The sequence below is a fragment of the Salmo trutta genome, chromosome 8, assembly GCF_901001165.1.
Source record: "Salmo trutta chromosome 8, fSalTru1.1, whole genome shotgun sequence".
Classification (NCBI taxonomy): domain Eukaryota; kingdom Metazoa; phylum Chordata; class Actinopteri; order Salmoniformes; family Salmonidae; genus Salmo; species Salmo trutta.
In genome coordinates this window covers 42,395,490-42,467,578 of record NC_042964.1, presented here as the reverse complement: position 1 = coordinate 42,467,578, position 72,089 = coordinate 42,395,490, and the positions used below count along the sequence as shown (strand labels likewise).

General features: G+C 45.1%; 2 protein-coding genes and 1 long non-coding RNA gene across 3 annotated transcripts in view; 2 read left to right on the top strand and 1 right to left on the bottom strand.

Moving 5' to 3' along the window:
- LOC115199004 (membrane-associated guanylate kinase, WW and PDZ domain-containing protein 2) overlaps window positions 1-8,171 on the top strand; it is a gene marked incomplete in the record, with an annotated part of 237,189 nt that extends 229,018 nt beyond the window's left edge. Inside the window, 2 exon segments of the mRNA XM_029761485.1 lie at window positions 484-622; window positions 4,164-8,171. Of these exon segments, the coding sequence (XP_029617345.1) occupies window positions 484-622; window positions 4,164-4,966 (942 nt within the window).
- Window positions 8,172-13,649: 5,478 nt separating this feature from the next.
- On the top strand, window positions 13,650-70,093 carry LOC115199001 (fatty acyl-CoA reductase 1). The gene is made up of 12 exons (XM_029761484.1): window positions 13,650-14,125; window positions 37,687-37,955; window positions 55,781-55,956; window positions 58,999-59,178; window positions 59,892-60,069; window positions 62,751-62,795; window positions 62,921-63,039; window positions 63,319-63,386; window positions 67,469-67,640; window positions 67,861-67,990; window positions 68,266-68,393; window positions 68,490-70,093. The coding sequence occupies exons 2-12, from the start codon at window positions 37,728-37,730 to the stop codon at window positions 68,650-68,652; spliced, it is 1,587 nt and encodes a 528-aa protein (XP_029617344.1). The 5' UTR covers window positions 13,650-14,125; window positions 37,687-37,727; the 3' UTR covers window positions 68,653-70,093.
- On the bottom strand, window positions 66,494-67,132 carry LOC115199002 (uncharacterized). Its single transcript, XR_003879336.1, has 2 exons — window positions 67,048-67,132; window positions 66,494-66,962 (listed from the first exon to the last, which is right to left on the bottom strand). It is a non-coding gene; the product is annotated as an uncharacterized LOC115199002 (long non-coding RNA).
- Window positions 70,094-72,089: the final 1,996 nt, after the last annotated feature.

The window sequence follows — 72,089 nt, the reverse complement described above, 5'->3', positions numbered from 1 at the left end:
TTACACTGGGCGTTCTGATCCCTCTGCACCACTATGATTTATAGATACACATTGATCCTAATAAATTGTGATCCACAATAAATTTGCCTTATTAATTTTGCGCTTTAATATGTAGTGTGTGTGCTTATCTCAGAGGCCTGCCAAGAAATAATTGCGTTGGTGGTTGCGGCAGTGTGTGCCAGCGTTCTTCCATAATTTGTTCATCTAATCAGGGAATTGGTGTGAACTTGTCACGCAATGTAACGCATGTTTATATAACACAGGGTGCTCAGTGGGTTGGTGATTTAGAGGTTACTGTCACAGTGGTCTATTTATTGTCTGTACAGTATCTGCATGGCAACAGGATTTCATGCACATACACATACACAGCAGGGGGACAAACATACACACACACACACACACGCACACTATCTATCTACAGTATTGCTCTCCCTCTCTCTCTCTCTCTCTCTCTCTCAATGTGTTGTCTCTCCTCCTCTACAGGTAGGGGACCAGATCATTGAGATCAATGGGGACACCACCAGGGACATGACCCACGCCCGGGCCATCGAGCTCATCAAGTCAGGGGGCCGGCGGGTGCGTCTGCTCCTGAAGAGAGGCACAGGGCAGGTCCCAGAGTATGGTGGGTTTCCCTTCTGTCCCTCTAACCCTGTGTTTACCCCTCCCCAGGCCAAGGCTAATCCAGCTGTAACACACTCAAATCCACCTGCTTACCTTCTAATCTCATCTGATTCCAGTAACACTATAATCACATTTTAAAAGTCACACACATTTCTAAAATGATTACGTCTATAGATTATTCTTTACTCGGGCCTCCCGAGTGGCGCAGCAGTCTAAAGCACTGCATTGCTGTGTTGCGGCGTCACTACAGCCTGGGATCAATCCCAGGCTGTGTCATTACCAGCTGTGACTGGGAGTCCCATAGGGTTGCGCACAATTGGCCCAGCGTCGTCCGGGTTGGGGGAGGGTTTGGCCAGGGGGGGGCTTTACTTGGCTTTCATGCTCTAGCGACTCCTTGTGGCGGACCGGGCGCCTGCGGGTGAACGGTGTTTCCTCCAACACATTGACGAGGCTGACTTCCGGGTTAAGCGAGCGGGTGTTAAGAAGCACGGTTTGGCGGGTCATGTTTCGGAGGATGCATGACTCGACCTTCGCCTCTCCCGAGCCCGTTGGGGAGTTGCAGCGATGAGACAATTTCTTGATCACGAAATTGGGTAGAAAAAAAGTGGTAAAAATTACAAAAAACATCAACTATATAACTATAACTCTGCTTATGTCTGGCATGCCTATCTTCTAATGTAGTTATATTTTCTATATCCATAGCAATGTCTTTCTCTCTACTTAATACTTTAACACTGATAAACTTGTCTTTCTCTTGACTAACAATAGTGTAACTCTTCCTTTCAAGGCGTCTGGTTTAACCCTAATGACTGGTATAGGTTGTTACTCCCCTTTCCTTAGGAATGGTACCTTCCAGTCTCTCCATGTGCATGAAAAGTGACAAGCATGGCTCCCCCTATTTCTTCCTAATGGGCCACTCTAAAGACACGGTTTGTGACGATCTGCATGTTCCAGTCTAATTCTACTTGGTGTCGTGGTTTGTGGTGTGGTTTTGTGTGCCCATGCCATGTGTTGCAGCTGTGACTTCCTGGTCAGAACACACTGGCTCCTCCTCTCCACTTCAATCACAGTGATAACAACCTACAGTAGTTCCCCAGCTATTGGGGCTTTCAAGACAACTGGGGGGGGGGGGGGGGGGGGGGGGGGGGGACGAGGTCAAATCATGATGTCAATGATCTTCAGGTCGGAAAATCGGAGCTTTATAAAGATGTCAGAGTTTGACCGTTCAAAACTATTTTCCCAGTCGGAGTTAGTTTTTTTCCTGAGTTCCCAGTTGTCTTGAACACACTTAAGTCTGAGATTTCCAAGTTCCCAGGTGTTTTGAACGCAGCATATGTCCACATGGTCATCAGGCCAGCCCAATGGAATTATTATACTGTATGTACACACAATAAATACATATTACACATTAGAAAGATCCATGAACCAACTTTTACAAAATAGCGATTCAAACTGACAGCCACTATCGTCTAGATAGATTAGTCAGAAATATATAGGCAGACTATTTCCTGTGATGATAAAATCCCACCGTGGTGCACGCTGAGGCTCCTAACAGACATTTATGCCCCCAGCACCTCAGGGAATGACAGCACCTAGCGGCCCACTTGGTAATAAATCCTGATGTGTCAGACTCTCCCATGGCCTCTGTAACAGAGAGTCACACTCCCGGCCCGTGGGTAGTGAGTTAGCTCTGAGGCTAGCACTGCACATGACTCTTCCACAGCCAGCCAAGGCCTCCACTGTGAAATACAGTCATCAGCACTTAGCTTTGGCAGGTGACCAGGGTCTTTAAACACAGGAAATAGTATTGTCTGTCTCCATCTTCGTTGCTAGGCGACTTCTGACTTCTACTCCCAGTCGGGGACTCTCTCCGGCCATTTATTCTCTCGCTCTCTCCCTCCCTCTCTCTCTCTCCCTCCCCCTCTCTCCCCCCCTTCCTCCATCAGAAAGGGTTTTTCTATTACCTGCCCGAGGGTGACAAAAAGCTGTGAAATACGCACCATGAGCCCATTACGCTGTCAGCCAGAGGACGCCATATTAAATCACCAGCGTCACTTTTCATATCAACTATCAACCTGTGTGTTCTGGGCAGAGCAGTCACATAAAAGTGGAATAGCCATTTGTAACATGGATGTGGGGGATTGTGTGGATACGTAGATGTTTTACAGGCCTAGGTTTATCTGTATACTGAGAGGATGTAGTATTTATGTTTGATGTGCTGCATCGGGGGTATTTAACTACATTTTGCAAAGCGGCTCTGTATTTTCAGCTAGTTTATACAGTACTTTGCGGAGGAAAGCGAATTCAAAGCTTATAAAAACGTCATCCTGATGAAATAATGAAGTGGAATAAAAGGCGGTTGCCACACAATATGATACTGTGTGTGTGCGCGTGCATGACGTTTGTGAGCACGTGGAAGTGTGCATGCTGTGTATTGTGTTGCTGTATTAGTGCATGTGTACATTTGTCCCCTCGTACAGAGTACTAGAGTATGGAGGTTGTTTTAAGGTTGGATCCAGTCAGCTAGCTGGGCAGCAGGGCCCTCACCCCTCAGAACGAACAGAGCCGTATCCAAGGTGACAGCAGGCATTAGCTCAGCACACATACTCCCTCCCACAATCCTTTTGGGCCACACAGTCTCCACGGGAGACAGGTCATCACTTCAATACACCAAACAGTGGCTGATGGGTAGCGGAATGAGCTGGTGTGAAAAGTCCAGGGTTTGGGAGCGCAACAGGCACCTGCATCGACTGTGAGCCTGCCCACTGAGCTCTCTCCAAACACCAGACCTTCCTAGCTGGTCTGGGAGTCCATCTAGTCTATAATGAGGCCTCATGGAGCTAGCCTAGCCTATCCTCCCTCTTTCCCCCTGCTAGTTAGACGATTGGCGCTAGCCTCCCTGGTGACTTCCCCCCTACCTGCCTGTTTGTAATGAATGATAACCCTGGGACTGTTAGCTTAGCGATGCAGAGAGAGAAGCGAACAGGCCTTGTGAGCTGCAGCAGCCTCTCAGGAGAAGGTAGAGCCCTCTAGGTTTAGCCGCTACAGTGGTTACTCAGCCCAGAGCACCGGTGGGGAGTCTCGAACCCACAGGTTTTCTCTCCCGAGCCAGGCTGAAACACCGCCTGATTCAGCATATCATCCATTCCATTAAACCTGTTTTCGATTTCTCTGCCCACTTCTTAGAAGTGCTGAGGCTTTAAAGGGAGCTAGGGAACTGAGATGTATGCTGCCTTAAAGTGAACTTGCAGTGTGTGACTTATAGGAGTGAAGTGATATTTCACTTTGTTTGTTGTGATTGCTACAATATGGATGCTGTCATCCATGTAGACTAGAGGCGTGTTTTTTGGCTTGGTGTGTGTTGTTTGGTTAAAGCTATAGATTCATAGATATATCTCTATAGGGCAAACTTCCACTTAAGTCAGCTTTTCACTCAGTCTCCCATTGACATCCATGCATGACTAAGTAAATGGAAGGTAGGATTCGCCCGACTGTTAAGACTATCCTTTCCCATGTCTAACTGTGTGTTTGTGCCCCAGCAGACAGTACCTCCCCCTGGGATGCACGCCCTTCAGCCTCCCCAAGTCTGTCGGAAGTAGCCCTGCCCCCAGACACTCTGACCATGCCATCGCCCTCATCTCATCTGACCCCGCCCCAGCAGCCCCCAGGCCCCGACCTGGCTCATCTGCCACCGCAGGAGGTCCCGCGGGAGCCGGCGGTGCAAGAGAGCAGGAGGGCGGAGCGCTCCCAGAGCCCCCGGAAGGCCCCGACCGAGCCGCAAAATCCGGACCAGACCGGTCACGGGAGGAGGGACCGGGACCGGCCCAGTGGGAGTGGTTGCAGTAGCGGGAGGGCCAAACAGAAAGAAGGTGGCAGGTCCACCCGCAGAGGGAGCTGCCCCAAAGAGGGAGGGCCGGTGGGGAGGGATGAGCTGCTACCTGTGGGAGGGGAGCCCAAAAGCTCCTCCAGGGGGGTAGCTGGTGAGAGCAGCAGCACGTCCCACGGGAAAAGAGAACCAACCCAATCCCCGACGAAAGACTCCAAGCCCTCATACACAAACTCTAACGGGAACGGCGGCAGCGGTGGTGGTACTCAGAGCGGCAGCAGCAGTCACCCAGACGTTAGTGTCGGGCATCAGGGGGAGCCGGCGCAGGAGAAGCCCAGGCCCAGAGAGGCAGAGAGGGGCCCTGGAGAGACCCGGCCCTGCCGCCCCACCAAGAGCACCAGCAGCGGCAGCACAGCAGCGGGTAGGAAGGCCACCGTGTCCCCTGGGCCCTGGAAGATCCCCGGCTCTGACAAGCTGCCCAGCACCCTGCGCTCGGGCACGTCCACTGTGAGCAGATAACACCTTGGAGTACACCCACCACCACCAGACCCCCAGGCCGGGCTACACTAAACCTGGCTCGCCCCTTCTTTGGCTCCCCTCACCCTGCCTCCACTCCCCCACCCCACCCTCTAGACCTCAGATGTAAAGGGGGTTCCTCCATGCGTTTTTAGAGAACCATTTTTATTTATATTGTACTCTAAATTATTTTGAGAGATATTTTACACCGACCACCTTAAGAACTGGAAAGCATCCACTTAAAAATTCAAAACAAGAAGAAACCAAGCAGAATGTGTGTAGCGTGACTGGATCCTTGAGCAGTGTTAAGGGGTCCGAATACAGGAACTTCATTTGGAAGTGCTCAAATCCCCACAGCACTCCAGTCGAGGACGTACATGCAAATTGAACCACTCACCGATTGGTTGACTGTGACACTGCAGTTTTTTTACACAATGGAGTCTATTTTATGAAAAGGAATGTTGAAGAGGGGTTGCCTGTTTTTGTGTATTTTGAAAAGAGAGAATGAAAACCAGAACTAGGAAAAGAGTATACGCATTAATGGAACTTTGCCTTAAATAAGAGACTGTACGAGACTGAAGAAGCTATCCCGAGTAATCTATCAAATGATATAGAAATAAATCTATTATATGATGAGTATTAATATGTGGGACGTGATCATCTCTAATGCATACCTAGTCGGGCCAATGGCCGTTCTGAGGCGCCTCATAAGCTAGACGAGCGAAGGAACACAACGCCGTTTTTCAACACTCCCTTATAACTCCACAGCCCAGCCTATGATATTGCATTTCTAGTCTGTGTTGGACCCATTCTACGAGACTGCAGTGGACTGTAAGGGCTGTCCGTGCTCGAATCATCAACGGTTGGGTCACAGGAGATACATTTCCCCCTCACTGTGCTTCGCGAACAAAGCAATTTGCTGAGGTTTGTCTGGTGGACACTGGGGAGAGAGTGAAGGCTCATGGGATATCGGGGCAGAGTGCCTTACGATCAGGGACCGACGGACAGAGAGGTCTGTTATGGACTTAAAGAACCTAGAACACTCTCTAGACTGATGTGGTTCAATCCAGGCTGCAGTCAATACCAACGTCCCAATATTCATATACATCTGTGCCATGACGGACAGTCATGTTTTTATATCTGATTATTGAAATTTGTTCACTATATTTACAGACCCCACAGTATTTATTTGGTCAGAAAACATTAGCAAATTTTTCCATTTCCTTACAGATTGAAGTTAGTTCCACACATTTTTGGGGTTCTGTTGGTATCTCATCGTCCGATATCGAAACGTCTAGGCAGAACATCTCTAACAGATGGTGTAATCAAGCTGTAGCTACACAGAATGACGTGTTTGGGTGAAAATATGGCAAGTGTATGAAAGCAGGAAACTACACTAGTACTTCTGGTGGGGATTAGAGAGGGAGAGAAACATTGCCATTTGTCACAAGCTCATTCATCACAATGTGTCTAATGGTCTGTGCTTCACTTAACGCTGTTCATTTACACAACACATGAAACACTTTTATCTCCCAAAGACGCATATGTATACATTACAACTGACAACTGTCTGGATATTCATTTCAACATTTGTTTAGTCTCTAAGTGTCTACATAGCCAGCGACGTTAAAATATATATACACATCTCTCTCTCTACCAGATTGTGTCCCAATTAACTTCAAAGCTCTAGACAGTGGAGGCTCTGTCAGTGGCCCTGTCTGCACTCTCCTATTACCAGTTTACACACACACACACACACACAGGTACACAGTTAAGACACACACAGTAACACACACACACACACACGTCCCTCAGAACCGCCTTGTCATCCAATGACTAAGGCAGGGTTTTTTTTTAAACTCTCTCTCTGGCCCTGGGACTCACAGAAGCTAATTCATCTGTCACTCTGATAACTATTATACTGCACATGTAGATGTGGAGAGACTACAATCATCTAGTCATTATGAACATTGACAGACACAAGAATCATTCTTGGCGATAAAAGAAAAGTCATTAAGGAGCAATCCGAATGTGTCCCCTTTAGTTTCTGCAGACATCTGATTTTTGAGTGGTAATTTGCAGTGTGTCGAGCTAACAATCCAGCAAAGAGAGGACGACATTGGCAGAACAAAACTGTCCCCCTCGGGTGGAAGAAATGCAGACAGTCTTTCAGAATAGGAGTAATACGAGAGAGGTGAGTGATGCTCTGAGCCCATTGGAAACTCTATTTACGAGAGGAATAAATATTTCTTTAAAGCACAAAGTGGTTCAGAGAATTGGCATATAAATTGTGCTGGGGAACTGACACTGAGTAGACAGGAGTCTGTGGCTCAGCCACTGTCTGGGCCTGTTTGAATACTTTAACAATGCATCCTTCCTCTCTTCCTTCTCTCTTTCCTAGCGTCTTGTAAGAACAGTGGTTACTTCAAGTAAGTAGGCAGCAGGTAGCCTAGAGGTTCAGAGCATTGGGCCAGTAACTGAAAGGTTGCTGGTTTGAATCTCGAGCTGACAAGGTGGGAAATCTGCCCATGTGCCCTTGAGCAAGGCACTTCACCCTAATTGCTCTGGATAAGAGCATCTGTTGAATGAAAATAAAGAAATATATAATAATGTAAAGCAGGTACATTTTCATTCATGTAAGTGTCACTGGTTACTTCAAGAAAGGATTCATTTGAACAGTGCCACTGTGTGTTCACTCCACACACAACCATTCCTATAGTGTCTGGACAGTCCTGACTGTATACTGCACCTTCATCACTAAGCCTATCATGACTTCTGTGTAGACTGGAGACAAGGAAGAATGTCCTTCCTTCGTTGCACAGTTCGCCGCTTTTTCTCATCAGAGCAGTCCCCCATTGAGGCAAATGTCAGTTCTTTTCTATGGACAGATCAGAAGAGATGGGTATATCTAAAACGGTGAGTGTGTTGAAGACTGACGGCATGTACAATACATGAACCCCCTGAGCCTACCTAATGCAGCAGGGTATCACTGTGTAGTGTTATTATTAGCCGTGTTATTGACCTTGTACAGGTGTGTCGCTATTATAAATATGACTCAATGTATTATTATGGATAGTCACAGACTATAAGTGAACGACCTATTTTTATGAAATGCAACACTATGGATATATTAACTTTTGCAGAAATCTTGTTTACCGTATGATATTCTGAAATGCTGTCAAATAAAATCTTGACACGGTGTAAAGTATTCAATTAAGATCGAGCTGTCACCGATTTATGTCTGACCTCGTTGATGGCCTTATGGCAGGTGAACAGCTTGCCATAAGGTGTGTATTCATTTGTGCACACCGTAGTAAAACGTTTTGCAACAAAAACAAAGGTTTGTTATAGGACAAGTTCAGGTTAGTTCCTCCGTGTTTTGGCTTGTTTGCTTCCGTTTTGTTCCAAGTGAAAACAACTCAACTTGCCCAAAGGTACTGACAGCAGGATTTCTCCCAACCTTATGACCACATGAGGGCAGTGCTGTGTAAGGAAAGAAGGCAAATCACTGATTTCAAAATGACTATTGTACATTCTTGTTGTTTCCACTAGAGAGCATTGTAGACTCGTTTTTGGTTTTCTGCATCGTTTCGTAACATTTTCTTATATATAAATGCATAGGTTATTTAACCTATTCCAAATATTCCTCCAAGATTTTAACAGGCACTCGAATCTGGTCTACTTTATTTGAGATATGTACAATCTGACTGGTTAAACTAGGCAACAACAAACATGTTCACTTGGCCTTAAAACTACCTTTGTCTGCCATTATTTTTGGCAAAAGGACATGCCAAGAGATATTTTATCAAATCTCTCATACTTGACTTTACTAGAGAACGTCTTGTAAATGTACTTTACTTGAGAAAGTAATTACATTTTGATTAGGTATTTCTTGACCTTTCAATCAGCGCATTTTGAGTTCTGTAATATTCACTTTTTAGTGTCACAGCTACCAAATCAAATAAAACTATTTGTGACATGCGCCGAATACAAGTGTAGACCTTACCGTGAAATGCTTACGTACAAGCCCTTGACCAACAGTGCAGTTCAAGAGTTAAGAAACAGCACCTGCGAATGCGGAACTTATGTAATGAAACCCCACCTCACGGGTGAGTCGCCACCGATCTAAACCAGCATTGTCAATCCTTTCCTAAAGCGTGACTTACTGACAGAGCTATTTGTATGCAGAAAAGGTAGAAATTCTGGCAGGCTGACCGGTTGATGAGATAATAGACACCCTAGAGCAGTGGTCACCAACGTTTTCTGAGTCAAAATGCAAGCCGAGATCTACCGCTCAGATAAATTCAACATTAACCAATTAAAAACAGTTCTGTAGCAATGAGGTTTGTGCAATAGGCTATAGACCCAATACATTATCACTGCATATTGGCTACGCTTGAATTGCCCAGCCAGTGTTGTTCTTCTCAACCATTTGAAACTATATTTCAAAATTGTAGGTACATGATCAGTGGTAATAGATGATGTGTTGTATTACTTGTGAGGCACAGCTAAGTGAGTATAATAATGTGCTTCTCTTTTTACTGGACTGATGGCCTGCATCTGATGGTCAGTCTGAGTGGGGGGGTGAGTCGGGTGAGAGGTGAGTCGGGTGAGAGGTAGCCTCACCGCTGCTCCCTCCCTCCCCTCAGACTGACCATCAGATGGTCCTCCTGTCTGCATTCCTCCGTTGAGAAAAGGGGATAGTCTTCCAGCTGATGAGGAAACTTAAGTCGCACTGCATTACTTCTGCTTCATGCACCAATTCATGTTGTTACTCCTATGACCAGAGAAAGTGAAATATTCCTCGATATTAAAAAAGACACAAGGCGCTAATAATAACAACTCGAGCTTATCGAAACGCGCATTTTAATAGCGTATAAAAATGTTTAACAAAGTATTGACAGTGCTGAATAACAATTGAAACATGAACTTACTCATAAAAAAAGCAGCTGTATTCTTTGAGTCTCTAGTTTTAATGGCTTTAAACGTTTTGAAATCTCACATTATCAATTTCTAGTGATCGACTAGGAATGGCTTGTAGATCGACCAGTCGATCACGATCGACCGGTTGGTGACCACTGCCCTAGAGAGAGAGGCACCGCAGGAGAAACCCAGACAAACACCTGCTGCTGATGCAGAGCCCGAGGCTGAACTAGAAGCAGAGTGGGGCTGATGTATTTTCCTCAGTAAAAAATCAACTGTGGGCCATAAAAGTGTTCTGCTATGAGAACTACTGTGCAAGACAAACTATGCATTCATATACTTTATGTGCAAACTATGTCTCCCATCATGACTCATGAACCAGTTCTTCTACCTGGAGGCAGACTCTTAGCTATGATGGAGGAGCTGGATTTAAGAACGTTGATTGGGATAACATGTCAAGACACAGCTTGTATTTCCACAAAGAACAGGTTTTCTTCTGTCATCATAACCCCCATCCATTAAACCTACTGGGTTCAGACATGCTTGAGGGTGTAACATGGTAAATAGGAAATGGCTATAAGACTCTTGGTTATTGGAAGGGTGCGGTCACAAGATGCTCTCATGGAGTATAGTTTCCTTCATAGAATACATTCTGTTCTTTACACAGAACATGTATAAAGAGCTGGTTAATACTCATAGTCCACTCCCTAGTCTCCTGAATGTATGAGGAAAATCTGGGCATTTATCTCTCAGGGAATGTTAGTCACTCCCTCACACTCACCAAGGGTCATCAAACATTTACCGCAAATATTAAATGTGTCTTTAAGATGTTACTCGGAGAAATATTGACCTGTCAATGGATCGTCATTTTTGATACAAGGGAAACCTGTTCTCCTAGCCAAAGGGGAACATCTATTCTCTCTCTCTCTCTCCATAGGCCACAGCTGCCTCTCTGTGTAACGAAATGTGTTAAATGAGGTGAAGCTTGCATCAGAGCAGTGAAACACTCCCATTCTTTCCTTATCCTTTCATCAGTCACCTTGTTTTCTCTGATGGCTCCTGTTGTTGTACCGAGGAGCGGAGCCGGTTCTCTCTCTCTCTCACACACACACACACACACACACACACACACTGGGGCTGTGTGTCTCATCCTCCTTACAGCCACCGTGGCCCTCAGGGCTGGGGTTAATTAGAATTGAAAGAAGTCAATTCAGGAAGTGATTTTAAATTAAAATCCCAAAATTAAAAAACATTTGAAATGAATACACTATATATCCAGCAGTATGTGGACACCCTTTCAAATAAGTGGATTTGGCTATTTCAGCCACACCGGTTGCTGACAGGTGTATAAAATCAAGCACATAGCCATGCAATCTCCACAGACAAACATTTGCAGTAAAATGACCTTACTGAAGAGCTCAGTGACTTTCAACGTGGCACCGTCATAGGAGGCCACCTTTCCAACAAGTGAGTTCGTCAAATGTCTGCCCTACTAGAGCTGCCCCAGTCAACTGTAAGTGCTGTTATTGTGAAGTGGAAACGTCTAGGAGCAACAAATGCTCAGCTGCGAAGTGGACGGGACCACCGAGTGCTGAAGCGCATAGTGTGTAAAAATCGTCTGTCCTCGGTTACAACACTCACTACCCGAGTTCCAAACTGCCTCTGGAAACAACATCAGCACAAGAACTGTTCGTCAGGAGCTTCATGAAATGGGTTTCCATGGCCAAGCAGCCACATACAAGCCTAAGATCACCATGTGCAATGCCAAGTGTGGGCTAGAGTGGTGTAAAGCGCGTGGGCCATTGGACTCTGGAGCAGTGGGAACGCATTCTCTGGAGTGATGAATTACGCTTCACCATCTGGCAGTCTGACAGACGAATCTGGGTTTGCCGGATGCCAGGAGAAAGCTATCTGCCCCAATGCGTCAAATCAAATCGGATTTTATTTGTCACATGCACCAAAAAAACAGTTGTAGATCTTACAGTGAAATGCTTGCCGTGTGGTAGCAGAGAGAACAGTCTATGACTAGGGTGGCTGGAGTCTTTGACAATTTTTAAGGCCTTCCTCTGACACCGCCTGGTATAAAGGTCCTGGATGGCAGGAAGCTTGGCCCAAGTGATGTACTGGGCCGTACACACTACCCTCTGTAGTACCTTGTGGTCAGAGGCTGAGCAGTTGCATAGTGCCAACTGTATAGTTTGGTGGAGTAGAAATAATGGTCTGGGGCTGTTTTTCATGGTTCGGGCTAAGGCCCCTTTGTTCCAGTGAAGGGAAATCTTAATGCTACAGCATACAATGACATTCTAGACAATTCTGTGCTTCCATCTTTGTGGAAACAGGTTGGGGAATGCCTTTTCCTGTTTCAGCATGACAATGCCCCGTGCACAAAGTGAAGTCCATACAGAAATGGTTTGTCGAGATCGGTGTGGAAGAACTTGACTGGCCTGTACAGAGCCCTGACCTCAACCACATCGAACACCTTTGGGATGAATTGGAATGATGACTGCGAGCCAGGCCTAATCGCCCAACATCAGTGCCCGACCTCACTTTTGATTGTGGCTGAATGGAAGCAAGTCCCCACAGCAATATTCCAACATCTAGTGGAAAACCTTCCCAGAAGAGTGAAGGCTGTTATAGCAGTAAAGGGGGGACCAACTCCATATTAATGCCCATGATATTGGAATGACATGTTTGACTAGCAGGTGTCCACATACTTTTAGTCATCTAGTGTAGCTTCTACTCCTCAGTTTCATTGAAAATAAATGCTGTTTTTTCAAATGTTGAATAGTTATTTATGTTGAGAGAGAGAGAGAGAGAGAGAGAGAGAGAGAGAGAGAGAGAGAGAGAGACCTTCTGTCTTTCTTATCTCTCCTCATCTTTTTACTCCATTGCTATTTTAGGGATAAAATCTTGTCGTTGAAAAACAGAGGGAATGGCCTTAGGCGGACTTTCCCTGTGAATATTTAAAGTGATATAGCCTACTGTACACATATGATCACCAAACATATGTACAGTACACAGCTCTCAACTCATGTGATCATAACTTTCTTTTCATAGAGTAAATCACTGCCCTGCCCTGAATGGTGGTTCAAATCACTGCCCTACAATGAATGAAAGTCCCTGTTGGGATGGGTGGAGTCAGATGGATGGAGGCTTGCTCCTTGGCAACCTTAAAGGTGATACACATAGGATTTGTTAGATTTTTTGCATTTGTTTTGAATGCAGCCTAATGCTAGGTGAATTGCAAGATATTTCACTGCGATTTAGATAGTACAATGATTCCCTACACTATTAAGCGCTTGCTTTCTCACATAAACTGAAATTGAGCGAACAGTGTAGACTTTCAGCAACCAGGAAATGACAGAACTATTTCCACTAGATAACACAGCCCCAAAGTCAGAACAGCTTTCCCATGTTGACAACAGATGCTGCTTTGGCAGGAGAAATCAATAGGCAAATATCACAGCCAATCACAACACTGTGAAACACTATCATTCTACTATTACTGCAGATATATTATGAACATTTTGTGAAATTACAATGCAAAAGGAAAAATAAATCATATGTGTAGCACCTTTAAATACTAAATGACAACTTCTCATGTTCTGTAATGAAGTGTCCTTTCAGTAATTGATAGAACATGTCTTAACATGATGGAGATGTGTGAGCTTCCTTCTGAATGAACAATAAGGCATTCATTGGACCACTCAACTGGTTTTCACTACAATACAGTGGTGAGTGTTTAGATGTTTCCTGGTACTTGCAGAAGAAAGCCTATCACCCGTGGTATGTTGTTTGTTACCTGTGTCCAATATCCATACAATTCCGTTCACAACCAATGTGTTTGGTTATACAGTGGCCTGTGTTGAAGCCTCTCTTTTGTTGCTAATCATCGTCAAAAAACCTCAGGATGGCACCAGGAAAGGGGCCGTCTCAGGTGAACCAAAATAACAGAAAACAACGATTTCCATAACTGAGAAAAGGTGCGTCTCTGTCTGTCTGGAACACGCCCTCCGGTTTCTCTCATCCCATATCATCAATAACCACGCTCCTCCTCTGTATTCCGTGGGGAGACATGAGAGTGGCCGGCTGGCGCGGTCTAGGACAGTGAAAGTATTCCACGAGACTGTTCGTAGGAGCAGGCAGCAAGATCTGCATTCCCCAGTTGAGAGGCGCATGTTTCGGTTCTGGGTCGCAAACCTACAGCCAAAACATACACACAAGGATATCCTATCCAAGGTAAGATTGATTTGACTCGTTTTTCTATTCTCAAATCCCGTTTTGGTGTAATTGGATAAGAAGGCGCTGAAGTGAAGGACTGAAGGCTGAAGCATCTCTCCATTCCCCAGTCAGATTTGTCTGGGATAGGAATGTAGAAAGCGTGCCCATTTGACGCCTTCGTTTTGTTTAAAAACATGCACATTAGCTTGTTATGATGCACATTTAATTTAGCCTAGCCATGCTGTGATCGCTTTCATTCATTTCTTAACATGAGTGAGTGCGCGCGAGCTACAGTGCCCGATTCTACCAGCGGCCAGTCAATCCAATCCAGCCTCTACAGCATATAGCTTTCTGGAATGTGAGGGGGGTCTCATTTTGTAAATCCTCAAAATATTTCTGCGTGAGTAAATATTGTTCCTCGTAGGCACACATAGACTAGCTTACAATAGCCCAAATTAACTGAATAACTCGGCTAGATAAATGCTGCTGAATAAAAGGAGGCGGTATAAAAGCCGGTAAAATGACTGAGATAAAACTGTCATATTGGTTTATTGTGCGGCGCTTTCTCATGTGGAATCAGCGCTGGCGCTCATTTATTGAGTAATCCGCGAGTGCTCTCTCTGTGCGCTGAAAGTGAAGCACGCGTTCTCTATCTTGCGCAACAAGGTTCATAAATGATTGGGGGGAGAGAGGTGTTTTGACAGTATTGTTATCTATATTGTGCAACTGCCTAAGAATTTATTCCGAATTAAAATGCCTCCAAAATTAACAGGAGATAATGTTGTGGATAATGTTGGATATTGCATTATGACAATGTGTGTGTCCTTTGCTATCGTTGGCCATTAGAATTAGCTAGCATGTGGGACTTCCAGTAGTCAGATTTGAATTTGAGTTCATATAGTCCTTTACAACATATCTGAGGTGGCTGACCCCGGACCTTAAGCCTATATTTGCACCTTGATGGGCTCCTAACTTTTGAATGTGTGAGAATCCCTGTTGACCTTATACAACACTGCAGAGGCGAAGAGAAGGAGAGTGAGGGACAAATTGACACCTGCAAGCACCAAATATGGCAGTGCGCTTTGAGCCAGGTGTTGGGGTCCGGAGGTATGTGGTGTGAGAAAATAGCTTGTCACATTATGTCACGTCATCAGTTTAAAAAATAAAGAAAACGTAGGAAAGGTTATGTCTTGCGGTGGTTAATAAACGTAGATGTCACAGATAGATTGAATTATCCTCTTGAGACTGGCACTGGCCTATATTTACTTTTTGTTCTGTTAGGAGACCTCAGTGATGATCGGCTCTTGTTCACAGCCAAGTAGCTATGTGTGTGTGTGAGAATGTGCATGGTGTAGCAACCTGACAGAGTACACATTGACACTTTCATTCCCCTCATAAAAGTCCATGTAAAAGCGGCGCTACATTCTTGTACACTCATTCCAGTAAGGTACGTAGTAATGCAATTTACTGAGAACATTTCGCTAGAGATGACCGTTGACCCTCTTGACTGAGCATTAAGGAAGTCTAAATTACACCCTCAATTTCCAGGGGCATACCCTCTCCATTCCTTTGTGCTCACTGCACTCTCTCTCTCTTTCTCTCTTCTTTACTGTCTCTGAGCCATGCTTCTCCTCCGTCTCACTCTCTCTTCTCTCTCTCCTGCCTCTCCCTCTTTTATTTCTTAGTGTGGAAAGGCAGTGTTGTGTCTTTGGCATCATTAAAGGTGAAGACTTATTTTATGAAATAAATTCTCTGTAATTATTATTACGTGATTAAACTAATCATGTAAATTGAATTAACTAGGAAGTCGGGGCACCACGGAAAATCTTCAGATTACAAAGATATCATTTTCCGAATATAACTCTTCAGATATTTTAATATCTGATCAATTAGTCTTCTATTAATTAATTATTCTTTACCTCACGTCAGTCTCATCTGAACGTCATAAATTGTTGGTTATCTGCACGAACCCAGCCTTTACTATAAATCATCCATACACCATTTGGCTTAATCATTTATTTACTAACTAACTAAATAATCACAGAAATGCAGGGAAGGGGGTGTGGACTGAGAAAGGAGCAGGAAAGACAAAAGGGATCGCTACACACAGTGGATAATTATATTCATTGAAATGATAATCCTTTGCACATGAACGCTCACTCATTCTGGAATAATTGCAATCAATATATTTACTCCCACATGTCATTGTGACCTTCTCTGTTGGAATCGTCAGTCTGTCTGCTGGAGATTCAGTTCATCAGAGAGTGGTTGTAGGTCTATCGGCGGCTCCTGATAGCGTCTGTTGTAATGGGTATGTCAGGCGTCCATTATTCTTAGGATAGATGTTTCGGCGGTTGTTGGCATTCGCATCCCAGGTTTACATAATTTCTAGCTGCAGACTAGTAATTAGTATCTAAGATTTGCTCTTATTCTGTAGGGCTCGATTGTCTCAGAGTTAAACCATTTCCAGCCGTGTAGCCAATGCTCCACGTGGTATAGTTTTGTAGTTTTGGTACTTAACTATTCGCAATCACAGCTCCCGCTGTGGGTTTGCTTAGTCTGAAGAGGATTTTCTTAGGAGGGGCTTTTATTCATAACCGTAGAAGAGGGTGGTTCCACAACGCCTGATTATGTCTGTGCTCAGGGGGCGTGGCCGCTGACTAGTTCAACTTTAAAGGGAATACAATTCTCTCAAAATTAAAGGTTTAACATCACATTACATCATTTCACAAATAGTTTAATCTTTACTCATAAATTTTATACAACAATTAGATGCAAACACCATAATTGAGAAATGTACACATTCAGAGATATAGTTATGTGTGTTTCCTGTCCTTCGTGAGGTCACCAAATGAAACACACTCAACATAACTGTCCCTTAAGTGTCCACGGACCCTTCCCACATTCTCACAAGTGGACATGTAGTTTAATTTTCCCATTTTGGGGATTTAGGAGTTCGACCATGTGAAATCCTTTGTTCACTCTGTGGTCTCTCTCTCTGCATGAAATGGGGGAGAGAGACTCTGCCAGGAATTTACGACCTGAGATAACAGAACCTGGGTGTAGGAGAGAGTGAGAGAGGGGGAAGCCACGATCTACACCCAGAATAGGCCACATCATATCAGCAGAATCAGACAGCTTAGTCTCTCTTACTCACTTTATCTCCCCCTCTCTCTCTTTTTCTCTTGCTCTCTCACTCCCCCCTCTCCTCCAAACAGCCGCTGTGCTTTCTTTCTCGGTGCCAAAGTGTGTTTTATTCTCCTGGTGCGCTTTGCCACCATGCTCTTGCCCATTGCCCACAGAGAACAGGGTGGCATGCACATCACAGATGTATCATGGGTGGTTGAGTCTTTCCTCTCCACTTAGATAAGTTCTGTCTTCCTTTCAACTCGTGTTCATTTCTGGAAGTACAAGTTTGGGGTGGAAGAGTTGTGCAACAGCCTCAAAAGCACTTCTAGAAGCATCTACGTGTAGAGCAGGTTTGAATCTGTCAAGACCAGTATGGTTAGTCTGGAGACCTGCAGGGTTTTTTGTCAAAGAGGCTTTGTGTTATGCAAACACATCAGGATGCTTGTGGGTGGATGGATATTTGGGGGGAGTTTTGTGGCATAAAGCTCCTGTGATGTGGTGCGCTGTAACTGTAGGTGGTGCTGCAGGTGCTCGGGACCTAAGGGGGAAAAGAAAAATACACCTGTTGAGAATCAGAGATATTCCACTGGCCAGCCAACGAGAGCGTATAGGTCGCAGTGGTGGGTAGTGTATGGGGCTTTGGTGACAAAACAGATGGCACTGTGATAGAGTGCATCCAGTTTCTTGAGTAGAGTGTTGGAGGCTATTTTATAGATGTAACGGTCGTCTGGAACACAGGACCAAAACGCAGCGGGAATATGAATGCTCATCTTTTTAATTTGAAGAAAAGTGAACACTTACAAAACAAACAAAACAACGAATACACAGTTCCATAAGGCACATAAGCTATACGGAAAACATCTACCCACAAAACCCAAAGGAAAAACAGGCTGCCTAAGTATGACTCCCAATCAGCGACAACGATGTACAGCTGTCCCTGATTGAGAGTCATACCAGGCCAAAACAAAGAAATACAAAAACATAGAAAACGGAACATAGAACGCCCACCCATGTCACACCCTGGCCTAACCAAAAATAGAGAACAAAAAACCCTCTATGGCCAGGGCGTTACAATAGATGACATCGCCGAAGTCGAGGATCGGTAGGATGGTCAGTTTTACGAGGGTCTGTTTGGCAGCATGAGTGAAGGATGCTTTGTTGCAAAATAGGAAGCCGATTCTAGATTTCATTTTGGATTGGAGATGCTTAATGTGAGTCGTGAAGGAGAGTTTACAGTCTAGCCAGACACCTAGGTATTTGTAGTTATCCACGTATTCTAAGTCAGAGCCGTCCAGAATAGTGATGCTGGATGGGCAGGCAGGTGCGGGCAATGATCGGTTGAATAGCATGCATTTAGTTTTATTTGCGTTTAAGAGCAGTTGGAGGCCACGGAAGGAGAGTTGTATGGCATTGAAGCTCGTCTGGAGGTTAGTTAACATAGTGTCCAAAGAAGGGCCAGAAGTATACAGAATGGTGTCGTCTGCATAGAGATGGATCAGAGAATCACCAGCAGCAAGAGCGACATCATTGATGTATACAGAGAAGAGAGTCAGCCCGAGAATTGAACCCTATGGCACCCCCATAGAGACTGCCAGAGGTCTGGACAACAGGCCCTCCGATTTGACACACTGAACTCTATCAGAGAAGTAGTTGGTGAACCAGGCGAGGCAATCATTTGAGAAACCAAGGCTGTTGAGTCTTCCGATAAGAATGTGGTGATTGACAGAGTCGAAAGCCTTGGCCAGGTCGAATACAGCTGCACAGTAATGTCTCTTATCGATGGCGGTTATGATATCGTTAAGGACCTTAAGCGTGACTGAGGTGCACCCATGACCGGCTCTGAAACCAGATTGCATAGCGGAGAAGGTACGGTGTGATTCAAAATGGTCGGTAATCTGTATGTTAACTTGGCTTTCGAAGACCTTAGAAAGGCAGGGTAGGATAGATATAGGTCTGTAGCAGTTTGGGTCTAGAGTGTCTCCCCCTTTGAAGAGGGGGATGACCGCGGCAGCTTTCCAATCTTTGGGAATCTCAGACGATACGAAAGAGAGGTTGAACAGGCTAGTAATAGGGTTTGCAACAATTTTGGCAGATAATTTTAGAAAGAGACGGTCCAGATTGTCTAGCCCGGCTGATTGTAGGGGTCGAGATTTTGCAGCTCTTTCAGAACATCAGCTATCTGGATATGGGTGAAGGAGAAATGGTGGGGGCTTGGGCGGGTTGCTGTGGAGGGTGCAGGGCAGTTGACCGGGGTAGGGGTAGCCAGGTGGAAACCATGGCCAGCCGTAGAGAAATGCTTATTGAAATTCTCAATTATAGTGGATTTATCGGTTATAAGTGTTTCCTAGCCTCAGAGCAGTGGGTAGCTGGGAGGAGGTGCTCTTGTTCTCCATGGACTTTACAGTGTCCCAGAACTTTTTTGAGTTTGTACTGCAGGATGCAAATTTTTGTTTAAAAAAGCTAGCCTTAGCTTTCCTAACTGCCTGTGTATATTGGTTCCTAACTTCCCTGAAAAGTTGCATATCACGGGGGCTATTCGATGCTAATGCAGAATGCCACAGGATGTTTTTGTGCTGGTCAAGGGCAGACAGGTCTGGAGTGAACCAAGGGCTATATCTATTCCTGGTTCTACATTTTTTTAATGGGGCATGCCTATTTAAGATGGTGAGGAAGGCACTTTTAAAGAATAACCAAGCATCCTCTACTGTCGGGATGAGGTAAATGTCATTCCAGGATACCCCGGCCAGGTCGATTAGAAAGGCCTGCTCGCAGAAGTGTTTTAGGGAGCGTTTGACAGTGATGAGGGGTGGTCGTTTGATCGCAGACCCATTATGGATGCAGGCAATGAGGCAGTGATCACTGAGATCTTGGTTGAAAACAGCAGAGGTGTATGTGGAGGGCGAGTTAGTTAGGATGATATCTATGAGGGTGCCCGTGTTTATGGATTTGGGGTTATATCTGGTAGGTTCATTGATAAGTTGTGTGAGGTTGACGGCATCAAGCTTAGATTGTAGGATGGCCGGGGTGTTAAGCATGTCCCAGTTTAGGTCACCTAGCAGCACAAGCTCAGAAGATAGATGGGGGGCAATCAAATCACATATGGTGTCGAGGGCACAGCTGGGGGCAGAGGGTGGTCTATAGCAAGCGGCAACAGTGAGAGACTTGTTTCTGGAAAGGTTAATTTTTAGAAGTAGAAGCTCGAATTGTTTGGGTATAGACCTGGATAGTAAGACAGAACTCTGCAGGTTATCTTTGCAGTAGATTGCAACACTGCCCCCTTTGGCAGTTCTATCTTGTCGGAAAATGTTATAGTTAGGGATGGAAATTTCAAAGTTTTTGGTGGTCTTCCTCAGCCAGGATTCAGACACGGCTAGGACATCCGGATTGGTGGAGTGTGCTAGGGCAGTGAATAAAACAAACTTAGGGAGGAGGCTTCTAATGTTAACATGCATGAAACCAAGGCTTTTGCAGTTGCAGAAGTCAACAAATGAGAGCCTGGGGGATGGGAATGGAGCTAGACACTGCAGGACCTGGATTCACCTCTACATCACCAGAGAAACAGAGGAGGAGTAGGATAAGGGTACGGCTAAAGGCTAACAGAACTGGACGTCTAGTACGTTCAGAACAGAGAGTAAAAGGAGCAGATTTCTGGGCACGGTAGAATATATTCAAGGCATAATGTACAGACAAAGGTATAGTAGGATGTGAATACAGTGGGGGTAAACCTGTGCATATAGTGATAAGGAAAGAGATATTGTCTCTAGAAATAGCATTTAAACCAGGTGATGTCACTGCGTGTGTGGGAGGTGGAACTAAATTGTTAGCCGAGGCGTTTTGAGCAGTGCTAGAGGCTCTACAGTGAAATAAAACAATAGTTACAAACCAAAACAGCAATGGACAAGGCATGATGGCGTTAGGAAGAGGCATGCGTAGCCGGGTCATCATATGAGTCCAGTGCGTGGCTTCAGGCAGCTAGCAGCATGGGGCTAGCAGGCTAACAGAAAGGCCTTAGAGGGACGACGCGACGGAGGAAAGTCTGTTGTGGCCTCCTCGTGCAGTTACACAGTTAATATGTCCGAAGGGCCTCTTAAGCCAGCAGTCCAATGTGTTTTAGATAGCTAGCAGGCCGCGGATTAGCGGCTGTGCGTTCAGGGGACGTTAGCTGCTATAATTCCAGGTGGGGAAAAAAATTGAATAATAAAAAAAAAATGGTTTAGAGCTTACGATATGAATAGGAATAGGAATCCAGAGATATGGAGAAGAATAAGTCCGACTAGCTCTGGTTTGAGTCGCACTGTACAGACTGGCGAGAGTTGTCCGGGATAAAGGTAGCTGATGACCACTAGCAAAGGATAGCTGACTGCTAGCTAGTAGCTTCGGAATGTATTCGATGGGCCTCGTAAGCTAACAGTCCGTTGTGCTCTAGACAGCTAGCATTCAGGGGACGTTAGCTGTGAAGGTCGGAAGGTGAGAAGGTTCAGAGCTTGCGGTAGGAATCTGGGGATATGGAGAGAAAAATAGGTCCGGTATGCTCTGTTTGAATCGCGTTGTACAAACTGGCGAGAGCTTTCCGAGCTAAAGGTTAGCTGATGACCGTTAGCTGGCTAGCTTATGTTGGAGAGATTCCAGTAATAGAGGTAAAGAAAAATACTTTAGAGAAAAAGCAGGTCCACACCACATTGGGTGAGGCGGGTTGCAGGAGAGTATTTTGAAGTAAGGGGTTAGAAAAATATAAAAAGATATGCGAAGAAAAATATATAAAAATATATATATACACATGGGACACGACAAGACGAAGGACCAAGACGTCTGACTGCTACGCCATCTTGGATGGGGGGGGGGGGGTTGCATGAACTCAACTATGTAACCGTAAATAACCTCCTAAAACAGATACTTAAAGGAGCAGTCAGAAGTTGCTACATCCATTTTTGGAGTTAAACATTAATGATATGTATCCATTGAGCTTAGTTCAACTGTCGTATCCCATCAGAATGCAAAATATGAGCTTTTTTTACTCCAATGTTTGTAAACAAAGTAAATACAAACTAACACTGTATATCTTTAAAAAACATGCTTAAACCATGGATGGTCAGTCCTTAAATCCATAGCTCTGTCTTTGAATTTGAGACTGGTTACATTGCTCCAGCCCTATCCCTCTGCTTTTTACCCATACAGTGGTGGGGAGAAGCTTTGTTGTTATTTTAACTGCTGATTGCTACTTTTAATGAGTCTAATGTGTTTCCTGTGATGGGTTGAAGAGGTCAGGCACAGGAGCCATGTTAATGGGACTTGATGATGCGCTTCACCCCTAGTCAATACAAACACATTAGACTGAAGCAATGGGAAAGGAAACAATTTAAGCTACTTGCTTTGTAGGATGTTTATTACTGCTTTAGTTAACTTATTAGAGGCATACCTGTGATACCATTACTTTAACTTTGCTTCTGTTCCAATACAGTCCCATAATTAGTGTGACCATGTAATCTATTTAACTGGCTGATTTGGTTCTGTGTTTTTGGTTTTGTGTGATTTGTGTGCTCAGTGCCAGTGGATCCTGTCAATGAGAGAGTTGGCACAGCATGATGTGAGTAACACTAAACACACACTCTGTTAAATATGGCCCTATTCCCACTACGAGAGCTGAAGGAGAGTCTGAGGAACGGAGTGGCCTAAGAGATTTCTACTTTTCAATTCACACTACATGCATTCTTGGTCCACAGCTCAAATTGACCCTAAATATCAAAGTAGCCACTAAGTTAAGCAAAAATGTTTTAATAATCCAAGCAACATGTTTACTAAAACATATTACAATATTGAATAATGCAACCAAATCATGTGCAGATCATTTTTTACGATGTATCGTATCATATCGTTGTACCTGCACCAAAACTCCAGCTTTCTTGTCACGGGCTGGCTCGAAGAACAACAGGAGAGGTAGAGTCAGGCGCAGGAGACAGAGTTCGTGACCACACTTCTTTATTTGAAGCAACTGGATGTGGTCGTCAAAGTATAGGGACGCAGCCCTTAAATATTCTGCGATGGTGTACACAAAGAAAATAAACCACTGGCAGAAGGAAAACTCAGTACACGTTCTTTTCGCACAAAAAAACCCGGACAAGCAACACAATCACGTACAACCACATACATCCTACGCTAACCTAAATAACCCCCCCTTACTAATGACTAACCCAAAACAGGTGCGTGCCTACCTAGACCTAACCAAACGAAAGTGAAACAAAAAGGGATCGATGGCAGCTAGTAGGCCGGCGACGACGACCGCCGAGCTCCGCCCGGCCGAGGAGGGGCGCCACCATCCGTCACTGTCGTGACATTTCTCTCCATCTTCTTTTAAAATAGGGAGCCAATTAGTTTTCTTATGGCTCTCTCTTGTCCCTCTGCAGCAGACATATGGTGAGCAATATGTTGGAAACACGTTATTGAATTGCAATACATATAGAATCGTGAGAATCGAAAGAATCACAATACATATCGTATCGGCATCTAAGCATCATGATAAAATTGTATTGTGAGCTCCCTGGCAATTCCCAGCCCTACAATTAAAGGGTTAATTTTCTCATCCGTACACATTAAATTAGCTGGTAATACACAGCTAACTCCTGCTGGCTAGCTAATTAACAACATGCTTAATGATCAAGTAATGTTAGCATATCAATAATGAATATTTACTCCACCCATACGAATATAAAAGTACAGTAACGTTATATAGTATCCCTCCTATTATAATATGCAAAAGAACAATATAGGAGGAAGGTGGAATCCTGGCTCCGACGCTCGTCATATGCGGCAGGGCTTGCAGGCGATAATGGATTACTAAGGGAAACCCAGCCATGAGTTGCCCAGCTATGCAGAACTCCCAAATTAGGAATATAACACTGTGCCTTGAATGAAAACCCTTTTTTCTGGATGACTGTCTGATCTCGCTCTCCATGGCTGATGTGAGCCAATCATTTAAACAGGTTTACAATCACAAGGCCGCCGGGCCAGACGGAATGCCAGGGAACGTTCTCGAAGCATGCGCAGACCAGCTGGCAAGTGTCTTCACAGACATTTTCAATCTCTCCTTGTCCCAGTCTGTAATCCCAACATGTTTCAAGCTGACCACCAATTTGCATACCACCCCAACAGATCCACAGATGACGCAATTTCAATTTCACTTCACACTGCCCTCTCCCACCTGAAGAAAAGAGGAAAAAACTATGTAAGAATACTGCTCATAGACTACACCTCAGCGTTCAACACCATAGTCCCCTCTAAGCACATCACCAAGCTAGGGACCCTAGGACTGAACCCCTCCTTCTGCAACTGGATCCAAGACTTCCTGACGGGCCGGCCCCAGGAGACGAGGGTAGGCAACAACACCTCCGCCACGCTGACCCTAAACACGGGGGCTCTCAGGGGTGTGTGCTTAGTTCCCTCCTGTGCTCCCTGTTTACCCACGACTGCGTAGCCACGCATGATCCAACACCATCATCAAGTTTGCTGACGACACAACGTGGTAGGCCTGATCACCGACGGCGATGAGTCTGCCTACAGGAAGGAGGCCAGTGACTTAGCATTGTGGTGCCAGAGCGACAACCTCTCCCTCAACGTCAGTAAGACCAAGGAGCTGATCGTGGACTATAGGAGAAAGAGGGGAGAGGACGCCTCCATCCACATTGACGTGGCTGTTGTGGAACGGGTCAAGAGCTTCAAGTTCCTTGGCATCCACATCACTAAGGACATGGTCCACACACACCCGCACAGTCGTGAAGAGGGCACGGCATCACCTCTTCCCCCTCAGGAAGCTGAAAGGATTTGGCATGGGCCCTCAGATCATCTACAGCTGCACCATCGAGAGCATCTTAACTGGCTGCATCACCGCTTGGTATGGCAAATGTACTGCTGCTTTTCCTCCCGGGGAAGGACTGCCCGTTCCATGATCTCGCCATCACGGTTGACAACTCCATTGTGTCCTCCTCCCAGTGTGCTAAGAACCTTGGCGTGACCCTGGACAACACCCTGTCGTTCTCCACCAACATCAAGGCAGTGACCCGATCCTGTAGGTTCGTGCTCTACAACATTCGCAGAGTACGACCCTGCCTCACACAGGAAGCGGCGCAGGTCCTAATCCAGGCACTTGTCATCTCCCGTCTGGATTACTGCAACTCGCTGTTGGCTGGGCTCCCTGCCTGTGCCATTAAACCCCTACAACTCATCCAGAACGCCGCAGCCCGTCTGGTGTTCAACCTTCCCAAGTTCTCTCACGTCACCCCGCTCCTCCGCTCTCTCCACTGGCTTCCAGTTGAAGCTCGCATCCACTACAAATCCATGGTGCTTGCCTACGGAGCCGTGAGGGGAACGGCACCTCCGTACCTTCAGGCTCTGATCAGTCCCTACACCCAAACGAGGGCACTGCGCTCATCCACCTCTGGCCTGCTGGCCCCCCTACTTCTGAGGAAGCACAGTCAAAACTGTTCGCTGCTCTGGCACCCCTATGGTGGAACAAGCTCCCTCACGATGCCAGGACAGCGGAATCAATCACCACCTTCCGGAGACACCTGAAACCCCACCTCTTTAAGGAATACCTGGGATAGGACAAAGTAATCCTTCTTTACTATGTAAAGTGGTTGTTCCACTGGATATCATAAGGTGAATGCACCAATTTGTAAGTCGCTCTGGATAAGAGCGTCTGCTAAATGACTTAAATGTTAAATGTACTGCCCTTGACCGCAAAGCGCTACAGAGGGTGGTGCAGACAGCCCAGTGCATCACTAGGGCCAAGCTCCTTGCCATCCAGGACCCTACATCAGGCGGTGTCAGAGGAAGGCCTGAAAAATTCAGAGACAGGCTCCGAGACAGCTTCTACCCCCAAGCCATAAGACTGCTAAATGTCCAGACTGCTAAATAGTCAATTAATGGTACCCCAAACTATCTGCACTCTCTATCTTGCACTGACCCTATGCACATTCACACAGGCCTGGGCAATTCCAGACTTGCTAAACAATATAATTTCTTAATTCTCACATAAACGTGATGGCTGTAGCTGAATGCTGACGTTTAGCTTAACCATAGCTTAGGTTTACACCAGCTACCGTATTAGAGTTATCTTAGAACATACCAGGCTTCATTTTATCAATATCATGGAAGTCATTATATGAGGTAAAACGTTGATAATTCAGAGTTGCTTCCTAGCCTGGACCTGCAGTCAAGCAAAAAAACAACAACTGAGATTTAAAAGTACGGCGACAATTTCAGAATGTATTTTAGGTAAAAACCCAATAAAACAAGTCTTAAAAACATGGTAAATGTCTGTACATTTCAGCTGTTTCAAAAACATTGCTATGCTATTACAATTTATACTGTAAGAGTGTTGGCTCAACGAGACAATTGTGTTTACACTGCCCTGCTTAGAGGGGGGAAACTTTCAGGTGAGTGTCGTGCCCTACCTCTGGAGGTAGCAGTCGAGACATGACAAGTTCGCAAGTTTACATTGCAGTATATAGAAGACAAGGGTATTTTTTGTGAAAAGTCTTATAAGTCTGAAGACCCTCTTATAAGGAAACGTTTTGTCATGAGTTCAAAAGAATGAAGGAAGGATCATTAAATGGCATTAGAGCAAGAGAAATAGACAGAATAGAAGAGAAAAGAAGCAAAGGAAAATACCGAGAAGAAAGGAGGAGAACAAATGAGGCAGAGGAAAGAGGTAGGAAACGAAACGCTGTTCTTGCACCTGACCCACATCCCTCATGGGAGACCCAGATTCCGCTGTGTCAGCACTAAAGGCCATTGTACCCAGTCCCTGTATTTATGAGCAGGGGAGGCAAGGGATCAAGGAGGGGACCTGTCAGACCCCAAGGATGAATGGCTTTTGGATGGGAAGGAGAGATGGGGGCGGAGGGCTGCCCAGCTGCCTGACACACTGTTAACAGTTCATTTGATGGAACATTTACGCCTCAAAGCAGAGATATAAATTCAACACTAGCTGCCTCCCTATGATGTCTGTGGACCTGTTGGCTGTTTCAGACCAGAGCCGTGTTGAAAAAACAGGGTGGCGTTTGACATTTTCTTAACCGTACAAGGACACGGGTATTCTGTTTACAGAATATCATAAAGCATCATTGAGAAGAGGCACTGATTTTCCATCTCTAGACTGGACATGCTACCTGTCCCAGACCTACTGTCCCAGACCTGCTGGAACCCTGACCTGTTCACCGGACGTGCTACCTGTCCCAGACCTGCTGTTTTCAACTCTCTAGAGACAGCAGGAGCGGTAGAGATACTCTCAAAGATCGGCTATGAAAAAGCCAACTGACACTTACTCTTGTGTTACTGACTTGTTGCACCCTCGACAACTACTATGATTATTACTATTTGACCATGCTGGTCATTTATGAACATTTGAACATCTTGGCCATGTGCTGTTATAATCTCCACCCGGCACAGCCAGAAGAGGACTGGCCACCCCTCATAGCCTGGTTCCTCTCTAGGTTTCTTCCTATGTTTTGGCCTTTCTAGGGAGTTTTTCCTAGCCACCGTGCTTCTACACCTGCATTGCTTGCTGTTTGGGGTTTTAGGCTGGGTTTCTGTACAGCACTTTGAGATATCAGCTGATGTAAGAAGGGCTATATAAATACATTTGATTTGATTTGATTTGGTTAAATGGGTTAAGAGAGGGAATGGAGACCAGGAGACCAATACAATTGTGTGTGTGTGTGTGTGTGTGTGTGCGTGCGTGCGTGTGTGTGTACGCATGCCTGAGTTATGAGACTGTTAAAATGTCGGCAGTGATGTTATCCCAAGTGATGGCTATAGGCCAGTATGCTACAGGCTAAAGCTGCTCACAGCTTCTCTATACGGTAATGATAGAGCCACTCAGTCCATGTGATTTACATTTACATTTAAGTCATTTAGCAGACGCTCTTATCCAGAGCGACTTACAAATTGACACACGCAAGGGTTTGACATCCTTGTGAATGTCTCAAGAATGTCTTACTCTCACCTGAATGTCTCAAGAATGTCTTACCCTCACCTGAATGTCTCAAGAATGTTTACCCTCACCTGAATGTCTCAAGAATGTCTTACTCTCACCTGAATGTCTCAAGAATGTCTTACCCTCACCTGAATGTCGCAAGAATGTCTTACTCTCACCTGAATGTCTCAAGAATGTCTTACCCTCACCTGAATGTCTCAAGAATGTCTTACCCTCACCTGAATGTCGCAAGAATGTCTAACTCTCACATGAATGTCTCAAGAATGTCTTACCCTCACCTGAATGTCTCAAGAATGTCTTACCCTCACCTGAATGTCTCAAGAATGTCTGTCACCCACTGGAAGAGCACCGTGAAGCTAACAACTTAATTGTCTGTGTTTGGAATATTTTCACAGTGTGAGATAAGTGGGACAAGACTTTATAGCAGTAGCGGTGTCTCTGAGAATAACCTTAGAAACAGCTGGGAGCTCACAGTAAGAGAGCAGTATTTATTTCATTTCTCACTCCGACCAGCCTTGTACCCAGCAGAAGGCCAAAGCTGATTGTATCCTCTTTTCCCCAAACAACCAAATGAACACAACTGTAACAGGGGGTCGTCTAAAGGGGATCAAGGCGCGGCGTGTAGAGTGCTCATATTTACTTTATTAATGAAACACTTAACAAAAACAACAAAACAACCACCAACAGTTCCGTAAGGTAACACATACAAAACGGAAAACAACTACCCACACCCACACATGAAAAACAGGCTGCCTAAGTATGGCGTCCAATCAGAGACAACGATAGACAGCTGCCTCTGATTGCAAAGCATACCTGGCCAAAACATAGAAAACAAAAACATAGAAATAGAAATCTAGAAAACCCCACATAGAAACAGAAAACCAAAACCACCCAAAATTCCCACCTGTCATGCCCTGACCACTCTACTATGGAAAATGACCTCTTACAAGGGTCAGGACGTGACAGTACCCCCCCCCCCCCCCAAAAGGTGCAGACTCCGACTGCTCTGTGCTGTAGACCACCGCTGGCGGTTTTGACCTACAGGCCGCCACCGGAGGATCTGGGCTGGGGAGCGTCGCCGAAGGCTCTGGACTGGGGAGCGTCGCCGGAGGCTCCGGACTGGGGAGCGTCGCCGGAGGCTCCGGACTGAAGAGCGTCGCCGGAGGCTCCGGGCTGAAGAGCGTCGCCGGAGGCTCCGGGCTGAAGAGCGTCGCCGGAGGCTCCGGACTGAAGAGCGTCGCCGGAGGCTCCGGACTGAAGAGCGTCGCCGGAGGCTCCGGACTGAAGAGCGTCGCCGGAGGCTCCGGACTGGGAGGCGTCATAATAGGTTCCGGACTAGTGACCGTTGCTGCTGGCTCCATGCCATGGATCGTCTCTACAGGTTCCGCGCCAAGGATCATCACTGGAGGCTTCTTACCATGGATTATCTCTACAGGTTCCGCGCCAAGGATCATCACTGGAGGCTTCTTACCATGGATTATCTCTACAGGTGCCGGGCCATGGATTATTCCTACAGGCTTCGTGCCATGGTTTATCCCTACAGGCTCCGGACCATTTATAATCCCTCCAGGCTTTTTGCCAAGGATTATTTCTTCAGGTTCCAGGCCATGGATTACCTCTTCAGGCTTCGTGCCATGGAATATCCCTACAGGCTTCGGGCCATGGATCATCACTAGAGGCTTAGTGCCCTGAATCATCTCTACAGGCGTCAGACCATCGATTATCACTGGAGGCTTTGTACGTGGAGCAGGAACCGGTCTCACCGGACTGGGGAGACGCACTGAGGACCGAGTGCTCAAAGCAGGCACCGGCCGTACTGGGCTATGGATGCGAACTGGAGGGAGAGTGCGAAGAACAGGCACAGGATGTACTGGATTCTGGAGGCGCGCTGGAGGGAGAGCTCAAGGAGCAGGCACAGGACGTACTGGGCTATGGAGGCGCACTGGAGAGATTGATTGGTGTCACACTTTCGCCCTAGCTAACACACCTGACTACAAAAATCAATTAATCATGGTTTTCAGTTTAGAATGCAATTTGTTTAATGAGCTGTGTTCTCTAGGGATGGGGTAAAAGTGTGAAACTTCTCCGGCCCCCAAGGACTTTAGTTGCCCATCCCTGATCTAGCCTAACCCCCTTCCTGCTTTTTACCATCTGAAGCCTCCCAACTTGAGCTAAGAGTTTTCTTCTGGACTAGGATTGTGGTCAGGAAAAACTCCCGGTTCTTACTTTCAACCCTCTATTTCCATCTTACCTATTAGGTAACTGGTGACTTGACCAGGAAAAACTCCTGGTCTTATCATGGCCTATAGTCACAATGTAAGACCAATAGATGGAATGCAGACAGCTTGTCAATGACACCCAATGTTCGTTCATTATAGACCGTGCTGGCAGCAGTCAAGGCCCCTCCATCATTTAGTGTGTAGTAGTACGTTGATGTGTTGTTGTGCACATGTCCATGTCCCTCCATCTCCTGTTCACTGTAACGCGACTCTCCACTCAATGCTTGATTAAACTAATCAGTCTGCCTGGGTCACGACTCCTGGCTTCAGGCTGGTCTCATGATTACTCAGGGCCTGTCACTCAAGTCAAGGCTGGAAATAGACTTCACTTTCATGCATCCCTCATGTCAATAGTAGAAATCTATCATATAGGCATCAGTTGACAGGGAGAAATGGAATAAGTGAATTATTGATCAGTCACCCCAGATCTAAAAGCACTTGATTTGAAGCTCCTGCAGTGATGCAGGAAACATTGAGAAGTCGGTGGTTATGGCTGCAACGATATCTCTTTTTCCACATTAGGGGATTGAGTCACTGGCCCACAGTCCCAGCCTGTGATGAATGGGTTCTAACTAAGCAGCCCCCTGTTAGCCTGACATGCTAACTGTTCACCATCTTAGTAATGAGTCTTTGGGGTGAATTAGGGCCTGTTCCCATCAGCACCTTGTCTCTGTGTGGCAGCCTAGGGACAGGTGGGACTGCTCAAACTAGTTATTATACACAGCAGGATGTTCTACTGCTGACTCTCCACTTCTTGATGTGATGTAGGACCAAGACTATTCCTGTGTTTGCTGTAGCATGGTTTAATTATGTAATGCCTGTAGAAGGCATGCAGGGGTTTTGTGTTTTTTTTATGTCACAAACATTTTACTTGTTTGTGTTTGTGAACAGGACTACGTGTGTGTGTGTGTGTGTGTGTGTGTGTGTGTGTGTGTGTGTGTGTGTGTGTGTGTGTGTGTGTTGTGTGTTGTGTGTTGTGTGTGTGAACAGGACTACCAGAGTGTGTGTGTGTGTGTGTGTGTGTGTGTGTGTGTGTGTGTGTGTGGGGACAGGACTACCAGTGCGTGTGTGTGTTTTTATGGGATCACATACTTTTGGTCTGTGTGGCTTTCAAAATGTCATGCGATTGAGTGGATGTGTCCATTATGGAAACACATGAACATATAGGCTTGTATTTTACTGTATGTATGATAAATTATTACAGTCATATTCAATATTTTAACATGATTAAACCCTAAACATTATACCCAGACGTTAGGTGGGTTGTCTTTAGAATGGACACAGATATCCTGGATCCTATAGGCTAATGAGCAAGGAAGCTGTGGTAGCTGTCACTCACCTTATAGGGGCTTTGGACTAGTGCCAAGGTGCCATGATATCCTGTGCCTGGCCTGTCTGACCCAGACCAGGGTGATGCAGTACAGTGAGCAGAGGCCAGGTCTGGGTCTGGACCAAAGGCAAATAGAAACCATGTACCCAGCCTCGGTCACTCACTGTCAGGGGTAGTGTAATTACAGAATCCTTTAGATCACAGATAACGTAACGATATACACACAATCAATCTACCGGTGCATGAGTTCCATAGAGGACACCTGAATCTGACAGTAGGCTTGTGGAAACAGCAAATTGTGAGTCTATGGGCCAAGCACCATACTGGAAATGTAACATCATAAAATAACAACCGTCTCCATAGCCCAGGTTTACTGTGTTTCTATAGAGTGGAGGGAAAACTAGAAAGGAAATTACTAAATTAAATTGATTATTACATTAAATTAATCACATATAGGCTTATAAAAGAAAGAGCGTAAAGCTTTTTGCACAGCTAATGCAATTAAATCGAACTATTTTGGCAATTAAACACCTACACATGCAAGGCAGCAAAAACAAAGCAGGAAAATCTCCTGACAGAATGTTTTTGTGGGGTAAATAATATAATGTCATCTCCTGACAGAATGTTTTTGTGGGGTAAATAATATAATGTCATCTCCTGACAGAATGTTTTTGTGGGGTAAATAATATAATGTCATCTCCTGACAGAATGTTTTTGTGGGGTAAATAATATAATGTCATCTCCTGACAGAATGTTTTTGTGGGGTAAATAATATAATGTCATCTCCTGACAGAATGTTTTTGTGGGGTAAATAATATAATGTCATCTCCTGACAGAATGTTTTTGTGGAGTAAATAATATAATGTCATCTCCTGACAGAATGTTTTTGTGGGGTAAATAATATAATGTCATCTCCAACGAGAACCCTTGACTGTCACTTATTGGTGAAAGGCTTTTGTGGATTGCTTTGTGTTTTGACCTCAAAGTGATGTTTGTTTACAGTATTATGACCTAGATAGCAGGAAGTAGAGGCTGCGGTTACAAAAAATTGGGGAAAAAATAAAAAAATTGAAAAAGGCCCAAGACATGGATGCTTCAGTAACAGTGGAGGGTTGTGTTTGGGTTACTGACACTGTTGTGTCTCCTGGGAATGGTGAATGACCAGCATTGGATTGTCAGGGAATGTCAGTCTATCCTGTTAGCGGTCCACTGAATTTCCACCATCTTGAAATTGATGTGTGTCCTGGGCTGAAAACCAACTCATTGTGCTTCTTAGTTTGCTTGTTAGCATTCTCATGTAGCTTATTTTCCCTCTAGTCATACGCAGGCTAAACCACAGGATTATGTTCATCCATCTTTTTTTCTTTAAGGTGTAATTTGTTGAAACGTTAATCACTTCTTTAATCTAATGACCAGTATATTACTCCACCATCCAACCCCTCAGGCCAAAGAGCACAGTATAGCAAGATAGAGAAAGGGAGAACTCATTTCCTCTTTTGGCAAAACCAGAAGGCCTGCAAAACGAAGGAAAGTAGCTTTGCGAATGCAAAGGCGGTACCCCACAGGGCGGTACCCCACTCATCCTTCCCACTAAACGTTGTGCCTCATGAAAACAGTAATCATCGTTCATCATCAATGTCACCCATCTTAATCTCTAAACAGAGCTCTGTGTTTGACCCATTAGCCAACGACAGACAGGCAGACTGACAGTCTGTGGCTGTGGAATAGCCCCTATTGTAACGGCGTTGGTAGTCGTGGTTTAGGAATGAGGCGCAGGAAGCAATGAGCACAGGGAGTGTTGTTTTTTAATAAACACTTTGAGAAACAAAAACAAAGTTCCCAAACACAGGGGAATAAATAAGGTGTGACAATGCCAAGCCGAACATGAACAAGACAGTCGGAAACAACAATTAATCCCGCACGAACAGGAGCGGGCCAGCTAAACTAAATAGCCCCTCTAATGGCTAATTGACCACAGGTGTCTAAAATAAAAAAAAAGGGAAAAGCAAGGGAATCGGTGGCAGCTAATAGGCCGGTGACGACGACCGCCGAGCGCCACCCGAGCAGGAGGGGGCGCCACCGTCGGTGGGAATCGTGACACCTATGTACTTCCTGGGTTCCAGGGAGTGCACAATGCCAGGTTGTTGGATGAGATAGGGCTGTTGGCGGCCGGTGCCCGCTGCTGCCTGAAACCCAGGTGGTTGGCGCGGCTGTGTTTACTGTTGTGGGTGGTGCTCTTTGGTTGAGCAGCGTCCAAGGCCTTGGTTCTCAGGGGAGAGTGGCTGTTTTTGTGAAAAAGGCTGCTGACTTCTCTTTTGTGATGTTGGGCACTGCCCGTTCTTAGTAGACCAATGTCGCCTTAATTATTGCCAATCACAGTATTCCTCTTTCTGATTCTTTCTCTGTTCTCTGTTGAGCTGGCTTTGGACCGTGTTAATTTCTCAGACGACGGGCAGCCAGTGAGGCTGTAGTGTGTGTGTGTGTTTGGGTTTCCAAGGCTCCACTCTACTGACCGACCAATGGCAGATTGATGTGCTTAAAGGCTGTAAGGCCCTCGGTGGCAGAGTACCGCTGAGCAACGCCGTGTCTCCAACAGCTGTCTTCCAAAAAGTGAGAGGAGCTGCCAAGGCAAAACACAGAAAAGCACTCGTTCAAAGGAAACGACAGTAGCTGGATGCCTGACTAGAAAATCCTGCAGTGGAGGAGGATTTGTGCTGTAACTTTGGTAGCAGAAAAGTCTCACATCATCATTATGGAACTGTCTTTAAATGACTTTCTGAGGCTACATGGTACTTTGTCAAGAAGACACCGTACTTATCAGCAAACAAGTAGTTGACATCGTTCAGGGTTACAAAACAGGGAATGTGATGATGATGTCATTTAGTGACAGATCTGTTTGGATCAAGTTAACACAGATTGACATCTCCAGAGCCTTACTTTGGCTGAGTCCTCTAAGTCTCGATCATACACATTATCGACCAGATAAATGATTTGGGGATTTATCCTGAGCCAGGATCAACCTCACCTTCCCTTGCTCCAAGCTGCATGTCTGTGATTGACAGCTGCCCCCAGCCCCATGTGTTAAGACTGAGACTCTATTGCAGCAGGTGTCAGTGTCCATCTCCTTGGTGAAGGACATACCATAGCTGAGCGGACGTTTAGTGAAGGCAGTAGAGCCAGTCTCTCCCTATAGACCCAAACTACTGTAAGCAGTCACAGAGAGTATGGTGGTCTACAGATCATAGATAACCGTAGTTCCATACTGTGTGAGTGTTAGAGAGGCTATTCCTGTCAGCTCCTTCACTCTTCCACTCCAATCTACTTCTTGATGGGGAGAAGAGGAGCGAGCGGCTGCAGGCTGTGACCTGGATGGAATGCCCTGGCTGGACCGCTGGTGTGTGTGTGTGTGTGTGTGTGTGTGTGTGTGTGTGTGTGTGTGTGTGTGTGTGTGTGTGTGTGTGTGTGTGTGTGTGTGTGTGTCCATTGTGAGGAGCTAATCCATAGTGACCTCCAGCTCCTCCCCCCTTTAGTCTCCCAAGAATCTCTGTGATTTACTGGAGCATAGAGCCGGAATGACATGACATCAAAGGAGGGACCTTGACCGTGACCCCCTTTTGGAGGGGCGTTTAAAGAGGCCACTGTGGGGGAGAGAGGTTAGGGTCAGAGATGTGTGTTTGAGGGAGGGAGGTAGGTTTTTCTATATTTTCTCTGTTATCTTGGTCATTGCTTTGGGGGATGTAGTTCCTGTCCTTCAGCTAACACTGTTGGAAACCTGTGGCCCAGAGACCAGGAGAGAAGATGGAGAAGGATACAGAGAACCCACACATGGCTTCTCTAGCTTGAACACTTATCATGGTTGGTTGGCTGGCCCCTTTAAACACTGACCAATCTTTGTGCCACTATTTGATGGTCATCATTTATAAGGCTGATAGGACACCAGTTTTGCAGGCTGGTTGACTGAGGCCAGGCCAGGAAGACAGGAAGTTGTCATCTGCTTTGGAGAGGCATGTGATATGTTGAATAGAATCACATTGAATAGCTGAAAGTAACTCCTCAAACTTTTCTAACGCAGGCTGCATTTGAAGTACATTTGGTGTGAGGTTGGATTTATGTAGGCTACATTGACATCTGATTTGTCCAAAGGACACCATCATTTCAACGTGAAGCTAGGTATACTATCATTGGTCCATGGTTGATTGGATCTTTAGAAGTAACAACCATTAACCCTATAAATAGGATGCCAAATTCATGATATCAATAATACACTTTTAAACCATACCATTTTACCATCACCAAGTCAAATATGAAATTCAACATTATTTCATCCACCCTAGCGCAGCAGTGTGTGTGGGTATGTGCTGTGCTTGGCATCGAATGTGAGATGAGACTCCTCAAACACACCATGAGGGTGCTGCTCTAACAGACCAAACCACCCTTGTACACACACACCCCACCCTAGCTTGCAGGAGTCACAGATGTGTGTATCGTGCTGCGATGTTGTTCACCTCATATCTCATGCTGGTAAAGGTGTTAAGTACAGTAGGAGTGAGGGCATTGAGAGCAATAGTAAGGGTGTCTTTTTGTAGGCACTAACGGAGACTAAGTCCACCATGGCTCGATGGCCAAAGCCTGTAGGGAAATGAATGGGTGTTTTGAAGGTTTTGGATAAACTCTGAAAATTTGTTCTGTGGTAAACACAGGCTTAAGAGATCTTCTACGTTTTGTTCTATGAGATCATCTTCATCAGCTAACGTTACTTTTTGTGAATTTTTGAAGCATTTATGTAATCAAATAAATCACAAAGCGCATAAAGTCTTCATAATTCATATATGTCACGTTAACTGACTGATGTTATCTCATAGAACAAAACGTGTGGCTCACTTGGTAGAGCACGGTCCTTGCAGCACCAGGGTTGTAGGTTGGATTCCCGTGGGGGATCAGTATGAAACTGTATGCAGTGACTACTGTAAGTCGCTCTGGATAAGAGCATCTGCTAAAATGACTAAATCTCCTAAACCTGTTTCAACCTCAGACCTTATTTTCGGCGTTTATCCCAAAACCCCATTCTATCCCTTTTAATTTCCTCCATAGGAATGGCTGAACAAACTAGAGGTAGAAAATGCTAACTCATTTCAGTTTTTTGGGACTACAAGCTGGCGAGCTCTATTGCTGACCTCGATATGTAGTTGGCTCTCTGGAAGACTGCCCTGAGAAGGAAGGGGTTAATGGTACTCTTTGTATTGGCTTGGAAACTATCTTATAACCAAAGCTGGCTGACACTCTTCTGAATGGGGTAATAATGGTGCATTACCTTTACTACAGCTATAGGCTGTGATTGATTGCCTTATGAATATTCATGATCGCTGATAGACATGGCAGCTCTGCTTGTAGCTCCTAAGCAACTTTGCAGTATTTCGTTTTTTTGTTTTGTTATTTCTTACATTATTAGCCCAAAACGTTTTTTGGCGTTCATATTTATATATTTCTTAATTCCATTCTTTTACTTTTCGATTTGTGTATTGTTAGATACTACTGCACTGTTGGAGCTAGGAACACAAGCATTTCTAGAAAAAGACAGGTGCAAGGGGAAAAACGCTGATAGGCTTGACGAACAAAACAAACTGGCAACAGACAAACAGAGAACACAGGTATAAATACACTGGGGATAATGGGGAAGATGGGCAACATCTGGAGGGGGGTGGAGACAAGCACAAAGACAGGTAAAACAGATCAGTGTGTGACAATTTCAATACATCCGCAATTTTCTCTCAGCCTCAGCTAATTGTCTCCTATCGTTTCTTCTCTCTCTCTATCATGGTCTCTCCCTCCATCCCTCTATCTTTCTCTCTAGGAGCTGCCTTGTGAAGGCTGGGACCGGGACGAGCTACACAGATGGGAAAGACAGGAGAAGAGACAGGGGCAGACGGCAGCATGGCGTCTATCGCTGACTACTACGCAGGCAAGAATGTGTTGATCACTGGCGCCACGGGCTTCATGGGCAAGGTGCTGGTGGAGAAACTGCTGCGGTCCTGTCCAAAGGTCCGAACCCTCTACCTCCTGGTCAGGCCCAAAGCTGGACAGTCCATGCAGGAACGGGTCAGCGACATGATGAAGTGCAAGGTGAGGGGCACAACTCAAAGTTTTAGTACACTACTAGGCTGTAGTACACTAGGCTGTCGTACACTATACCAGGGGGTGAATCTAGTCTAAAGAAGTTCCTTCTCATGATGTCATCCTATTGATCTGCACTGATCTGAAGTGAAGGCAAACTGTATAATTCATCTGTTTCCTGTTGGCTTTGTGCCACATGCAGGATGATTGGGTTAGGTGTTTTGTATTCTTGCAGCTTTGTGTTTATTGAAACATTGCTTGATGTTGTGAGAGAAATGTCCCAATGAATAATATATAAAATGGTTTTATGTTGTTTTATGACTGTTGCCAGTGAAGTTCAAGTGGACTATCCAAACCATACGAGCCTACTCACCTACAGAGAGATAAAGGGGCGAGAGAGAAAGGGAGAGAAAGAAAGAGGGAGAGAGAAAGGGATGGGAAAAGACTGTGTTGGGCTTAATGAGCTCTGATAGATTGAGACTGGGAGAGTATTGACGTGTTCACAAATGCATGCTGAAGCATCGGGGCTCTGTTTTACTATCTGCTGCTACTGATGTTGTTATTGCACTCTAACTGAAAACACACACACACACACACACACACACAGATAATTAACTCTGTCAACAATGGAGGCACCAGTTAATGGTGTCTTAATTAACTCTCTATCTACAATGGAGGCACCAGTTAATGAGAGAGAGAGAGAGAGAGAGAGAGAGAGAGAGAGAGAGAGAGAGAGAGAGAGAGAGAGAGAGAGGAGAGAGAGAGAGAGAGAGAGAGAGAGAGAGAGAGAGAGAGAGAGAGAGAGAGAGAGAGAGAGAGAGAGAGAGAGAGAGAGAGAGAGGAGAGAGAGAGAGAGAGAGAGAGAGAGAGAGAGAGAGAGAGAGAGAGAGAGAGAGAGAGAGAGAGAGAGAGAGAGAGAGAGAGAGAGAGAGAGAGAGAGAGAGAGAGAGAGAGAGAGAGAGAGAGATTCTACCTGCTGTGATTTTTGAATTCAAACGCCCAGAATGTGTCTTCACACACCAGAGAAAGGATAACAACTTGGTGTTCATCAAACACAGTAGTCGGTTTGTGCAGTTGACAACACTAGCCAGCCGAACAAGACAGTGAGGAAGGAGAGGATAAAGAAACAGACCGGCTGCCATGTCGAGCCTAATCAAACCAGACCATTCAAAGGAATGTGTTTAAATACGGCTGTATAAAGCATTTCCCTCCAATTGTTATTCATGTCACTGTTGCAGTCTGCATAGTCTCTCAGGACAGTCTTAACAACAGAGCACACTTGAGATTCTGGGTGCCAAGATTACGGTCTCTGTATTATCCGTCTTAGACAGAGGTTTTTCTTTACAAACGAGGATTCTATAGGATGAATGCTCTCGGCCCGTTCCAGCCGCCTTTCATGCCGTATGGCCTTATGGATATTGAATGTCACTCAGAACACTTGTTGCTAGGTAACGGCCAAACCGAGCGTCTCTGTGGGCTTCGTTAAAAGCATGTTATCAGGCGCTGTGACCTGGAAAAGGACATCCAGATAGACATCTGATTGATTTGACTCTCTTCTGATATGCCTTGACCATTAAAGAATAGGCCTAGAAATGAGCTGTTGTCTGGTTAGTTGAGTTCTGTGAATTGCAGGACATTGGATGTAATGTAAAGTGTGATAGATATGCATAAGGGGTAAGTAACAGTGCCTTAGTTGAGGCTTTTTTGCATGTCTTCTCCCACTAATAGGCTGCTCTTCTCTTATATTCTAGACAAAGAAAAACTTTATTTAGAGCTGAAACAGAGCTTTAGCCCAGCGTGTTCTCGTCAGAGTGCGGATCTGTGTGGGAGAGGTGGGGGATGCTGGAATGCTAGAGGGGCAAGAAGGGGAATCTGCTGGAATTCTGCTGACTGGGCTTGGGTCTGAGTGGGTGATGACCTGGCCAATATGTTCTGTACTGAGAATTGGTCAGTGGAAGAGGAGTGGTCTTTAGTTTGGTGGGATGTGGTTGGTGGAATCTAGATGGCATCCTCCTCCATGGAGGGATGCTGAGTGATACACCTGTGTGTGTGTGTGTGTGTGTGTGTGTGTGTGTGTGTGTGTGTGTGTGTGTGTGTGTGTGTGTGTGTGTTCGTGTACCTTATTAGTTGCTGACTCCAGCAGTCATCTGGATCTCACCAAGGGAGGGCCAGAACAGAACAGCTGCCCTGGTGTACTGCACCCCAGAACTGCCCACCTTCTGTTCTCCTGTTTATTAACACCATACCTCAGCTATTACCACACCTCTCTTATCAAACAGTCTAGTGGATGTGGAAATGTAACTGATTGTTGGTTCTCCGTATTTGTTCAAACTTGTACTCAGTTATCAGAGGGGAGGAGGAGGGCCGGGAGGGGGTTGAACCAGGCCTCTACTGAACAACTGTTGTGTTGTTCTTGTTTTGGTAAAGAACAGTCATCTCTCTCTTTGTCCTCCTCTTGTCTTGCTCTGAATGAAGGGTACATTGTGTGACTGACGGAGCAGCAGGGAAGCAAGGGCGTGGTGATATACTGTGTCTTAGGCAGCTAAGCCCCACAACAACTGTTCCTCGGGCGCTGATGACGTGGATTAAAGCAGCCCTCCGTACCTCTCTGATTCAGAGGGGTTGGGTTAAATACAGAAGACACATTTCAGTTGAATGCATTCAGTTGTGCAACTGACTAGGTATCCACTTCCCCCTTCCACTGTGTGTGTGTGTGTGTGTGTGTGTGTGTGTGTGTGTGTGTGTGTGTGTGTGTGTGTGTGAGAGAGAGAGAGAGCGATGAATTACATTTGGCCTATCATTTTGTCTCCCTGACCGACCCTGATCACTGTGGTGAGATCACTGTGTCACACACACGTTTAGGGCAGGGTGGATATCACACTTCACCTATAGCTGAAAAGCATATCTCTGTCTTTCTCTCTCTGTCTGTCTCTCTCGCTCTTTCTCTGTCTCTCTCTCTCTGTCTCTCTCTCACCACACCTGACCACAGCCAGATGGATGTATATTTCTTAGAAAAAGCCTGTGGTTGTTGTGTAGGCTATGTGTTTTTCCTGTTTTAATCTCATCCCACAGTGCCAATCAGGTCTGTCTGTTGGGACATGCCTAGAGCAATGTTCCGTCGAATTGTTTTTGGCACTGAGCAAATTTCAGTTCTGCTGAGCGCAAACTTGAACGTTGTGAAAATTCTGTGCAACTTCCAGCACGTGTTTACTGTGAACACTGAGGCTATACCCACTTTAAGTTAGTTTTAGCAGTGGCCAAGTAGGCTACTGTGGCTATTTGCTCATATTCCCTGTAGCTCAGTTGGTAGAGCATGGTGTTTGCAACACCAGGGTTGTGGGTTCGATTCCCACGGGGGGCCAGCACAGAAAAAAAAAAAAATGTATGAAATTGTATGAAGTGTATGCATTCACTACTGTAAGTCGCTCTGGATAAGCGCGTCTGCTAAATGATGTAAACGTAATAATGCAGGCCTACCAGAGTGGCCTACCGTCAAAAATAATGGAGATAAAGCATCCCATAACTTTATAACATGGAAATAGCTGTTCTATCATTCAGCCTACAGTAGCAGCCAATGTGCGGTGTTCAGTGTAGGCCTACATTCCATTAAACTTTTGATAAAAACGTGCAGGGGTTGATATTAAACTGGTCTCCCGAGTGGCGCAGTGGTCTAAGACACTGCAACTTGGTACAAGAGGTGTCACTGCAGTACCTGGTATGAATCCAGGCTGCATCATATCCGGCTGTGATTGGGAGTCCAATAGGGTGGCGCAAAGTTGGCCCAGTGTTGTCCGGGTTTGGCCGGTGTAGGCCATCATTGTAAATAAGAATTTGTTCTTAACTGACTTGCCTAGTTAAATAATTCTTTTTTTATCCACTTGTCCTTCAGACAAGGAGGTGACTGAAAATGTTGGTGTGTTGTTTGATGAAAGAAACCATTTTACAAAATAAAATGCATTATTTTTCCCATACCATTATTACAGAGAATCAGACAAATTATGCTACCCTCTGCCTATTGGCTACTTAGCTTATTCAAGCCTGTCTCAAAATACAACATTGATGTTGCAGTGACCGTCACGAGTCATGAAAGGCAGTCAAATTCCATGTGACCGTTTAGTCACGGTAATTAGGCTTCTCCAAGCTCTGATGCTGCTGATGGTCATTAGTAGCCTACCTAACTTGCTAACTGCCTGGTACTCCAGACTCTATTGTCCCTCAAATCACTCTGTCATCAATGCAAATGTAATTACAAAACGAATCAAACACTTCATAAGAGCCCATGAGCTCATGTAGTGCAACTTTATATAGGCTATGCAATTGCATGAGAAAACAGAGTGATGGCCTCTATTAAAAAGAGGAGGCACCCATCAGCTTTTTATAGGCTAGGCCTACTTTATTTAGTTCTCAACATTCCTAATATTAAGCAAATATTAAGCACATTGCTTATCTTTACAACCGGAGTATAGCCTACCTGGCTGGCATGAAAATGAACCACAGGAAAAGCGTCCTCCATTCGCTATTTAAGTGCAGAGATGACATGTGTTTTTCCCCTACCACTGTTTGCATGATAATGGTCCATTCTAAATCAAAACAAATTTCACACATATATTATTTAGTACACAGTTGAAGTCGGAAGTTTACATACACTTTAGCCAAATACATTTAAACTCAGTTTTTCACAATTCCTGACATTTAATCCTAGTAAAAATTCCCTGTCTTAAGTCAGTTAGGATCACCACTTTAATTTAAGAATATGAAATGTCAGAATAATAGTAGAGAGAATGATTTATTTCAACTTGTATTTCTTTCATCACATTCCCAGTTGGTCAGAAGTTTACATACACTCAATTAGTATTTGGTAGCATTGCCTTTAAATTGTTGAACTTGGGTCAAACGTTTCGGGTAGCCTTCCACAAGCTTCCCACAATAAGTTGGGTGAATTTTGGCCCATTCCTCTTGACAGAGCTGGTGTAACTGAGTCAGGTTTGAAGGCCTCCTTGCTCGCACACACTTTTTCAGTTCTGCCCACACATTTTCTATAGGGTTGAGGTCAGGGCTTTGTGATGGCCACTCCAATACCTTGACTTTGTTGTCCTTAAGCCATTTTGCCAAACTTTGGAAGTATGCTTGGGGTCATTGTCCATTTGGAAGACACATTTGTGACCAAGCTTTAACTTCCTGACTGATGTCTTGAGATGTTGCTTCAATATATCCACATCATTTTCCATCCTCATGATGCCATCTATTTTGTGAAGTGCACCAGTCCCTCCTGCATCAAAGCACCCCCACAACATGATGCTGCTACCCCCGTGCTTCACGGTTGGGATGGTGTTTTTCGGCTTGCAAGCATCCCCCTTTTTCCACCAAACATAACGATGGTCATTATGGCCAAACAGTTCTATTTTTGTTTCATCAGACCAGAGGACATTTCTCCAAAAAGTATGATCTTTATCCCCATGTGCAGTTGCAAACCGTAGTCTGGCTTTTTTATGGCGGTTTTGGAGCAGTGGCTTCTTCCTTGCTGAGCGGCCTTTCAGGTTATGTTGATATAGGACTCGTTTTACTGTGGATATAGATACTTTTGTACCTGTTTCCTCCAGCATCTTCACAAGGTCTTTTGCGGTTGTTCTGGGATTGATTTGCAATTTTCGCACTAAAGTACGTTCATCTCTAGGAGACAGAACGCGTCTCCTTCCTGAGCGGTATGACGGCTGCGTGGTCCCATGGTGTTTATACTTGCGTACTATTGTTTGTACAGATGAACATGGTACCTTCAGGCATTTGGAAATTGCTCCCAAGGATGAACCAGACTTGTGGAGGTCTACAATGTTTTTTCTGAGGTCTTGGCTGATTTCTTTTGATTTGCCCATGATGTCAAGCAAAGAGGCACTGAGTTTGAAGGTAAGCCTTGAAATATATCCACAGGTACACCTCCAATTGACTCAAATTATGTAAATTAGCCTATCAGAAGCTTCTAAAGCCATGACATCATTTTCTGGAATTTTCCAAGCTGTTTAAAAGCAGTCAACTTAGTGTATGTACATTTCTGACCCACTGGAATTGCGATAGAGTGAGTTATAAGTGAAATAATTTGTCTGTAAACAATTGTTGGAAAAATTACTTGTGTCATGCACAAAGTAGATGTCCTAACTGACTTGCCAAAACTATAATTTGTTAACAAGGAATTTGTGGAGTGGTTGAAAAACAAGTTTTAATGACTCCAACCTAAGTGTATGCAAACTTCCGACTTCAACTGTATGTAAATATTAAATCAAGAATAGTCTGATGGGTGCAATATTAGCCTATCACTTTTGAATTATATATTATCACTTGTGAATGATGCCCAGCATAAGAAACAATGCCTTTTATAAATTACTTTTTCGAATCATAGTTCCACACCTCATGTAGCCTAGCCCATAGGCCTATATGTTTTAATAAGGATTGTATCACAATTAAAGTGGCCAAATAACTTCTTAAAATGAAGCACGTTAATCCGCTTTACAACGGGTGTGGAGTTTAACTGGCATACATAATGCAGGCAGCGCGTGAGTTTCAAGTTTGAGGAAGATCATTTTCACCATAAAAATGCACCTTTATAATAAAAGCATTTCCTGCATATCATATTTGTGGTCACTTTTGATAATGCTGTTTTCCTATTAGCGCTTGTAGCCTACTGCCGTGAACGTATTGCTGCGCTCATAATGTGAAGAAATAGCCTAATAGTTTATCAACATTTTAAGCTGTTGTGTCAGGCTCATTGCTTAAAACAGTTTTTTGATGCTAGTGGTTGTATTAATTTGGCATCTATCGCATCTGTCCCAGCCTATGTTTGGAATATTTATTTCTCGCACATAATAGAATAGGTCAACTTTTGTACTATGGGGGGTAGTAGATTGACATAGTCTAGTGCTTTTGCTGTTCGTTAGGCCTACTCATCTTGTTGGCTGCAGAAAAGTAAATGTGGACAGTTCCAATATCTTCAATATGCGCCTCGTTATTGGATAAGGATATGCGCTGTTGCGTCCCCGATGTGTCTGTCTATAGGTATAAAGTACCTATTTCTTTGTTAACCGCTCAAAATCGTTTGGAGAAAACATCCTTTGTATTTTATTCAGCTTTGTTCAATTGTATTCTTCATACTATAAAATAATATGAAATAATGCCACGAAATTCTAAGCAAATCTTGTCTGCTAAATGAACTATTGTAGCCCACAGCCATATGGCATAGCCAGATCAGGAACTAACGTAAGGACAACTCAGAATATGCTATTCTGTTCTTCTGAAATAGACTACATTTTCTTCATATCATGTTTCTTTAGACCTGTCTAAAATAAATCATGGATTTATTGTGAATGTGTAGGCTATTTTACATTTATTAGATTCAAATGTAGATGTTCCAAAGGTCTGCATCCGTGTCTTGTAGGCTATGTGTGGAAGCCAGGAGATGCTAAATGTGTTTGTTCATGAACGGTCAGTTACCGTGAGACCAACAGTTATTTGCTTGACAATCACTGGCTGACAGAATATCGTGGCCCCCACATCCCTACTTGGAGATTGACCAGTCGATTGCGATTGTTGAGTGCTTCTCTCTGTGGGCTATATTTCTTCTGCGGCTGAAGTCCCGGGGAGCGGCGTGACCGTGACCGCTCGCAGTTTAGAGGGAACATTGGCCTGGAGTTTAGTCTCTACTGAGGGAGGGCAGGGCCAGATCAGAATGACAGCCAGGACAGACTAACAGACTACCTAGCCAGTCATCTAAAGGTTACTGTACTACCACATCCATACCCCATAAGGACCAGGAGTTTTCCTGGTCAGGTTCTGTCGTCAGGAGAAACTAGACATAGAGGAAAGCTGGCCACTGATGATTTAATAATCCCTAAGGTCCTTTAAGGAGCACCGGCCATTTACACATTTGAATTATTTCTATGATATGATGAAAAACTGAGTTGTAAAATTGAAGCAAGGCATGTTGGCCAGGCAATGTAAAATCCACAAAGCTTACAAGCTTGGCATTCAGCCTATATTAAGATTTCCATATTAGGCAACTACTCCACCTAGATATTTAAATCACTTTTACAGAAACCTACATGACAATTAGTATTTTAGGGCACTCTATAACTGAAATAGCCTAAAGCTTTCCTGCCTCACTGAATTCAATGTCAGTAATTGCATCCCCAGCTGGCTCTCTATATGCGGTAGCAATTGAGCTTGGGGACGAGGTTACACGTTGTCCAGTGGAAACAAAAACTCCGTTTAGATTAAGGCTACAACCACATCCATACGCCCATAATGTATTTAGAAATGTCTGCCTTTGTGGATTCCTTTGTTTCAGTGCTCTGTGGTAAACCAGTGGTGACAGTGGCTGGTACTGTAATCCTCTCTGGTATTGCATCCTTGAATTATTGGAGCCCCTGGGATGGATGGGCCGGCTGGTGTGGCCCAAGTACCTCTGGGGAGCATCCAGGGTAACACTTATTGACTGGCTGTGTTTACAAGGCTAGTCTACACATTGCAGTGGTACCTGCTCTAGTATGAGTGTCTCAAGAGTCACCCCCAGTGAAGGGGGGAAGGCCCTCTCAGCTCCCCAGCTCATTAAGGGTACTACGGAGAAGTGTGTGTGTGTGTGTGCGTGCGCGTGTGTGTGCTCGTGGATATGCATGGGTCCCCCACGAAGACACTGTATTATCGATTTCCTCTTTTTTGCGACTAATATTCAGGCCTGATTGCTTTCTTCCCTAACAGGGAGCTTGGTGTTTCCACTTGTTCCTGCCCTACTTATAGCCTTGTAACTGTCTCTCTGCATTGATAAATGCCAGCTCTCACTGTGGGTAATCACCTTTAACACAGGCATGGCATAACTGTTGGCGGGTTATGGCTGTTAAACAGGTCTATGGCTAGCACTGCTGCTCCCATCTGGCCTGGTGTACATAAAGGTATATTACAAGGCCCTGTAAAGCTCTGTTTAAATGGTGGATATAACTGTTCAGAGAGCACTCACCCACACAGGGCTATACCGTTACACACAGGTCCAATCCAGAGACAGGGAGTTTGACAGAGAGAGAGGCCTAGGCTGCCAGCTTGGCACGGTGCCAGTCATTTCATGCCGCTCCTCATCTGGGGCTGGTTGACATGTGGCGCGAGGCTGGCAGCAGGCACACCACACATCCACGACTCCCTTGAGAGAGAGAGAGAGAGAGAGAGAGTGAGAGAGAATGTTTTGCGTATAATTAGGCCACAAATTAACTTGGTTTGTGAAACAAATTAGCACATTGCATAGTGCCAGGAGAGCCATCAGGGTAGGGCAGACATGCATTTAGCTCATGCTCAGTGGTGGCCCTAATCCTAATGGGGACCACAGCAACCCACACTGGTGTCCCCATAGGGATAAAGAGTCTGCCAAGTGACTTGCCCTTTCCACATCTAGATAGTTGTTTGTGTATTAGACAAGGCATTTAGCTGATCCAATGTGATGGTCTTTCTGCATGATTGATGACCTTCTCTTTCTGTCTGACCGCATGTTGAGGTCAAAAAGTAGCGATGCTAGAACGGTACCTTGGTGCACACCAAATCACAACGTCTCCAACTCTAACAGATGCCCTACATGAATGACCTGGAGGAGGCAGTAGACAAAGCCCTGAGTACATCTCTTCAGACCTGCACAGCCATTGGTCACCTACTGCTCTCCAGTCTTGGACTTGTGGTTGATGGATGGAGCTTAAACAGCGAGAGGAAAAGAGAGAGAGTGTCACTGTGAAATATGAAAGTATGGAATGCTTGGGGGTCAGAATTGACTTGTTCTTGTGTAATGACTTAGCCCTTGGTGTGTGTGTGTGTGTGTGTGTGTGTGTGTGTGTGTGTGTGTGTGTGTGTGTGTGTGTGTGTGTGTTTGCAGGTGTGCGCAGGTGTGCGTGTGCATGTGTGTGTGTGCGCGGGTGTGTGTGTGTGTGTGTTTGCATTCCTACGTGCATGCTATTGATCTGCCTGGGATGAGAAAGGTCCATTTTCATTTCCTGTAAAGGAGTCAGAGGTTCTGAGAAGCTCCAGGTTTTGATGTCAGGATAGATAAGAGCCTGTTCTCTATAACACAGAGGATATCGTGTTCATCAAGATTACCCAGCCCCACCGTGTTCCTCCCTTTGATAAACTGGGAATGGAAACTGATTGAAGCACACATCGTCACCACACTGAATCAAACCACCATAAGGTTTCCTTTAAGGAATACGTGATTCAGGTGAAGGAGGATGGTTTGGATGCCAGTAGAATGCTGATTCTCTTACATGGAAACATTCCATTTGTGTGGAAGCACCTCTGGTATTTTTCTTGCCATGATGCAGTGTGTGTCTCTGTGCCCGTTGGAGCGTGGGGGTGCTTTCAGCTTGGTTTCCTCTGTAATCAATGGATTGACAACAGTTGCGCTCCGACCAGAGTTCCGGGATTCCGCTCGGTCAAACACCCCTCTGGACCAGGGCCAGCCGCCACAAGTAACGCTCCTCAGAGGGGCCACAACCCTCTCCACATCCCTCTGTCACCTTCCCTAAACCCTAGGGGTTACAACGGTACGACCACTGAGGAGAATATGCAGTTAGCCTGACCATTAAGTTTGCTTGATCAGTAAAGCATGGCGTTAGGTCTGTCCCTGTCGGTGGTTTCCAATGACCACATGGATTCCTATCTCTCATTATAAAGTAGTCCTTAGTTCCATTTGGTTTGTTCTAGAGGGATAATGGAATTTTCCATGGCTCGCCATGAAGTCACTGTCTCAGAAGTGGAATGCCATGCCATCGGTATGCCGACTGCCGAGCGCAAATTCTAATATTGCTGTCTGTCACCGTAAAGTAAACTGTACTGTCCTGTTGGTATTGATCCTCTTGCATTGATTTGAGCACAGCGTCAGATAGCCTCCAGCTGGGACTGGATGATCAGCAATGCTCTGTCTTCCGCCTCTGTTTGCTTTTATGATTTATGCCCTGGTCTGCACCGCTGAAGAATCCTCCGGGTCTTTGAGGAGCCGTGGTATGTACTGGATGACGTCCTAGAGAGTTCTCCCAGGGGAATCGTTCCTGGAAGTCCACTCCAATGTTTCCCCCCAAGAGCCAACCACAGAGAATGTAAAGACTAAACAGAGATAATAAACTGACAGACACATAGAAATGGCTTAAAGCCATGATATATCTTTAAACATCTCCATTACCTATATTATAGTGCTCTACCTTTGTACTGTAGACTAATCGGGACTTCTAGCTACTGTAGATTTTCGGCTTTGTGATCAGCTGAGAGGGGGCCAACTACAAAGCAGACCCAATTACCCAGCATCCATCCACCCAGCCTGGCTGAAACACTAACAGCTGTTCGACCAGAGGCGGGGGAAGAGGCCAGGGATATCTTTGGTGTGTACTGTGTTTAATCTGAGCACTTACCAGTCGGCTACCTGCAGAGGCAGCCTCTTTGGCCTACATGGCTGTGTGTGTGTGTGTGTGTGTGTGTGTGTGTGTGTGTGTGTGTGTGTGTGTGTGTGTGTGTGTGTGTGTGTGTGTGTGTGTGTGTGTGTGTGTGTGTGTGTGTGTGTGTGTGCGTGTGCATGTGCGTGTGCGTGTTTGTGCGTGCGTGTACGTGTGTGCGTTTGTGTGTGTGTGTGCGTGTACGTGTCTGTGTGTGTGTGTGTGCGTGTGCGTGTTTGTGCGCGCGTGTACGTGTGTGCTTGTGTGCATTTGTTTGTGCGTGTACGTGTGTGTGTGTGTGCGTGCGTGTGTGCGTGTACGTGTCTGTCTGTGTGTGTGTGTGGGTGGGTGGGTGGGTGGGTGGGTGGGTGCGTGTGGTGGGTGGGTGTGTGTACTTACATGTGTCTATGTTCATTTGTGTGTCTTACCCCGTGTGCATTGATGTGCCAATCCTGAGCTGTACATGTGATTGCTTCAGCCACCAGGGACCCTGTACATGAAGCAGGACAGATGCCCAGTCTGCATCACTCCAGAGCTGCAGCCAGTCTTCTATGTCATGATTCTATTTCACTCCTGTGAAGTTGTGGCTCACCCGGCAAAGAGACACCCAGTCAGCTCCACTCCCCATCACATCCAACCACAGCCCACCATGCATGAGCAATACAATCACAATATGCTGCTGTATACAAGCCTCCCTAGGGACAACAGCACACACAAAACACTTTCTGTCATTCACATTGTAACTTTTATTCCCTTCCCTCTCTTTATCTCGCTCTAGCTACTCTCTCTTTCCCTGCCATATCTTTGCTCCAGGGGACAGCTCTCTCTCTCTCTCTCTTTCTCTTTCCCTGACATCTCTAAAGGGGCTGTGAATGAGTGGCTATATTTACAGGATGGTTAGTGAAGCTGTTTTAACATGGCAGCTTGGGTTGCTAGCTGAAAGGAAGGGGCCATTAGTGTTGGGTTTCTGTTGTTGGATTGGGGGTAAACTTTGAACGTTGAGATATTAAAGACATGATAGATCAGCCTCATAGTATATAAAGGAGTGAGAAGGTTCTCTGTAGTAAGACTAAGCTTGGAATGTGCTGAGTCCAGGGAAAAGGATTGCATGTGACAGTATCGATAAGGAAAGAAACCGTTGAAGGCTCATATCACTTAGTTCCCTGCTTAGCAAGAAGGATGCCATGTTTAGAGATAAGAAGGAGACTCCACCCAAAGTGGGGTATGAATATCACCACGGGGGAAGCCATGTCTTTTGTCTGAATACAGCTGTGTCGACCCTTTGGGAAGAATTAAACTTGGTTAAAGCTTCTCTAGTGTCCGAGTTATTTACTCTGAAAATTAGAACCTAACACTGTGAAAGTCCACAAACGCCACTGTTGAAGTGGGAGGAGAGTCTGAGATTTACAACCCCAAGGCCAAGTGGGAGGAGAGTCTGAGATTTACAACCCCAAGGCCAAGCAGGAGGAGAGTCTGGAGATTTACGACCCCAAGGCCAAGCGGGAGGAGAGTCTGGAGATTTACGACCCCAAGGCCAAGCGGGAGGAGAGTCTGGAGATTTACGACCCCAAGGCCAAGTGGGAGGAGAGTCTGAGATTTACAACCCCAAGGCCAAGCGGGAGGAGAGTCTGAGATTTACGACCCCAAGGCCAAGTGGGAGGAGAGTCTGGAGATTTACGACCCCTAGGCATTTCTTCACATATAGACTCATCTGGAGCAGGTTGGCTGTAGTACTCACCGACACAGGGTTATACCATTACACACAGGTCCCACCCAGAGACCCGCACAGAGACAGGGAGTTTGACAGAGAGAGAGGCCTAGGCTGCCAGCTTTGCACGGTGCCAGTCATTTCATGCCGCTCCTTATCTGGGGCTGGTTGACATGTGGCATGAGGGGCAGAGACGCAGCGAGGCTGGCAGCCCTACATAGTCAGTCAGCATAACAGATATCTAATAGATAACTCTGTTGAATAGATAATCCCTGTTGAATGGATGCTGTGTTCTAGCCCAGTCATCCCAGCAGTAACACATCCCTCTTGGCTCTGTGTTTGAGGCTACAGAGATACAGAGAGATTAGCTCCTCTGTCTCAGCCCTGACGGCCATGCTGCACTGTTACTGTGGGAAGATGCCGACACACATCCGCACTCTGTCTCTCTCACACACATTGAAACTCATGCACACACACAGACACACAGAGAGAGTGAGAGAGAGTGAGAGAGAGTGAGCGTGAGAGAGAGTGAGAGAGAGAGAGAGAGAGTGAGAGAGTGAGAGTGAGAGTGAGAGTGAGAGTGAGAGTGAGTGAGAGAGAGAGAGAGAGAGAGAGAGAGAGAGAGAGAGAGAGAGACACACACACACACACAGTCAGATGATTTGTGCCAGAGGGGAGATCAGTGGTAGGCTGGCACTGGAAGACTGCCTCAGTCTCTCACAAAAGAACACCCATATCCCACAATGCCCTTCTCTCCTCATCTCTGAACAAAGGCCATGCACAGGCCCACAATCACTGACCTCACTTACCCCTCTGACCTTAATGCACTCACTCTTTCTTCCCCCTCCCCCTTTCTTCCTCTCTCTCCCTCCCTCTCTCTTCCTCTCCCTCCCTCTCGCTGCCTCTCTCTCTCCCTCTCTCTTCCTCTCTCCCTCCCTCTCTTTTCCTCTCTCCCTCTCTCTCCCTCCATCTCTCTTCCTCTCCCTTCCTCTCTCTCCCTCTCTCTTCCTCTCTCCCTCTCTCCCTCTCCCTCTCTCTTCCTCGCTCCCTCTCTCTCTCTCACTCTCTCTTCCTCTTTTTCACTATCCCTCTCTCTTGTCTTGAATGATGCTTTTTTACTACAGGGCTGACAGGTTACATTCATTCTGATAGGTTAGTAGCAGTGTAGTATTAGCGTTGGTACTATACATGATGTACAGTGTAGTAGTAGTGTTGGTACTATACATGATATACAGTGTAGTAGTGTTGGTACTATACATGATGTACAGTGTAGTAGTAGTGTTGGTACTGTAATTGATGTACAGTGTAGTAGTGTTGGTACTTTAAATGATGTACAGTGTAGTAGTAGCGTTGGTACAGTGTAGTAGTAGTGTTGGTACTATACATGATGTACAGTGTAGTAGTAGTGTTGGTACTATACATGATGTACAGTGTAGTAGTAGTGTTGGTACTATACATTATGTAGTAGTAGTGTTGGTACTATACATGATGTACAGTGTAGTAGTAGTGTTGGTACTATACATGATGTACAGTGTAGTAGTAGTGTTGGTACTATACATGATGTACAGTGTAGTAGTGTTGGTACTATACATGATGTACAGTGTAGTAGTAGCGTTGGTACAGTGTAGTAGTAGTGTTGGTACTATACATGATGTACAGTGTAGTAGTAGCGTTGGTACTATACATGATGTACAGTGTAGTAGTAGTGTTGGTACTATACATGATATACAGTGTAGTAGTGTTGGTACTATACATGATGTACAGTGTAGTAGTAGTGTTGGTACTGTAATTGATGTACAGTGTAGTAGTGTTGGTACTTTAAATGATGTACAGTGTAGTAGTAGCGTTGGTACAGTGTAGTAGTAGTGTTGGTACTATACATGATGTACAGTGTAGTAGTAGTGTTGGTACTATACATGATGTACAGTGTAGTAGTAGTGTTGGTACTATACATTATGTAGTAGTAGTGTTGGTACTATACATGATGTACAGTGTAGTAGTAGTGTTGGTACTATACATGATGTACAGTGTAGTAGTAGTGTTGGTACTATACATGATGTACAGTGTAGTAGTAGTGTTGGTACTATACATGATGTACAGTGTAGTAGTAGCGTTGGTACAGTGTAGTAGTAGTGTTGGTACTATACATGATGTACAGTGTAGTAGTAGTGTTGGTACTATACATGATGTACAGTGTAGTAGTAGTGTTGGTACAGTGTAGTAGTAGTGTTGGTACTATACATGATGTACAGTGTAGTAGTAGTGTTGGTACTATACATGATGTAGTAGTAGTGTTGGTACTATACATGATGTACAGTGTAGTAGTAGTGTTGGTACTATACATGATGTACAGTGTAGTAGTAGTGTTGGTACTATACATGATGTACAGTGTAGTAGTAGTGTTGGTACAGTGTAGTAGTAGTGTTGGTACTATACATGATGTACAGTGTAGTAGTAGCGTTGGTACAGTGCAGTAGTAGTGTTGGTACTATACATGATGTACAGTGTAGTAGTAGCGTTGGTACAGTGTAGTAGTAGTGTTGGTACTATACATGATGTACAGTGAAGTAGTAGCGTTGGTACTATACATGATGTACAGTGTAGTAGTAGTGTTGGTACAGTGTAGTAGTAGTGTTGGTACTATACATGATGTACAGTGTAGTAGTAGTGTTGGTACAGTGTAGTAGTAGTGTTGGTACTATACATGATGTACAGTGTAGTAGTAGTGTTGGTACTATACATGATGTACAGTGTAGTAGTAGTGTTGGTACTATACATGATGTAGTAGTAGTGTTGGTACTATACATGATGTACAGTGTAGTAGTAGTGTTGGTACTATACATGATGTACAGTGTAGTAGTAGTGTTGGTACTATACATGATGTACAGTGTAGTAGTGGTGTTTTGTAGGATCAGCAGCAGTGGTTTTCTGTATGGCTGGGACCACTCTGTTAAGAGTGAAGGGAAACTGCTCCTTCTCTCCCCCTCCCTCTGTCTCTCTCACTAAACGTGCCACATACCTTAAAGCGAGTCTACTACAAGCCACTATGAAAGGGTCTGTGCCACCCTATGCCACCTTGGTTTCATGCTTTATAGACCCAGTACCTCTTCCAAGGCAGCTGTGATGCAGAACTGTAAAAGGCTGGTCTCTGCTTGATTTCTGTTGTTTTGCTGACTGGGTAAAAACTTCCTCGGAGCACTGTGTTACCCAGGTTGGTTGGCAGTTGGTGGGTGTTCGTGACAGTTTTGGTGCCCACCTTCAAGGGGGCTACACACCAACAGATGGCCTAGAGGTTCACGGCCAGCTCTGACACAAAAATGGTGGGGCCACACCGAGCTCCTCTGAAATCAGTAGAGGCTGAGTTGAGCTGGAGTAGAAAGCAGAACGGGGAGGACAATACATTGTGACCCTCAGGGACCTTTTCCAACAGGGTGAATGGGGTCAACAGAGTTCATCAGAGTTTGTCACGATGTGAGGAAAAGTGCAGTCGACATGGGCTCATTAGAGAGCGCCAGAAAAGAGACAGAGATAGAAAGAGAGATAGATGTAGGGAGGGATGGAGATGGAGAGAGAGATAGATGTAGGGAGGGATGGAGATGGAGAGAGAGATAGATATAGGGAGGGATGGAGATGGAGAGAGAGATAGATGTAGGGAGGGATGGAGATGGAGAGAGAGATGTAGGGAGGGATGGAGATGGAGAGAGATAGATGTAGGGAGGGATGGAGATGGAGATGGAGAGAGAACATGGATATGAACAGCTGTTGGAGGCATTATTCAACATCTGTCCTGCTCTTCACTTAGAGTGGTCTGCTTACCAGGGCAGCCAGAACTGCCACACACACACACACACACACACACACACACACACACACACACACACACACACACACACACACACACACACACACACAGACAATTTCATAACTCACACATGCTAATCCTAATCACTAGCAATCTGAAATGTCCAGTACAATTTTCTTATGCACTTCCTTAATTCTCGACACCCAAAGCCAAATCTGAGGTGCACACTGGCCAGCTACTTGATTTATGTCTCGTCTGTCATAAGAGACTTTATCTTCCACTCTGTTTGTTGTGTTCTTATATTCAGCCCTAAAACACAGTTCCTATAATTCAAGACTAAAACCTACAATTTGTTTATAATGGTTTTTGCTTGGAGGATAAGGAGTGATATTATCTCCTTCCTTGGTGATGAGGTGGTGTTTTATTTCCTGTGTCGTGTTCCGTAGGGTGCAAACCCTGCCTCATCTGAGTCACAGCAACAGGGAACATGTTATACACACACACAGAGTGCTCTGGTACTGCAGCGTGTGGTCTCCCATGAGCAACACCGCTGCTACTCGGGCATTGTGGGAAAATGCAAATATTGACACCCGCTCAATCTGTGTTTAAATACTAGAGCGATTCATCAATTACATAGGACAACATGACCCATATTGTTAATACTGAGGCTTGCAAATACTACTACGGTGATATTGTTAGGTAAAAGCTGCCATGGCTTTACACAGTAGCAGTTGTGCAGAGGAATAGCCTACAGCCAAACATCAATGTGGACAGAATTGTTACAGACATCTATGCATATAGCGTCCTTTACATATGGACCTGGCTAAATCAATGGCTTGACATACGTTGATATGATCTGATGCATCTATGTGTGCATTTCCTGCAGGTGTTTGACCGCGTGAGGGAGGACAACCCAGACTTCCACCAGAAGATAGTTCCTATCAGCAGTGAGTTGACACAGCCTGCCCTGGCCATCAGTCCTGAGGACGTAGAGAGACTGACCTCCTGCGTCAACATCATCTTCCACTGTGCTGCCACCATCCGCTTCGACGAACCCCTCAAGTGAGGACCACACCCCCTACACACTAACTCTTCCTCTATCACCTAGCTATCATGCTAACTCACTACTTTATCAGCTCAACAAATCAAATCCGTTTGATTCTATATAAATGCATGGCCATAGCTTGTGTCTGACACAGAGAGAGGTACAAAGACATAGAGATCCTATTAAATGACGTCAACACAGTAGACAGTTTGTAGTTGAGAGGAGTTCAGCCCGTATAGGGGCCAGGGTCGTCTTTATCTTGGTCACGTGTTTTATTTTGATGTTTTACTCGGGTCTGGTTTATGGGGTCGGAGGGTTTTGCTTTGTCATTGTCCCGAGTACCAGGAAGTGCCCATTGTGCAGGGACTTCCTACAGGAAGTGATGTTTGGTTGATAGTGTGGTCTGTTTGTGTTCTGGTGTTGACCAATGGGAAAGCTGATACATCTAGAGTATGATGAGGATGTTGAGAAACACAACAGAGATTCCACGATAATATAGCTTCTGTGTAGCGTCTGTCAAGCAACATTGTTGACTTAAAATGGTTGACAGGCAAACACTTACATAAATAGTCATTAAACATATTAAATCAAAATCCAATGCAATGCTGTTGAGTGAATAAAGACTTATAGAATACAGTAACATTGAGTTTATAATAACGATTTTGAAACGGTTTAAGTTTTCAATATTCCACGTGGTTTCACCATCTCATGTAGTAGACAGTGGATCGATGTTCCATTTGGTGAGAGAGAGACAGACAGATAGAGAGACAGATGTATCCAGGGAGTCTGCAGGTAGCTAGCTGTAGGCGGTAGAGAGATGTCTTTAGATGTCTCCTACTCAGTCAGGAAGCAGGAATGAGGTCTTCAGAGTGAATATTAAAACATTAAAGAGCTCTGTGTCTATCTGTCTCAGTGTATTTTCACAATGTCACGCCCTGACCTTAGAGATCCCTTTTATTCTCTATTTGGTTAGGTCAGGGTGTGACTAGGGTGGGCAATCTATGTTTTCTATTTCTTTGTTGGCCGGGTATGGTTCCCAATCAGAGGCAGCTGTCTAACGTTATCTCTGATTGGGGATCATACTTAGGCAGACTTTTTTCCACCTTTAGTTTGTGGGATCTTGATTTTGTATTGCTGCTGTGTAGCCTGCAGGACTTTACGTTCATTTTTGTATTTTGTTGTTTTGTCGGTGTTCATTTTAATAAAAGTAAAATGTTCGCCTACCACGCTGCACCTTGGTCCAATCTTTACGACGAACGTAACACACAAGTCTTCATCATACTGTTAAATACGCCTGTCTGTGTGGCTGCTGGGAACAGATCCCGTTGAGTAGGACAGACAGGACAGCCTTAAGGGATGAGATGCAGTCAGAGAGGTGAAAGGAGGTGTGGGGAGGCGGGACATTAGCCATGACTGACAGCTCCGTTAGGGAAAAGCTGTGAGATTGTTCTCTGAACAGCATCATTGCTCTCTTCTCTTCCCTCTTTCACTTTGTCGTTCTCTTTTCACCCCTACCTCTCCATCCCTTCCTCTGTATTTCTCTCTCTCTCTCCCCTGTTCTCTCTCACGTTCTCTTGTCTGACACACAATGTTGTTACCCTGTCTCCAGGGAAACAAAGTTGCCAGGGAGTGTTGGAGCATAATCAGACAACAGTTTAATCACTGGGACCAAGACTACAGCTCTTCAGATAGCGCCCTAGATAATGACATCTATGCTGTGAAAACGTACAAGGCTAGTCAAGCCTAGCACTGAAGCAGTGATAAGCACCATAGCCACTATAGCTGCTAGGATACAGTATATCTTGCACCCTAATGAAGATCCAATAGCGGAATTAATTAATGACTCAGCAGCTGGGAACAGTGAGGAACACACAGTTAGGAGCAGTCCACAGTCACAGTGGTGTTCTCTCTCAAACTACCCTAGTGCTCTATAATAGTTCTCAAACTGGCCTAGTGCTCTATAATAGTTCTCAAACTGGCCTAGTGCTCTATAATAGTTCTCAAACTGGCCTAGTGCTCTATAATAGTTCTCAAACTGGCCTAGTGCTCTAGAATAGTTCTCTATAATAGTTCTCATATTGGCATAGTGCTCTGGAATAATTCTCTATAATAGTTTTCAAACTGGCCTAGTGCTCTATAATAGTTCTCAAACTGGCCTAGTGCTCTATAATAGTTATCAAACTGGCCTAGTGCTCTGTAATAGTTATCAAACTGGCCTAGTGCTCTATAATAGTTATCAAACTGGCCTAGTGCTCTGTAATAGTTCTAAAACTGGCCTAGTGCTCTATAATAGTTATCAAACTGGCCTAGTGCTCTGTAATAGTTATCAAACTGGCCTAGTGCTCTATAATAGTTCTCAAACTGGCCTAGTGCTCTATAATAGTTCTCTATAATAGTTCTCAAATTGGCCTAGTGCTCTAGAATAGTACTCTATAATAGTTCTCAAACGGTGGTACAGCCTAGTACTACTACCACTCTTATCCCCCATGACACGCCATTGCCACTGACTGTCATGACTGCCGTCCCCGCGCTGCCTTTAATGGGCAACCGCTGCCAAACCCCATCTGACATCTGCACTCACATACACACACACACCGTCTACACTGCCTGACTGTGGCTGAGAAGCACTATCCTTCTCTGTAGACTGGCTGAGAGGTAAGCTAGAGTTCTGTCTGTTTATTCCTGGAATGGAAGCACATTCCTGGAATGAAGTGTGAGGATAAAAGAGTGTGAGGGAGGATGATTATAATGCCAACCTTCCAATGTGCTCTCTCTCTCTTTCTCTCTCTCTCACCCTCCTCTCTCTGTCTCTGTCTCTCTCTCTGTCTTTTTCGGTCTATCTCGGTCTCTTTCAGTCACTCTGTCTGTCTCTCTCTCTGGGTCTGTCTCTCTCTGTCTCTCTCTCACTGTCTCACTTCTCCTTGTGATGATATTATGGTAATGCATAGTGTGCTTATGCTTCTTAGTGTACTTATGCACAGTGATCTCTTACCTAGTCCTGCTGTGTGTGTGGTGTGTGTGTGTGTGTGTGTGTGTGTGTGTGTCTCCTCTCTTCCCAGACATGCCCTGCAGCTGAATGTGATAGGCACGCAGCAGCTCCTGAATCTGGCCCAGCAGATGCACCACCTCCAGGCCTTCATCCACATCTCCACAGCCTACGCCAACTGCAACCGCAGGCACATCGACGAGATCATCTACCCACCGCCTGTAGAACCCAAGAAGCTCATCGACTCCCTGGAGTGAGTAGTGTGAAGTCTACTTTCTGCATCCGAGTTGGGGGTGGGGTTGCTGCTATTACGACTCCATCTATTCAGGAAGTGAATTCATTTGCAAATTTCATGCATTGAAAATATGCTCAGTGAAGATAAATGGCACTTAGACCTGGATTCAATCAGATCAAGCGTTAACCGGCGATAGCCAACAACCGCATAGCTGATGTTTTGGCGCAGTCGTAGCTACGTTGTACCTGTCACATCGGTGCTCAGCTGCTCTTGTGATCATTGTCACAATGCCACACCTGTCCCACTCGCGTTGGAAGTTCAGAACCAGAAAATGTCCGCTTTAGGTATAATGCCGGGAGCCGCTTGTGGATTTGACAGCTCTAACGCAGTTCCACCAAAACAACCGCTATGCTGGTGTCGTCTAGCGCAGATCTGATAGAATCTAGCCCTTAGTTAGATAAATGACAGTATATTCATTGAATTTCAATTCATCTCCTGAATGAACTGATTGAAATGGAATTGAACCGAACCAAGTGTGCTGTCAAGTCCACACCACCTTGTGCCATTTCCAACTAATGATTGATTATAAATACCATCACAGACAGCTATCAGAGTGAATGACGTTTCATCTATCTACACAAAATGCCAACTTTACTTCAATCCTGTCATGTGTCCTGTACCATTGTGATGTGAGTCTAATTGTGAGTGTTCTCTTGTGTCTGTGACTGCAGGTGGATGGAGGACAGCATCGTCCGTGACATCACGCCGCGCCTCATCGGGGAGCGCCCCAACACCTACACCTACACCAAAGCCCTGGCAGAGTGTGTGGTCCAGAAAGAGAGCAGCAAACTCAACATCGGCATCATCAGACCCTCCATAGTGGGAGCCAGCTGGCAGGAGCCTTTCCCTGTGAGTACCGTTACCATAGAGATACAGTATCATATACATACATTATTCTGTGAGACTTGATTACTCTACTGGAACTTGTCACTGGATAGCTGGCAGCAATAAAGTCAATTGATGATCAATAGATACATGGATCACATTCTGTATGTAGTCTGTGGACGTTAAACAGTGTATTGACTGGTCAGCAAGATAAGTGTATCAGAAGAGGTGTGATTGGCTCAGCCACCTGCCTGTTGGGAAATATATCACAATTTATAAAAATCTATATAGCACTTTCACTGTGATGGTAAAAGGGCGCAGTCAGAATCCTGTCAATTATCACACCATCATGTCCTGCTGTGGTGCCAAATGGATGGGAATTAGTGATCGATCGCTGTAACGGTACACTGGTCAATATATCTCCCCTGTGTACAGCCAGACTTAAAGGGGGATTGGGTGTGTAATGGTGAGTAATGGTTGTATCAGGGTTGGACCAAGACAGGTGTGTTCTTATGGTTCAGAAAGTCAGGCTGGGCTGGATTCCAGGTCTCGAAGACGAGCATCCCTGACCCCAACAGCTGGGTAGGCGATGTGAGGGGGGCAAGGAAGGGGCGATGGGGAAAGGGAGGGGTACTGCCAGTGCTGAAACCCGGAGAGCCTCTGAATGTCTCCTACTAGATAGAAGGTCACTGAAAAGCAACTGTAGGTTAATGGAAAGGCCACTCTGAATGTTCAGTAGGTGCAGTAATCAATCAATCAATCAATCAATCAATATAATGTATTTTATAAAGGCCCTTTGACATCAGCAGTTGCCCCTAGAAAGGCAGGAACCTAGGAAGAAAGCTAGCTAGGAACCAGCTTCCGAGGGGGGGCCAGTCCTCTTCTGGATGTGCAGGGTGATGCTACTTTCATGAGTAAGCTGCTTTTTATTTTCTAATCTGTCCGGCTGCTGTAGTGTAGGCTAACATCTTAGCGTAAGGATTCCACAGCGTTAAGCATTTTAATCTCACTTAGCGTAGCGGCAGATGGACATATTAAAGCGTTTAAAAAATACATCTAGACTTTATTGCTGCTTAACATTTTGGAGGAGCAATGGGAGGGTGGTGTTCAACATATCATAATTTTCGTGATTATAATATTCATCAAAGTTCTTTCCCCAAAATCAAATTCAAGTGACATGCTTACTTTATTTTCCTACAGGAATATTATTTGAACGTCTGAGGCTCCATGAGTTCACACAGAAAGAGACCAAAGATCTAGAAGATGAAAAAATGCACACTTTCAGAGTTTTCAGTAGAGTATTATACACTTTTAAACAGCACTAAGTATATTCAGAGAAAACGACTACATAGCCCCAGGGCTGTATTTACTTTTCTGGGGCTGTAACGTTTGAACAGTGTAGGATCCAGAGCCAGTGGGTGTGGAAGTGGGGTTGGGCCAGGCCTGGCGGCAAAACAGCCAAAAGATCACGTATTACCAGTTTATTGCGCGGGCAGCTCAAGACAGTGGGAGCGACGAGACGAGGGAGGAGGGTGTGTGTGTGTGTGTGTGTGTGTGTGTGTGTGTGTGTGTGTGTGTGAGATTAACTTCAATCTCCATATCCTCAGAACGCCATTAAGTGTTAAAATGTCACAGGCAATCCCTCAATGGGGGTCAGAGATGTATACGTGCAAAAATTGACTCTGAGACGGTGTGATAAGGACTCTTATCTGTCTGACTGATTGTCTGTCTGTCTGTCTGCAACAGATCATGTAGCCTTACCCTGTAGGGACAAGCCACAGACAGACCCACACAAATAAGCCCAGTCTATTACCAATGTATTACCGGAGGTCCAATTTGATGAGGACACTGTGTTACTCTCCCTATCTCAGTCTCACTCACAATAGCTAGCTAGCTAGCTAGCTTAGCACACCACTGGAATGCTAACTCAGCAGATACACAACAATCTAATTGATGTTGCTGTTAGGAGGCTATCTGTAACTTGATGATGTTGCAGCAATGTTATAGCTGTGCTTGAAGCTAGAATCCCTAATTGAAACAGTAACAAAGCAGACACCCTGCCTGTGTTTTGGTAAAAAGCTGAGGGATTGGCCTGGAGAAATGTAACCACTCTCAAATTCATAAACAGAGCTATGGATGCAAGGACTAACCATCCATGATATCAAATGTATAGTTTTAACCATGTTTTTAGGCTATACAGTGTTTGTTTACATTCACAAACATTAAAGTAAAACAAGCTTGTATTTGGGGTTCTGATGGGGTACGACAGTTGAACTAAGCTCATGAGGCATTTATAAGGTATATTCTTCAAGAATCAATGGGTATATATCATTAATTTATACGTCCAAAAATAGATGTAGCAACTAAGGATTCCATCTTTAACGGGGGTACTTAGGGTTCTCTTTCATCTACGTCTCTATTCCGTCTGCATCGCTGAAGGATTCCATTTTTAACGGGGGTACTTAGGGTTCTCTTTCATCTACGTCTCTATTCCGTCTGCATCGCTGAAACGTTCCAGATTGCGAGATATACATTTTTAAGTACTTTCCGATTGAACAGACATATGCAGCATTTGACTACATATGTCTAACGCGGGAACATTGCCTTTAAATTTAAATAACGGATTGAAATTTTACGTACGGATTGAATAGAGCCCCTAATCTCACATTACACTAACTTATTCCCTCCGTATTCTTCTGTCTCAGGGCTGGATCGACAACTTCAATGGACCAAGCGGAGTCTTCATCGCTGTAAGTACCAGCATATACTTATTACGTTGTATTTTTCATTTAGTAATGTTGCTCATTTTGATGCCACTAGTTTAAATGATGATCAGGTGATGATGAGATGGTAACCCTGTGTCCTGTCTGATCAGGCGGGGAAGGGCATCCTGCGCACCATGAGAGCCAACAATGATGCGGTGGCAGACCTCATCCCCGTGGACGTGGTCATCAACCTGACCCTGGCCGCTGGCTGGTACACAGCAGTGCACAGGTTAACTTTCCCCCCAGGTGGAATATGGTTTGACCAATGACTGTATGGTTTAACCCACACAAACAGACACCGCCCATATTGACCTGCAGGAAGTTCTCCTGTAAACCTACCTTAGCCCAGTTTGTTCGAACACATCTCCCCAGCTCTACACCATTGACTGATGAGGAAGCCCAGTGTTTTCAATTGATGTGATTTGTGTCCGTGGGCTCATTTTATAGATGTGTCCTAATGGACCCTCCCCTTTAACCCCTCTGACCTCATCTCTCTGCTCCCTTGCAGACCCAAAGCAGCGCTGGTTTACAACTGCACAACGGGCGGCATCAACCCTTTCCACTGGGGAGAGATCGGTAGGTATCTGTCTGTCTGTCTGTCTGTCTGTCTGTCTGTCTGTCTGTTACAGTGACATCATTAGTGCTTGTTCATCTACCACTGTGGCTTCCGTCGTCATAAATCAGTGTACTTCAGTAGTTGAAATCTTGATCAAATCAAATCCAATTTTATTGGTCACATACACATGGTTAGCAAATGTTATTGCGAGTGTAGCGAAATGCTTGTGCTTCTAGTTCCAACAGTGCAGCAATATCTAACATGTAATCTAACAATTCCACAACAACTACCTAATACACACAAATCTAAGTAAAGGAATGGAATAAGAATATATACATATAAATATGTGGATGGGCAATGACAGAGCGGCATAGGCTAAGATGCAATAGATGCTATAAAATACAGTATATACATGAGATGAGTAATGCCAGATATGTAAACATTATTAAAGTGGCATTATTAAAGTTACTAGTGATCCATTTGGTTGATGGTGTTGTCACTATGAAACTATGCATCATACATTCCCACCGGGGATATGAAACTGTGGGTTATCTGTCAGTCCTGGTTCTCCTAAGCAGGGGGATAAATGATCTGTGTCAGAATTAAATGCCCAGGGATTTGACAGTGGCGAGGGTCTACTGCCACCTTCTGGCAGCTAGTAGAACATTACATCTGAACCCCCACACTGTGTGCATCTGTTTGACCTCACCACTGTGGATCTGCCCAAATGACAACTCCCATCAGCAGTAAAGCACAGTTGCCCAAACAATAACAAGTAGAGGCAAAGTGTCATCATGAAATCATCACCCCACCAGCATTTTGGTTGTGGAGGCAGCTCACCTCCCGGCCCATCATCTACAGTACATCCCAGTGAACCACTGAGATGACAAGGATGCATGCGGGCCGGGTATCAGTCAGGCTCAGATTAGCGCGGTAGCGGGCGACAGCCAGGGTCCCTATTCTATCAGATTAGTGAATCTGCTCCTTCACTCTGGGAAATTGCCACCAGATGGCTGACAGAGGTATTAAGGCTCATCACTCTGCCTCGCTGTTATAAATCTGGGATAGCAGGCACTAATCTACCGGACCACATAAGAGCTAAGAATCAAGCTAATCAAACTGGGTCTAGGGGACCCATGGGGCTGCTTAGGGAAGTTGGAGGTTTGCTGGATGGATATGTTATCAAAATTCTGGTATCTTAATTGGTTTTGGTAACCTTTTCTCCACTGTCCTCTTCTCACCCCGTTTTGAAAAAGGTCAATATAATTGAGGAGTGGCAGTAAGGAGAGGAAACGTGGAGGGAAATGCTCTTGCAAGAAATTAGATGGTCATTTACTCGCTCGACATTAAACAAATGACGTTTACAGAGGAGGAACCACAAAATACAAAGTGATAAAAACTAATATAGCTACTTCTGCAGTACATTCTATAGATAAAAGGATATGTAGAGTATTTTCTCCTTTGAGAAAACAACAGCTGATTCAAAGGGGATGTGGCAAATTTTAAAACACCCTTGGCGAGAGGAGGCTATCGAGGACTGGATGACACTCCTCTGATAGCTTACAAATGAATTGACACTCTCCATGACCACTTATCACTGAGGAGAGGATGATGGAGGCATCGAGGAGAGGCCGGACTTTTGTGCAATAGAGAATCTCCCAAGGAATCGATGAAGGAGCCCTGGAATTGAGAAAGAGCCATGGAATAGTGCTCAGGAGTTTTCCTCATTCAGGCTGGGATTCAATCCAAGGCTTGTTATAGAACAGCGCACTAGACACCCGACAATGTACCATTTAACATCACCATGAATTGATCCCCGGCCTCAATCTTGTTCTAGGGAAGCTCCACTTTCAGAACAAATGTGATTGGTTGGATGAAAACTCAGTGGGCAGAGCTTAGACTACCAAGTCAGTGGGTGGAGTTTACAGATGAGAGTCAAATAAAATAAATGCTTTCAGGGAGGTAGGTTGGAGGTGGATGGAGGGCGTTCAACATGGCTTTTGACCCAAGAGGTTGGCAGTTCGAATCCTGGTTGTGACTTTTGTTTTCCTTACCAAACATTTTTAACTAATTACATTTCTAATCTACTTAGTTTTTTAAAACTTTGACTGAACAGCATTAAATACGTGAAAAAACAAGGGTTCTGCCCTCCCCCCCTACTAGCGCAGTGGACTAGGCACAGGGATAGGGACCAGAAGGTCACAGGTTCTAATCTTGCTAATGCCCTTTTTCAAAAAATTTATATTTGTGTTACCTTTCCCTAGCAGGGAACACTCATCCTCAACACCAAAACCATCTTTCAACTCTTGTTAGTGGGGTTGGAGAATATTCACTGTGGCCGGGATTCAATAACATCACCCTTCGTCAGCTATGCACCTTGTAAAGGCAGTATTCCCACGTTCACTGTAAACACAGCATGTTCTCCCTTTAAATGGCACATAGCCAACAAATCGCAATCAGATTGAATCCTGGTCAAAAATATTGTTCTACTTAAGAGTTAATATCTTAGAACTAATAATAGAGCGTTGATCATCCACAGAAATGTGCTGGAGCACGGTGCTTGCAACATTAGGGATGTGGCTTTGATTCTTCGAAGGGTCATATGTAGTGTGGCACGTGGTCTCAGAGCATTTTGTACGTAAATCCAAGACACTCCATTTACTATGAAATGTATTAATTTGTGGATGTCTCATTTCAAGAATTGCAATTCTTACAGCATGTTAAGAATTTGCAAAACATCCCTTATGAAAAAAAAAAAAGCAGTCAGGCTATTACTGCATCCAAATACCACAGCTGACTACAGTTACTGTAGGGGATCTATTACATTCCAATTGGTTGTGGCTAACTAAGCAGGGGGGGGGGGGGGTTAAGGTTAGCCAACATGCTAAGTATTATAGTTGCAAAAGTAGCTGCTAATTAGCTAAAATGCTAAAGTTGTCTGTGAGGAGATTAAAACACACATTTGGGTTTCTAGATGTTAGTCTACGTAAGGCAAAAATAACTAATGTGAATGTAACATGTACTATAGAGTGTCCCGGACATTTACTTTGTTACATCTAGTCTGGGAGACCAGTCTGGGTACAATGGAAGGTGAAGGGGCGGTACTACAACATATGATAGACAAGGGTTTAACCAATAAAAATTGTTCTTTATTTTGTAGTTAATAAACCGACGATGTATAAATGTCTTTACAACAAATAAAATGCTGGGCAAGTAGTAAAAGTCCAGAGTTCAATGACAGGAACTCTGGACTCATTTCTCAAATCTTCCGCCATTCTTCAGTAGTCGTCGCTGGCCAGCCTCCATTAGCATAGTAGAGGGCTGGGTATCCAGGATCTGTCCTTTACTCCAATGCAATGAGGTTGGCTTCAGACAACCGTGGTTCATCTCTTGGCACATCATGGACCACAGGCTTCAATCACCAGAGTGGTCTTGGAGGGGTATCACAGCTGTAGGGGATGGGCCCAGTCTACTTGGACCTCTGCCTCATTTTCCACCTTTAACACGTCAGCCTGCACATACCCTTCTTCCTCCACTTGGCTCTCATCTTGTGGAGATGTCTCAAAAGTGATGAGATCAACTTGAAAACAAAAGAACTAAAACAGAGTGAATAAATTAAATGGGAAAGCCTCAAAATGACAAAACTACAGCTCAACAGGAGAGAGCTACCCTCAGGCTTACCCCAGATAGTCTTCCCCTGCACAGGAGGAACTAACCTCGTAAGGCTGTTCACTTCTTTATAGAGGCTGGTGGGTCACAAGTCTTCAAAAGAAAGCACACAGGAACAAATTCACACCAGTATCACCCACTGGTTCTTTCACTCGCAGTTCCCCCAGCAGTTTTACCTTGGTCTGAGCAGCCTTGATTGCAGCCAGGTGGGGGAGGTGTGCAGCTGCTGTGAATGAGGTCATTAGTGCAACAGAAAACCACCCCCCTGGATACATTCCAATTCTCTAATATAGTGGCTAAGGAAGATGTGAAAGGCACTTCCATAACGTTACACCCCTTAAAATGCCACAACAGAATAGAGCTGTAAGATAGGGATGTCAGCTCCAAGCCACAGATTCCTTCACATTTTTAACTCGTTTGTATTCTCTCTCAGAGCACCATGTGATGTCCAGCTTCAAGAGGAACCCTCTGGAGCAGGCTTTCAGAAGGCCCAATGCCAACATCACCTCCAACTACCTGATGAACCAGTATTGGATCCTGGTCAGCCACAAGTTCCCTGCCCTCATCTACGACCTCTACCTGAGACTGTCTGGACAGAAACCCCAGTAAGATTACTAACGTCCTGATTGTTCAGTCTATGAAAATTGAACTACCTACATTGTTTTCAACCCAATCAACAGATTGTGATGATAAAATGATCTGTAATCATAAAGAAATCAGTGTTTGCTGCATACAAGTGATCTTCAGTGAAACGAACATTACAATTGTGTTATATACATGCAGAACATTTGGACTGAGATCCTCCATTCCTCTCTCTCTGTGTAGGATGATGCGTATCTTCAACCGGCTGCACAAGGCCATCGGCCTGCTGGAGTACTTCAGCAGTCAGGACTGGGAGTGGAACTCAGAGAACATGAACATGCTGATGAGCCACCTCAGCCCTGAGGACAGGAAGGTACAGTAGACTCAGCATCCATCCTCTATGCACACACTGTATCTCCGCATGTTGATGTATATAGTCAGTGGTATGTTTTTCACCTAGTAATGCCACCAAGCCATAATTTCAGCTCAAACAAACCGCTTTATTGATTTCAAGACAACAGGTCACTAATACATCATTCAATTTCAGAAAGTTCAATTATAGATATCGCAAAGGTTTTCATAGTTGCCTGAATGTGGCCATAATAGCCATATCTTACCGCACATCAACATCCTAACTCTCTCTCCCAGACATTCAACTTTGACGTGCGTCAGCTGAACTGGCCGGAGTACATAGACAACTACTGCATCGGCACCAAGAAGTACGTTCTGAATGAAGACATGTCCGACATCCCTGTAGCCAGGCAACACCTCAGGAAGTGAGTAGACTACTTACAGGGCTGACTGTGTTTGTTCCTGTCTTATTTTGAAGAAGGATGTAAATGACAGTGTGTACTTCCATCTCCCTCCCTCAGGCTGAGGAACATCCGCTACACATTCAACACTCTACTGCTGGTCTTCATCTGGAGGGTGTTCATCGCCCGCTCTCAGATGGCCAGGAACATCTGGTACTTTGTGGTCAGCCTCTGCTTCAAGTTCCTCTCCTACTTCCGGGCCTCCAGCACACTCACCAACTGATGACCAACTGACCGTTGACCAGCTGAACGCCCTGCTCGCCTCCTCAACCAGACCTCAGACCCAGCAGCACACAACCCCACTTCTTAACCAGACCTCACCCCTCCAGCAGCACACAACCCCACTCCTCAACCCTCAGACCCAGCAGCACACAACCCCACTCCTCAACCAGACCTCACCCCTCCAGCAGCACACAACCCCACTCCTCAACCAGACCTCACCCCTCCAGCAGCACACAACCCCACTCCTCAACCAGACCTCACCCCTCCAGCAGCACACAACCCCACTCCTCAACCAGACCTCAGACCTCCAGCAGCACACAACCCCACTCCTCAACCAGACCTCACCCCTCAGACCTCCAGCAGCACACAACCCCACTCCTCAACCAGACCTCACCCCTCAGACCTCCAGCAGCACACAACCCCACTCCTCAACCAGACCTCACCCCTCAGACCCAGCAGCACACAACCCCACTCCTCAACCAGATCTCACCCCTCAGACCCAGCAGCACACAACCCCACTCCTCAACCAGACCTCACCCCTCCAGCAGCACACAACCCCACTCCTCAACCAGACCTCACCCCTCCAGCAGCACACAACCCCACTCCTCAACCAGACCTCTCCCCTCAGACCCAGCAGCACACAACCCCACTCCTCAACCAGACCTCACCCCTCAGACCCAGCAGCACACAACCCCACTCCTCAACCAGACCTCACCCCTCAGACCCAGCAGCACACAACCCCACTCCTCAACCAGACCTCACCCCTCCAGCAGCACACAACCCCACTCCTCAACCAGACCTCACCCCTCCAGAAGCACACAACCCCACTCCTCAACCAGACCTCACCCCTCAGACCTCCAGCAGCACACAACCCCACTCCTCAACCAGACCTCACCCCCAGCAGCACACAACCCCACTCCTCAACCAGACCTCACTCCTCAGACCCAGCAGCACACAACCCCACTCCTCAACCAGACCTCACCCCTCCAGCCGCACACAACCCCACTCCTCAACCAGACCTCACCCCTCCAGAAGCACACAACCCCACTCCTCAACCAGACCTCACCCCTCAGACCTCCAGCAGCACACAACCCCACTCCTCAACCAGACCTCACCCCTCAGACCTCCAGCAGCACACAACCCCACTCCTCAACCAGACCTCACCCCTCAGACTCAGCAGCACACAACCCCACTCCAATTTCTGTACATTGACTCAATGTGTGAATCCTGAGATAGGCCATGGCCTCTCTTCTTCCATGGGCGGTGTGTTTTTACCTTGTATTGGTTTGTACTGACAGAATATTTGGGAACCTGTACTCTGTAGCGAGGCCAGCTAAGGATATCCGAGAGGAACTTCAGTGTTGATCACATTAAAGGCTTTATTCAATCTGTAAAGTTGAAGCGTTAGACTCTGCGATATAAATTAAAAAGGTAATTTCCAATTGAGCCAACACATGCAGCTTTTACTGTGAATGCAGTCTGCAAACGCAGGTACATTCCCTTTGTTTCAATCATGCCGTAAATCTGAGCTTCTGTGATGCGGATTGAATGGAGCCCTAAATCTTGACCACTGGAGACCACTACTGTAGTACTACTAACATCTGACCTGGTTGACAACTACTGAATATTGACATCAGCATGTTTGACATAATGCATAAGACTCATTCTTTGTTTTACTGTTTGTCCACTTTGCCTGTTCTGTACAGCAGTTTATATTGAAACTAAGTTTACTATTTTTTCATCTTTATAAATAATTGCGTCAAACTAAGGCTTGTCTTATGTAAGTGGTACAGTGCATTCGGAAAGTATTCAGACCCCTTGACTTTTTCCAAATTTTGTTACATTACAGCCTTGTTCTAAAATTGATAAAATAAAATGTTTTTCCTCAATCTACACACAATACCTCATAATGACAAAGCGAAAACAGGTTTAGACATTTTTTCAAATTTATTAAATAAAAAAACAGAAATACCCTATTTACATAGGTATTCAGACATTTGCTATGAGACTCGAAATTGAGCTCAGGTGCATCCTGTTTCCATTGATCATCTTTGAGATGTTTCTACAACTTGGAGTCCATCTGTGGTAAATTAAATTGATTGGACATGATTTGGAAAGGCACACACCTAAGGTCCCACAGTTGACAGTGTATGTCAGAGCAAAAACCAAGCCATGAGGTCGAAGGAATTGTCCGTAGAGCTCCGAGACAGGATTGTGTCGACGCACAGATCTGGGGAAGGGTACCAAAAGACTTCAGCAGCATTGAAGGTCCCGAAGAACACAGTGGCCTCCATCATTCTTAAATGGAAGAAGTTTGGAACCACCAAAACTCTTTCTAGAGCTGGCCGCCCAGCAATCGTCACATCTGGAGGAAATCTGGCACCATCCCAACAGTGAAGCATGGTGGTGGCAGCATTATGCTGTGGGAATGTTTTTCAGGGACTGGGAGACTAGTCAGGATAGAAGGAAAGATGAATGGAGAAAAGTACAGAGATATCCTTGATGAAAAACCTGCTCCAGAGCGCTCAGGACATCAGACTGGGGCAAAGGTTTACCTTCCAACAGGACAACGACCCTTAGCACACAGCCAAGACAGCGCAGGAGTGGCTTTGGGACAAGTCTCTGAATGTCCGTGGCCCAGCCAGAGCCCGGACTTGAACCCGATCAAACATCTCTGGAGAGACCTGAAAATAGCTGTGCAGCGACACTCCCCATCTAACCTGACAGAGCTTGAGAGGATCTACAGAGCAGAATGGGAGAAACTCCCCATATACAGGTGTGCCAAGCTTGTAGCGTCATACTCAAGAAGACTCAAGGCTGTAATCGCTGCCAAAGGTGCTTCAACAAAGTACTGAGTAAAGGGTCTGAATATTTATGTAAATGTGATACTTCAGTTTAATAAATTTGCAAAAATTTCTAAAAACCTGTTTTTGCTTTCTCATTATGGGGTATTGTGTGTAGATTGGGGGGGGGGGGCAATTTAATCCATTTTAGAATAAGGCTGTAATGTAACAAAGTGTGGAAAAAGTCAAGGGGTCTGAATACTTTCCGAATGCACTGTAGATGGTGACAGTATCATATATAAATATGGGTGGAAGATGTGTAAATAGTTGAAGTTCTATATTATTTTTCTAGACTACTTAAAAGAGTAGTATTCCTGAGGGTTGATTCTGCAGGAGTCTGACTACCACAGAGCTCCCCAGACTAGATCTGAAGTGTTACTTGTGGCAGACAGCAGCACTCCACTTTTTATAAGATGATACATCTATATATAGTATCTATGGTAGAAGTCTTGACTAAATGTACCCCAAACCCTCCCTCTGGAAAAACATGTTTCCATGTGAGCCAGTAATGGTGTGCAACAATGGTGACTGTCCTTTCCTAAATTCAGTAAGGGACTATGAACCAAACGCACGCCAAACACAGAAAATGGCCTTT

Coding starts and splice junctions, on each gene's coding strand:
- LOC115199001 (XM_029761484.1), top strand. CDS start 37,728: ATGGGAAAGACAGGAGAAGAGACAGGGGCAGACGGCAGCATGGCGTCT. Junction 59,179..59,891: donor AAGCTCATCGACTCCCTGGA/GTGAGTAGTGTG, acceptor CTGTGACTGCAG/GTGGATGGAGGACAGCATCG. Junction 62,796..62,920: donor CAAGCGGAGTCTTCATCGCT/GTAAGTACCAGC, acceptor CTGTCTGATCAG/GCGGGGAAGGGCATCCTGCG.